Source organism: Equus asinus, chromosome 25, assembly GCF_041296235.1.
Source record: "Equus asinus isolate D_3611 breed Donkey chromosome 25, EquAss-T2T_v2, whole genome shotgun sequence".
Lineage (NCBI taxonomy): Eukaryota > Metazoa > Chordata > Mammalia > Perissodactyla > Equidae > Equus > Equus asinus.
In genome coordinates, this window is record NC_091814.1 from 31,779,000 (window position 1) to 31,839,947 (window position 60,948).

General features: G+C 44.3%; 1 pseudogene; it reads right to left on the minus strand.

Moving 5' to 3' along the window:
* Window positions 1-35,711: 35,711 nt before the first annotated feature.
* Window positions 35,712-36,011, minus strand: LOC106827118 (ATP synthase subunit f, mitochondrial pseudogene; annotated as a pseudogene).
* Window positions 36,012-60,948: the final 24,937 nt, after the last annotated feature.

Sequence of the window (60,948 nt, forward strand, 5' to 3'; positions counted from 1 at the left end):
TTGCATTTTCAAGTTCTTTGGATAAATACCAAGCAGTGGGATAGCTGGATCATATGGTAGATCTATCCTTAATTTTCTGAGGATACTCCATACTGCTTTCCATGGTGGTTGCACCAGTTCGCAGTGTACAAGGGCTCCCTTCTCTGCACATCCTCTCCAACACTTCTTGTTTCCTGTCTTGTTAATTATTGCCATTCTGACTTGAGTGAGGTGATACCTCATTGTAGTTTTGATTTGCATTTCCCTGATAGCTAATGACGTTGAGCATCTTTTCATATGCTTGTTGGCCCTCTGTGTATCTTCTTTGGAGAAATCTCTGTTCAGATCTCTTGCCCATTTTTTAATTGGACTGTTGGGTTTTTTTGTTGTTGAGCTGTATGAGTTCTTTGTATATTTTGGGTATTAACCCCTTATCTGATATATGGTTTGCAAATATCTTCTCCCAGTTGTTAGGTTGTCTTTTCGTTTTGTTGATGGTTTCCTTTGCTGTGCAGAAACTTTTTAGTTTGATATAGTCCCATTTGTTCATTGTTTCTTTTGTTTCCCTTGCCCGGTCAGACATGGGACTTGAAAATATGCTGCTCAGACTGATGTGAAAGAGCGTACTGCCTAGGTTTTCTTCTAGAAGTTTCATGGTTTCCAGTCTTACATTCAAATCTTTAATCCATTTTGAGTTAATTTTTGTGCATGGTGTAAGGGAATGGTCTACTTTCATTCTTTTGTATGTGGCTGTCCAGTTTTCCCAACACCATTTATTGAAGAGACTCTCCTTTCTGCATTGCGCACTCTTGGCTTCCTGGTCGAATATTAGCTGTCCATAAATGTGTGGGTTTATTTCTGGGCTCTCAATTCTGTTCCACGATCTGTGTGTCTGTTTTTGTGCCAGTACCATGCTGTTTTGGTTACTATGGCTTTGTAGTATAATTTGAAATCAGGGAGCATGATACCTCCAGTTTTGTTCTTTTTTCTCAGGAATCCTGTGGCTATTTGGGGTCTTTTGCTGCTCCACATAAGTTTTAGGATTCTTTGTTCCATTTCTGTGAAAAATGTTGTTGGAAGTTTGATAGGGATTGCATTGAACCTACAGATTGCTTTAGGAAGTATGGACATTTTAACGATGTTAATTCTTCCAATCCAAGAGCATGGAATATCTTTCCATTTCTTTGTGTCTTCTTCGATTTCTTTCAACAATGTTTTATAGTTTTTGGTGTACAGATCTTTCACCTCTTTGGTTAAGTTTATTCCTAGAGATTTTATTCTTTTTGTTGCAATTGTAAATGGGATTGTATTCTTAATTTCTCTTTCTGCTACTTCGTTGTTAGTGTATAGAAACACAACTGATTTTTGTACGTTGATTTTGTATCCCGCAACTTGACTGTATTCATTTGTTGTTTCTAGAAGTTTTTTAGTGGATTCTTTAGGGTTTTCTATATATAAAATCACGTTGTCTGCAAAGAGTGACAGTTTCACTTCTTCTTTTCCAAAATGGATCCCTTTTATTTCTTTTTCTTGCCTGATTGCTCTGGCTAGGACTTCCAATACTATGTTAAATAAGAGTGGTGCCAGTGGGCATCCTTGTCTGGTTCCTGTTCTTAGAGGGATAGCTTTCAGTTTTTCTCCATTGAGAATGATATTTGCTGTGGGTTTGTCATATATGGCCTTTATTATGTTGAGGTATTTTCCTTCTATGCCCATTTTATTTAGAACTTTTATCATAAATGCATGCTGTATCTTGTCAAATGCTTTCTCTCCATCTATTGAGATGATCATGTGATGTTTAGTCTTCATTTTGTTAATGTGGTGTATCCCATTGATAGATTTGTGGATGTTGAACCATCTCTGCATGCCTGGAATGAAACCCATCTGATCATCTTGTACGATCTTTTTAATGTATTGTTGTATTCGATTTGCTAGTATTTTGTTGAGGATTTTTGCATTAGATGTTCATCAGTGATATTGGCCTATAATTTTCTTTTTTTGTGTTCTCCTTGTCTGGTTTTGGTACCAGGATAATATTGGCTTTGTAGAATAAGTTAGGAAGCCACCCCTCCTCTTGGAAGAGTTTGAGAAGGATAGGTATTAAGTCTTCTTTGAATGTTTGGTAGAATTCACCAGGGAAGCCATCTGGTCCTGGACTTTTATTTTGGGGGAGGTTTTTTTTGAGGAAGATTAGCCCTGAGCTAACTACTGCCAATCCTCCTCTTTTTGCTGAGGAAGACTGGCCCTGAGCTAACATCTGTGCCCATCTTCCTCTACTTTATACGTGGGACACCTACCACAGCATGGCTTTTGCCAAGCAGTGCCATGTCTGCACCCGGGATCCGAACCAGCAAACCCCGGGCCACCAAGAAGCGGAACGTGCGAACTTAACTGCTGTGCCACCAGGCCGGCCCCTTGGGAGGTTTTTGATTGCTGTTTCGATCTCCTTGCTGCTGATTGGTCTATTCAAATTCTCTACTTCTTCTTGGTCCAGTTTTGTAAGGTTGTATGTTTCTAAGAATTTATCCATTTCTTCTAGATTATTTAATTTGTTGGCATATAGCTTTTCATAGTATTCTCTTATTATCTTTTGTATTTCTGTGGTGTCCATTGTAATCTCTCCTCTTTCATTTCTGATTTTATTTATTTGAGCCTTCTCTCTTTTTTTCTTGGTGAGTCTAGCTAAGGGTTTGTCAATTTTGTTTATCTTTTCAAAGAACCAGCTCTTGGTTTCATTAATTTTTTCTATTGTTTTCTTAGTTTCTATTTCATTTATTTCTGCTCTGATTTTTAGTATTTCCTTCCTCCTGCTGATTTTGGGCTTTGTTTGTTCTTTTTTTAGTACCTTTAGATGTGCTTTGAGATTATTTATATAGGATTTTTCTTTTTTGTTGAGGTAGGCCTGAATTGCTGTAAACCTCCCTCTTAGAAGCGCTTTTGCTGTATTCCACAGATTTTGGCATGTCATATTTTCATTTTCATTTGTCTCCGGGAATTTTTTGATTTCTCCTTTGATTTCTTCATTGACCCAATCATTGTTCAGTAGCATTTTGTTTAATCTCCACATTTTTATGGCTTCTCTGGTTTTCTTCCTGTAGTTGATTTCTAGTTTCATACCTTTGTGGTCAGAAAAGATGCATGGTATTATTTCGATCTTCTTAAATTTATTGAGACTTGCTTTGTGGCCTAATATGTGATCAATTCTGGAGAATGTTCCATGTGCATTTGAAAAGAATGTGTCTTCTGTGGTTTTTGGATGGAATGTTCTACATATATCCACTAAGTCCATCTGGTCTAATATGTCCTTTAAGGCCAGTGTTTCCTTATTGATCTTCTGTTTGGATGATCTATCCATTGGTGTAAGTGGAGTGTTAAAGTCCCCTACTATTATTGTGTTACTATCTATTTCTCCTCTTATGTCTGTTAATAATTGCTTTATATATTTAGGTGCTCCTATGTTGGGTGCATAGATATTTACAAGTGTTATATTTTCTTGTTGGATTGTTCCTTTTATCTTTATGTAGTGCCCGTCTTTGTCTCTTGTTACAGTTTTTGTTTTAAAGTCTATTTTGTCTAATATAAGTATCACTACCTCCACTTTCTTTTCTTTGCTACTTGCATGGAATATCTTTTCCCATCCTTTCACTTTCAGTTTGTGAGTGTCTGTAGGTCTGAAGTGTGTCTCTTGTATGCAGCATATACATGGGTCTTGTTTTTTTATCCAGTTGGCCACCCTATGGCATTTGATTGGAGCATTTAGTCCACTGACATTTAAAGTAGCTATTGATAGATATGTATTTATTGCCATTTTGTTACTTTTTTTTCTGGGTGTTTTAGTAGTTCTTATCTGTTCCTTTCTTTTTCTCTTGCTCTCTTCCCTTGTGGTTTGATGGCTTTCTTTAGTAATATGTTTGATTTCTTTTGTCTTACCTTTTTGCTCACTTATAGGTTTCTGATTTGTGATCACCATGAGGATCCTATTTAATGTTCTATGTATATAACAGTCTATATTGAGTTGATAGACTCTTTAGCTTGACCTCTTTCTAAAAGCTCTACTTTTTCACTCCCCTCCTCCCACATTTTATGTATTTCAAATCATATATAGTCTCTTGTTTAGTGTGTGTCTATCCATTACCCTCTTATCATTGAAATAGGTGGTTTTAGTACATTTGTCTTTTAACCTTCATATTATCTTCACAGATAGTTGATCTGCTATCTTTACTATATTTTCACCTTTACAGGTGATTTTATTGCCTGCTTTTTTTTTTTGATAATTTTTTTTATCTCTATTTGTGGTCATCGCTTTCCCACTTAAATAAGTCCTTTCAGCATTTCTTGCAGAACTGGTTTCTTGGTGATAAACTCCTTTCATTTTTGCTTGTCTGGGAAGCTCCTTATCTCTTCTTCCCTTCTGAATGACAACCTTGACGGACAGAGTATTCTCGGCTGTAGGTTTTTTCCTTTTAGCGCTTTAAATATGTCGTGCCATTCTCTTCTTGCCTGTAGGGTCTCAGCTGAGAAGTCTGCTGATAGTCTTATGGGCTTCCCTTTATATGTCACTTGTGGCCTTTCTCTTGCTGCTTTTAGGATTCTCTCTTTATCTTTAATTTTGGGCATTTTAATTATAATATGTCTTGGTGTAGGCCTCTTTGGGCTTATCTTGTTTGGTGCTCTCTATGCTTCCTGTACTTGGATGTCTGTTTCCTTCCTTATGTTAGGAAAATTTTCATCTATTATTTCTTCAAATAAATTTTCTGCCCCTTTGTCTCTCTCTTCTCCTTCTGTGACACCTATAATCTGAATGTTGGCATGCTTGATATTGTCCCAGAGTTCCCTTAGACTATTCTCATTCTAATTCTTTTTTCTTTTTTCTGTTCAACTTGGGTGATTTCCTCTAGTCTTTCATCTAGCTTGCTGATCCATTCTTCTGCATCCTCTACTCTGCTATTGAGTCCCTCTAGTGAAATTTTTCATTTCCTGTATTGTATTCTTCATTTCTGATTGGTTCTTTTTTATATTTTCCAGTTCTTTGCTGATGAGCTCACTGCGTTCATCCAGTCTTCTCCCAATATCTGTGAGCATCCTTATGATATTTTGTTTGAACTCTTTGTTGAGTAGGTCACTTATTTCTGTTTCATTTAGTTCTTTCTCTGGGGTTTTGTCCTGTTCCCTTACTTGGAAAGTATTCCTTTGTCTCCTCATTATGCCTCTTTCTCTGTGTTTATTTCTATGTAACAGGTGAGTCAGCTATGTCTCCTGATCTTGGACAAGTGGCCTTATGTAAGAGATGCCTTATGAGGCCCAGCAGTGTGCTTCCCTCTCATCACTGGTCCAAATGATCCAGGAGTGACCCCTTTGTGGGCAACTTGTGTCCTTCTGCTGTGGAAGGGTTGCTCTTACTGCAGGTACCCAGGGAGCCTAGGCTTTCCTTTCCTTGCCAGCTGTTTGTAAATCCAGTTTGGGGAGCCTCAGCACCATTGGCTACAAAGTCTATCAGCACACTCCTATTGCAGTTTTCCTCTTAATTGGGTTGGTACCCAGTGTAGCTGGTTGCTAGGCTCAAGGGCTTACACTTATGATAGGCCTCAGGCCTACAAGGCTGTTGTCAGTTCTCTTAGGAGTGATGCTGAGTGGGGCTGGCCCTTGGCATGGGGGCACTCAATTGTTTCAGGCTTTGGAAGGTGGGGTTGATCCTTTTTACGGCTATTTGTGAAGCACAGGTCATCTGCTGCTGCTAAGCCTCACCTCCCACAGGACCACACATACCATCAACACAGTCCTGGTCCATGCACACTTCCAAAGCCTCTGGAGCATACCCTGATGCTGCACTGCCGAGGTCCCCACCTCTCCACCAATGCCCCCCACAGTTCACCTGGTCCCCACACAGGCCCTGCCCCACAGAGGCAGACATACTCACCTGCCTGTAAAGGATCAAGGCACCCAGTCAATGCAGGCCAATAAGTAGTCTGAGGGCTTACTGTTGGGTGGGGCCGCTCCGTAGGGCAGGCTGCCTGCCCTGGCTGAACTGGATTAAATCTGTGCTCTAGTGGGTGTGGCAGACCTGTGGGCTAACAGGCCAAGGGAAGAACCTCAATGGTGCCTACCAGGGTCTGTGTCAGCATGCCTGGACCAGGTCAGAACAATGGCCCCCACCAATGTCTCAGTCTCTGGAGAAGTCTCTCCTCTCACCAAGATGCCCCCAGAGCCCAGCAGGTGAGTCTCCTTTCACCAAAGCACTGTCACACTTCTCTCTGTGGATTTTAGGTTGCTGCAATGAGTGAGTTTGTGCGTGGGCCTTTTAAGACCCGAGTCTTTTCGGCTTTCAGCCAATGGCTTTTCTGGGGGTATCCTTGCTGCAGTTAATAGCCAGCAAAGCCAGACAGTAAGACCCCCGTCTCAGTTGGGCTGAGTCTGAAGGATGCTTATAGCAGTATCAGCTCCACTCCAGACCTCACTCCTCCAGGGAGGGCTGCGTACCTGAGGGTGTCTCCTGCCTGACCAGCTGAGAAGCTCCGCTGCTCCCAAAGGTGGGTTTTTTCTTTCCAGCAGGAATTTCTGCCTCTTCCACCTTAGTCAGGACTGTCCCTTGTTGTGGGGGTTCTTTGTATCCAGTTTTCAGTTTTCTATCCAGGGTAATTTTTCCAAAAATAGTTGTAACCTGGTCGTGTTCATGGGAGGAGATGAGTTCAGAGTCTGTTTATGCCACCATCTTGATGAGATCCTCTTTTTATTTTTTATATTTTATTTATTTATTGACAATTTTATTTGTCAGTTATAACCCAATAAAGCTGAAAAAAATACTTTGAGAAAAAGTTCATCCATCCATCAAAGATTACCACAGAGAGGGGCCATTTCCCAGCGTCCCCCTTCCTACTCCCGGTTGCCACAATGGCTCCCTCTCCTGGAACCCAGTATTCACTGGATGTTGTTTCTTCTCTTATTTCCCATGTTTTGCTTCCTATACTAATTATTTGTGTATCATTTTTATTTTGTCGATGAAAATAATCCATAACCAATCTATAAATGAAAATTTGGGTGAGTTTATTCTGAGCTGAAATCTGAGGACCACGGCCTGGGGCCTTTCTTCCCGAAGGAAGAAAGGGCACCAAAGAAGTGAATTATGCAGAGTGGTTATATACCCCCATACAGGACATTTCACATGTGATTGAAATGTCCCCCCCACAATAGTCACAAGATTGCCCTGTTGGCACAGCGCTTGATGAACACAGCAGGTAGTGGGTCTGCTATCTTGGCGGGCATAGCAGGAGGCAAGTGTATTGTCTCGAGCTGGGTGGTCACAGGTGAGAGCAGCAATCCGTTTCTAACCTAAGGAAAGATGCTTAATCCTTAAGGGAATGCCAACGTTGGGAGGGGGAGAGAAGTTGCACCTTTACCTCAAGGGCCTTTGATTTTGCCATAGGGAATTTCTAAAGCAGATATACAATGCGTGCTCAACGGCCTCTGTCAGGCCCTTTTGGAAAGATAAGGTCAGGCCGAATTAGGTTTACGCAAAATGGCTTCCTCATATACTCCAATATATCCTATTGCTTGCCATTTTTATTTGTCAATTTATTAGACTAAACCTCAAATTCTGTGAATGTATAAAATGGAGTAGATTCAATGGTATTTCTGCAAGATCACTCATATTTGTATTCTGTTAGGTTTTTTTACGCAGGGAAGAAAAGAATGGTGTTTCAGCCCACACAGGAAGTAGTTGTGCCTGACCTGGGCCCGCTCCTGGGAGCATATTGCACACATGAATGTCACCCAAAATCACAGTGTGTGTCTTTGGGGGGACAGAGCGCTAATATCTGTCTTATTGGGTAAAATCTACTGCAGTGCAATGACTGAGTTTTACAGACTGGGCGTCCCCGGTGGCCCGCACCCAGTGCCTTACCTTAGGTAGGAATTCAAAGAATACGTGTGAAAGTCTTCCCTCAGCACTCAGTTCAAGACTGTACCAAGAGAAGAGGAAGCAAAGTTGCTGACACGTGACCACCAAAGACAAAACAGAACTTATTCTTCAGCAGTTTTGAGTGTTTCTTTCACCAGAAGGCATTTTCCTTTGGCACAACACATTGTCTTTGTTTTGACACTATTAACAAAAATTTGTACCCCCTACACCCTGGATGAACAGAGAAAGGCTTGTTTTCTTCCTTTGGCACTTGGGCACTCTATGGGGTATAGGAAGCTGGTACAAATCCTGCTCCCAGGAACAACACTGGTGAACACTGTGGCCAAGATCCGGAGAGAACAGAGCAGGATCAGGAGGAGACTTCACGGGCCACAGAAGTGTAGCACAGACGCAAAGAAGAGGAGATGGGTAAGATTCCAGTCTGTCTAGGGCAAAAGCACCAGAAGGCCTTTGCAAACCAGAGGACTCAGCATCTTCTTTGGAAATATGAGCTTGTTCTGAAGAGGGTTGCCACGGAGCACTCCCTGAAATCTAGTTTAATTCTTTTCCGGCAACAAAGATCAAGCAGAGAAGACAGAGGCAATCCATTTTCACCAAGTGTGGCCCCTAGAGGTCAGTGGCTACTAGTGTGCGTCCCTGCCGCCTCATTTGCTGGTCACTGACATTGACGTAAAAATCCACATCGACAGGCACGGATGCACATGTGCGCATGCATAAACACACACACACACACACACACACAAAAGCACACACTGGCTCTCACATGCAGCTGGCACTCCTGCTAAAGCTGTTCCGTAGATGCAGGGGCATGGATGAGTTAGTTGCTTGTAAGCCTGAGCTTGGAGACAAACGTGCAGCACTAGTAGCTTAGGACCAGAAAAAAAAGCATTCATGCATCGCCACCTAATGGTACTTATACCTCATTACAGTCTAGGATCTGCATGAGATCAACAGGTGGATGGGTCCGACAAGTAAGACTCATAGATGGAAACTTGAACTTCATGTTCCAAATGTGTGTCTCAACTGTCCTGCTGCCACTCATGGAGTTGTGTGCAGTGCTGGTTGCCCGCAACAAGGCTTGTGGCAGTGCTGCTTCAATACCCCTATGCTAATTCCTGTTCTTCCGGTGGCTTCCAGTTACTCCTCCCGTGCTTCCGAGCTATTCCCTTAGCACAAAGCTTTGATCCCTTTTAACATACCCTCCTGAGAACTATCACTTCCAGCTGTTGTAGCTCACTTTCCCAGATGTTGGATCAGGCTCTGAGGATAGGTTTCATCTACTGCGTGATTTTTGACAAAGGCTAACCTGCCACATTCGCCTCCATCTTATGCTCCAGGGTCCAGCCTGCCTTTGTGGGTAAGCCCTGAGTCAATGGGATTTTGAAGCCAAAGTGCATTTCATCCCCAAGTGGACTTTCAAGGGCTGAGCTCTGACTCACTCAGAGTCTGGGGGGATCTTTGGGGCCTGTCGCTACACACTGGTTAAATCAAATCACAACCTCTGAAGTCAGCTGAGTGGCTCCTGTTGCCTTCTGAGAGCCCAGGGAGATTGGAAATCCCGAGTAACCAACAAGGAAGGAAGGGCCTTTGCAGATGATCAGGCAAGACAGTGTTTGTGTTTATGACGCCAGGTTGGAAGGGGCCTGCACCTGCCCTCTTCTCTCCGGGCTAAGCAATTCTCTCCTCAGCTTCTCCCAACACAGAGAGAGTGGGTCATTATCTCCTCTGAACTTGGAAGAACAAAGTCCAGAGAAGTTAAGCCACTTGCCCGTGACCACACAGTGGAGGCCAGAGGAGAAGAAGCTAGGAGGACCCAACTTCCAGGCTTTGGCCCCTCCTTCTGGGGTCAGGCTGGCCCAAGCTTCACAGACACCCTGCTGAACTTCCCCTTCTGTGAAATGACATTTACATGCAAAATGCACATTGTTGGTTGGAAGGTGAAGAGTCGTAACAGGTCTCTAAATCTACTGCACCTTCCAGTAGATCCTTGGGCAGAAAGCTGGAACCATTTCTGTTAAAGTAAGGCATGAGCTATTCACACGCCTTACCCTTTTATCTGCAACAGTGGAATGTACTAATGTACCAGGTCGGGGTGGGAGGAAAGTCTGGCTGTGACAAACCATGTTCTCTCTCTCTCTCTCTTTTCTTCTCCACCTTTACTTCTCTTCCCTCTCCATCCCTCTCTTGAATCCTTCCTGAGTAATTCCTTACTGATCAGAGTTTGATCAGGGTTCTTCTTTTTTTTTTTTAATCTTATTCAGGAATTTTTTTTATCTCGAATGCAATTCTAGATAACTAATTTTGTAAGTACTGCTCCACCTAAATCTTTAAGGATCCCTTAAACTTACCCTGTCCAAAGTTGACCTCGTCATCTTTCCTTCGTATTGGATGGACTGAGGGAGCAATCCATGAGGCCTTAATTCCATGCAATGAACATGATAGAAACTGTCTGATAAAAGTGGTCCCAGCTTCCTTTTCCCACTTGCACTCAGCATCCTCCATTAAGAGGAGGAAACAAATGTTACCCAGCTGTAGCTGAATGAACCAGAGAATGTTGGACAAGCTAAAGATGCCCCTAGGTATGCAGGGCACAAGAGAGACCAGCCACCTATTAAGGGACTAACTGGAACTCTGTCCAGAAGAATCTCAACAAAAAAAATTTGCTGGCAACAAATTGTCCTTTGATTATGAATCCAGCTGCCCATTCTAAGGTGAGGAAAACTAGCACCCTAACAGAGTAACCAACTCTTTTTGCTCAGGACTTTCCCAGTCCTGAACTGAAGGCCTTGCTCAAAGAAACCTCTTAGTCGCAGACAAATCAAGATGGTTGGTCATTCCAGGCCCTAACGTTGTGCTGCTGCTGAGGTGGTGACATCATCTCCTTCACCCTTTCTTATCCCTTTGCAATAAATGTCCATACCTGCGAGTCATCCAGATGCATCTCTTCTGTGAAATCCATGTGCCACCTGGCCCACAGGATGGCACTCTCTCTCCTCCAGCCCTGTTCCATGTCCCCAGTCCTGGCCCAGCTTCTTTTTTCCAATCAATACTCCCCTGGCTTATTCTATCCATGTTCTAGGTGGAAACATTTGTCATCTTTTCTTGACTATTTTCTCCCTTACCAACAGGCAATTGATCACCAAGTTCTATTGATTTATATTTTGAATGTCTGCAGAATCCACCCTTCTCAACTTTTGCTACCATCGTGATAATAATTATAATAAAAACAAAAAATTATAAAAGCAAAATAAATAAATTTTTATAGTTATAATTTTATATAATTTTTATTTATATATGACATCATATACTGATTTTTATTATTATTTATTATGAGTATATAAACATTATAAATTATATAAATATTATAAATCAATTTTGTTGTTAATATATAATTTGTTATGTATATAATTTTTATAATCATTATAAAAATAAACTAAAATTTCTAAATTTTACAAAAATTTATAAAATAATAGAAAGAACATAATAAAAACAAACACCAAGTATAAGGACCAATTCCAGTGGATTCAAAAAAGAATGGAAGGAGAGGAATACGGATCGACAAGTTTACAGAATTCAGAACTTCCCAAAATTATTTGACCAGGAAACTTATTTTTCACAGAGCAGCTCATGGGACCATTTTGTTCCATGAAACACAATTTGGCAAAGACTCACGTAGCCCACAGATGCACTGTTTTGCAGAATTAGAAAGAATGTTTAAGAACCTCAAGTCAAGCACTATAATTTTATAGATGAAAACTTTGAGACCATAAGGGCTACAGTGATCCAACCCCACAGCTCACCTCTGAGGGCTCCAGACTTCGAATCAGGTCTCCGGACTGTGCAGGGCTCTTCACCCTGTACCATCCACTGCTTCCTGCCAGGTCCCTGCGTCCTGTTCCTGCTCCTGCTCCCTGAAATAGCCTTCCTCTCCCCCTGCTGAAATCCCACCCATAATTCAGGGCCAAGCTCAACTTTTAGCCCCTCTACATTCTTTGCTAACCATCCAAGCCCACGCTCGTACCAACTTTTGCTAAATTACAATAACAGTTATTTTTGTCTTTCAGTTTGCTACCTATTATCAGGCACTGTAAATACGTAGTGTGTGTATCATCTGCCCAGCTTGTGATCACAGTACTCATTTCTAATCTGCCACAGCATCCTTTTAAACTGAGCCTAGAAAGAGCTTCAAAATCCTTTTCAGCACAATATTCCTGGTGGACACAGCCAACCAGCCACGGTTAGCACGTGATGTGAAACCTCTTTGAGGCCCTGGCTTTGTTGTTCAACTATTTCGTGTGTGGGTCTCTTGGACCTTCCTGAACAGCAAAGCCAGTGTCTTCGAGTTCTTTCACATAACCATTAGCTCCAAGTATAGAAATTTGCCCTAATAAGTGCTCAATAATTGTCTGAATATCAAACATTAAAATGATAATAACTAACATTTGCATAATGCTTAGTTACAAAGTACTTTCACACATGGTACCACATTTAATTAAGTCTCACAACAACCCTGAGAAGTAGGTATTATTATGGTTCTCAGTTCCTACTAGACAGTGAGCATCTGAGGGACGAGACTGTTTCTTATTGGCCCCTGTGGGGCTCAGCTCAGAGTACAAGGTCAATTTGTGGAATTGAAGTGTGAAGTCTGAGGATGAAGACGCAAGGTCTACAAGGGTTTGTAACTTGCATCAGGTCACCAGCTTGTCATTGCGCCACACAGCCTTCACATTCTTCGTGCTCGAATTCCACTGTCACTGGCTTTTCTTTCTTCCTGGTAATGAAGCAAAACCTGATGGGTTAATTAATCCTTCTTGATGCTGGGCAGCAGTAATAGGATCAAGAAGAAAGGCTTTCTCCTCCTGTGCTCCCAAGGGTGCCTGGCGGGAGCCTGGGAGGAGACGGAACGCAGCCTTCAGTCTGTTAATTGTTCAAGAGCAAATCATCTGTCAGCAGAAAACAGAAAAAAATACGCCACTGAATTCAGAGTCAGAACAATAAATAACATTCAGCGCCATACCCTTGAGAAAAATAAAGCTGCCGACATCCTGCTTCTCAGGGAAAACAAAAATGCTCCATGTTTCTGCAGACCTGTGGAACACAGTGTGATGCAGCGGAAAATGCTGCAACCTGTTCAGACTGGTCATCTCTTTTATCAACGCAGGGCCCACAGACCCCTACCCCACACTCAGCACTCCTGCCCCAGGGAGATAGAGGCAGACAGCTTAGAAAAAATGATTGTGCAAATAGGAAAGTTAATTTCTTAATACGAAATCCCTTTGCGGGAAGGGGATAGAAAGGCATATTGCAATCACCTCACAGTAGTCTCCTTGTTTCTACTCCTGTACCCCCAAATCTGCCCTGTCTCCCCAGAGACTTAAAGATAAAGTCCCACCCCCATGATCTGGACCCTCTCCGGCTCTGCAGCCACACACCTCTGGCTTCGGCAGCACCAAATTGCTTATGGTGCCACGTCCAGGACAATGCTCCCCTCTGAGCCTCTGCCTCTTCTTTCCTCTCCATCAGCACTGCCTTTTCCTCCACCCGCCTAAATCCTTCTCGGTCCTTAAGGATCATCTCACCTATTGTCATCACTTCCCCACCTCCAGCCTGTGCCTCCGGATCCCTGTGACACTTTACTGTCACACCAGCGCAATAGTCCAGTGCTGTGGTCAAGCAAACAGATGGCTGAGCCAGAGAGCCCAGTTTGAATCTAATCTCTGCTGTGTATTGCTTGGAGGATCTTGGATGAGTTTCTTGACTGCCACGTGCCTCTGTTCCTCACTTATAAACTGGGGTGGAAATAATAACAGTTGGTGCTTCTTAGGGTTGTGCGAGGATTAAGTTCCTTAATACGTGTAAATTACTTAGGACAGTGCACTTTGAGAACTATTACAGCCATTAATCACATTTCACTGTAATCATTGTCATGTCCATCTTCCTGCCTAAACTGTGAGTTCTTTGAAGGAACAGTCCGTATGTCATCCATTCCTTTACCCCCACCACTTAGCATAGTGTTCTCAAATCCCGCTTCCCTCCTCCCCGGAGGAGGATTAACCATCCTCCCCACTGCCCTGATTTGCAGTGCTTTCCTAAGGGAACAGTGGTTTTCCTGCCCATTGACATTGTACGTGATCATGTGACTTGTCTTGGCCAATGAAATGTGAGTGGACGTGACAGTCAGCCAGTTCCAAAAAGAAGCCTCGAGAGGCATTGCATGACTTCACCAGCTCCCTTCCTCCTGCTGCCGTGAGAACGGCATGTCCCAGAGAGAGGTTGCTCTTGCATCCTGGATCCCAGAAGCCAGCACACCTTGGAACAGGAGCAGAACCACAGCTGACCTGCAACCAATACATAATATGAAAAAGAAATAGTTTTTGAGGTTGTTTCTTACCACATCATCACCTAGTGAAAGCTGATTAATTCAGCACTGGATAAAGGCTTGTTGAGTAAGTGGATGCACGGATAAAAGAATGAATAAGTAAGTGAATCATGCTTTGTGCGATTCTTAGCTAGAACAATGGCTGTGTATGCACATCACCAAATCAACTAATTTAAGCACATGTTTTGTTAATGGTGAAGGTGTTTTCTGACATTTATTTTGAATAGAATACCTTGTAAATAAAAAATGAGACAGTGATTCTGTAGTCATCCAGACACTTTCAGAATATCCATCCTCAGGCCCAAACGAAAGTAAAGGGGGCGGGGGAAAGAGTAGCATTTCTTGGGCAGCTTCTATGTTTCAAGGACTTTACATCTGCCAGCTTAGCAGGATCTTTCAACCGTCCTAGGGACAAACCATCTTTCCAGATGTGGAAACTGAGGCTCAGAAACCGTGTGAAAGTCACCAGAGATTAGTGACGATCCAAATGTGAACTCAGATCTGTGTGAGTACAAAGCCTGTTCTCTCTCCAGTAAAGGACTCTGTAATCGTGGAAGTATTTGAAGACCACCCAGGAAAATCTAGCTATCTTACAATGCTCCTCCTATATGAACTAATATTCTTTACTTTCCTTTGGCACATGTTCCAAAATTTGAACAGTTAGAGATCTAAGTGAAACAATTTGAAAATGCAACATCCCTGGTGGGATTAAGCAGACTACCACTCATTTACTCTCAGTAAATGGATTTGCTTAATCAGATTGTTTTCTTATCACAAAATTAAAATCTGTCTGAGGAAAGAGAAAATGCTAATTTGGGTACAATGGGGGAGGGAGAAAGTACAAAGATTAGTTTCCATCAGGGGCTTCAAACCTAAACGCCCACACGGCCAAGCAGGTAATATAACAAATGAAGAGGGCTGGGGGAGGTGCAGGCAAGCCGGAGCCCACATGCCTGGTCTACAGGGGACAGCAACTGGTCTGCTCCAGCTGATTGCTGCCATGTAGGAATGCCAGGCTTCTAGAAGCTAGAAATCTGGATCTATGTGAAGTCTCCAAATGTTTAAATGTTGGCAACAAATTCAGGGTTTTTTTTCAATATTGTATATTCCAACCCTTCTCCAAAAGTCACATAATTGTCTGACCTATGTGTCACCTGTTGGTGATGCATAGGACCCCTGAGAGAATTGCAGACTTGGAGGGATCCTTGCTTGGAGGGGATGGGGGAGAGGGGAGAGCCAGAGTGTAAGAGCCTTATGTTTAAGAGGGAGAAGGGAAAGGGTCAAGGTGCACAGACAGTAAGTGGGAGGTCAGAGAAAACACACTTCTTCTAATAAAATTGGCTTGGGCTGACTCGGTTCTTCCCTATTTCAACAATGCGTCAAGTAAAAGCAGACTCTGATAAGAAAAAGCCATTTGTCCCTCTAAATATCTTTACTGGATTTCAGTTGATCCCAGTCATTCTCAATTCAATACTGCACTTGGCCAACTTAACCTTTTAAAAGGAGTTTTATTGATGGTGTGCTATGCAGGCATTAACATTTCTCAAAAAAAAAAAAAAACAAAGAAAGTAGTAGAAAGAATTAAATTGCTTTGCTTAGTGATCTTAATTATCTAGAATAATTAGATACAGTCAATTCTCCAACAAGAGCCCTCCAGAGAAATCGGTGTTTGGGGAAAGGGAAAGAATGTGGGAGCCAAGCTTGGGACAAAGCAAGCATTTGACAAGTTATTTGGAAATAGCTAATTAACCCCATGAGTGAGGCTGACAATCAAAGCCACTTCCTTAGTGCTTAATTATTAAAAGCAAATAAGGAAAGTAAATATTCAGGGAGCTAGTCTATTGGGCGCTGGAAAATAGGAGCCACGTTAAGCCAAAGTACTCAATAATCCACAAACATCCAGGCATGCGCGTGCTCCTGTGCCCTGGTTCCTGTGTATCTCTGCTTAGGATATTCTTCCATTCCATCCCAGCTCAGAAACTCCTATCAGCCCTTATGAAGTCTCCCCCCTGACCTACCTTTCTTCCCAACCAGAGAAAATTGTTCTCTCCTCTGTGCTTCCACAGCTTTTGTAGATAACAGTTATTCCATCGTGTATTCATTAGGTGCATGTCTGTCCTCCTTGGTTGTAAGCCTGCAAACTCCAGTAGATGCATATTCACTTCTGTATTCTCTGTATCCTCAGTGCTTGGTACATTTGAGACAGAGTACGTGCTTGATAAGTGGAAGTTGAATGAACCTATGGATCAACAGCTTTTAGTGCAAAGTCTGGTACATAGTAGAAACTCAATAAATCCTTCCTTGTTCCCTTCATGCTTTCTTTCCTTTTCCCCTCCTCCTTCTTCCTTCCTTCCTTTCTATTTTTATCTTCCACAATTAAAGGTATTGATTCCAGAGCTGCTGGGCACAAACAACAGTGTTCTCCTATGTGAGTTCGTCATTTTGACTTGTAATTGACTTTCAATAAGTCAATGCCGATCACTGGAGAAGCCAAGAAATCCCACCTCCACACAGAGCCCTGCTGAGAGCGAAGCTTCTTGATTTGCAGTCAGTGTTCTCAGGCTTGCCATGTGTGAAACTGCAGGCCCCAAGAGAAGACTTGAAAGAAGCCTGGAAGAGGAAGGGAGAAAGGAAGGGGAGAGGAAAACCCAATGACGCACAGGGCATCTGCTGACGTAAGTCAGGGTGATTTGTCTAAACCAGTTTGTATTTCTGCCTGGTGGGCTATGGGAACCCTGGGGGCTATTTGCAGACTTTGATTTGCCTCTGAACCCACAGCTGAGTCTTGGAGGTTGAGTAGGAATTAACTGGATGAAGAAAGTGGAAAGGTCTTCTGAAAGGAGGGAACAGCATAAATGAGGGTACCGGGGTGAAACCTCATGGTAGGAGTGGGAATCCAGGCTGGGCAATGTGGTTTTCTACCCAATAATGCTACTCTACTATAACATGCAAATAGAGAGTAAGGAAGCGTATGACCAGTGAGGACAAGATGAGACATTCGTAGTCATTGCTAATTTCTGGGCTTTGATGTGGCCGAGATGTAACAGTTCCTACCCTCAACGTTTTCCTTAGTTTCAGTCTCATGGTGCACTGCCTACTGGATATCCATCCTCACTCGGGTGTCCCACAAGCACCCCAGTTTCAACATGTACAACAATCAATGCTTTATATTTCCCCATAAGCCTCCTTCTCTTCTTAATATTCTCTCTGTTAATTTCGCCATTGTTTCCCTAGTCATCTAAGGCAAAATCTTGGAAATCTTTCTTGATCCTTTCTTTCTCTCCATCCCACACCCAATCAACCAGCAAGTTTTGTTGGCCTCCTAACACTTTCTGAATCTTTCTCATCTTCTCCATCCTTACCATCACTGGTACCTTCATTGTCTTTTTCCCTGGTCAATGCCTCCTACTTCCAGCCTTCCTTACCTCAGTTCCAACCATCCTCCCTATCAGTCCTCTGTCAGAAAGTCTTCACTGGCTCCCCAGCAAACACAGCATAAAGTCCAAACTTCCAGACATGCAAACAAGGACATCTGAGATATGACCCTGCCTACCCCTCTTGCTGGATATCGGCCCTCTTCTGTATTGCATTTTCCACTTCGGGAAATCGAAATGGCCTGGAGTCCCCAAAACACTCCTTGCTGTTCCTCACCTCTGTGGCTTTGCTGTTCCACTCCCTTCTTCCTGAATATTCTCCTCACCTTTCTTCATCTGGCTCTTACTCACCATTCAACATTAAAGTTCTGGCATGTTCTCTTCCAGAATATCTTCCTTCAAAGCCCAGATTCCCTTGGTGTACCTCCTCTGTGCTCCTGCAGCCCCCGAGGCACCCCTGTACCCTTTAACCTTCATCATTATGCCGACATTATCTGATTACATAGAATCTGCCTCTCTAGACTCTGACTTCCTCAAGGACGGCTGCCACCATGGCCCATCCATCTTGTAAGTCCGGATCTTAATGTGATGCTTGGCACTCAGCAGTCACACATATGTTTGTTGAGCTGCACTCCAGGCCACACCCCCTGAGATATCTCTTTTGGCAAACAGAACAGTTCAGCCTGAGCCAAGGTGTGTCTGCTTCCCTACACAGCAAAGGAAGGTCAGGAGCACAGCCGAGAGCTCCAGAGAGCTCTGGGAAGTTTTCTTAAGAAGGTAAATTTGAAAAGTGGAAAGAACACAAGCTATGGTTGTGCTTTATAAATATACCTGGTATATATCTGGTTGTATATCTGACTGAACTCATAGCTCTCACACCATTAGCTACTGCAACCTTGGGACAGAGATTTAATCTCTCTGGGCCTGAGGTGACTTATCTATAAAATTATGATTAATTTTTAGCTTAAATGGAAAAAAAAAATGTTGGTAAGGCCCTAGCACAGTAGCTTGTACAAACTAAGGACTCAATACATGTTAGTTCTCTCTTGTAGCCTGTCTACATCAGGAGAAATAACAGATCCTAGTAGCCTGAAATAGACTAACGCTGGTTATCATTAACACAGAATCTTTTTGTCTTTTGCATAACTTAAAGATGCATCATTTATCATTTCTAACTATAATTATTAGTACTAGTTGGCTTTCATATGTTTAGTGCCTATTATAAGCCAGGTACTATGCAAGATTCTTAAGGTACAGATCCTCCTTTCATCTTCATGGTGATGATGATGATGATGACGATGATGATGCTGCTGATAGCACTTACTGAGTCCTTGCCATGTGTTAAGCATTGTTCTGAGTCCTCTCCAAGTATTAGCTCATTCAGTCCTCACAATAAGCTTATGAAGTAGGTAGGACATTTTATGAAAATATCCCCATTTTACAGATGAGGAAACTGAGTCTCAGAGATGTAAAACAATTTTCCCCAGGTACATATTATGAAGTAATGCTGGGACTAGAATTGAAGTCTGCCTAACACCAAAGACTCTGATTTTTTTCACCTTGCTATACAATCTCTCTGTTTTATAGTTTTATTAAAATTTAAGGTGATAGCCTTATTTTATTTTTAACACCCTTCCTGGTAATGTCCCTTCCCCGTTTGGTCACTTTATATTGCTCAGCAAACAGTGTAATGGATACAATTGGATAATTTTCAGCCACAAGCTACTCAATGAGATTACAGGAGTCACTGATGGTGACCTGCAAGAATGTTTTGTGGAATGTCTCCACAAAGATCACCTACCTGTACTGCTGACAGATCATTGTCTGGAAGTTATGGCAACATATAATATTCAATGAGTGACTTGTAACTTGCAACTTACTGTACTATATTGTACCTGAATGTACATAGGTTGAATTTTGAATTCTAAATTTGTTTTAATAAGGGCTCACTCTCTGGTCCCAAGAACCTTGGAGAACTAGAGTTGCTCATTCAGCAAGAATTCGCTGGGTGACTGGCCCCATGCTAGACTAAGGATTCTGAGATGATTAAGTCACAGTTTCTGCTCCTAAGGTACACAGATTTGTGGGGGAGACTCACAAAGGAATTGATTTCACATAGCATGATGAGTAGACATTCCCATCTATAGATCCAAAATGGAGTTCCAATATTTTCAGAGTTCTTATTGCACTGTTCCGAGCTCCCTGCTTCATTCTCTCCTGAGCCTGAAAAACCTCAGCCTGGTGTAGCAAGGTGGGCTTGGGCAGAATGGACTCTCGGTATTGTCATAGGGCACCAAGGGACCTTTGCTCCCATGCGGACTCTCCCTTGACTGGATCTCCTCTGCTCTGGGTAGGAAAAAGCCTAGATTGGGCTTCTGCTGATGTTGGGTTCAATTCTCCTCCCCTGCAAGATGGGGAAAGCAGTCTACCTTCTGAACAATGGCACACAGCGTCCTCCTCTCCCAACTCCAGCTCTCTGCTCCATCTTCCCCTACAATCTCGCAAGCATAGCACAGATGCTCGAGAAGGACTGGAAGGCCCTGAGCAAACATTGGCTCTTGAAACGTTAATGCCTTACAAATGAACTGCAGCTGATAAAAAAAATCAAGGCCTGTGCTGCTGGAATACAGCCATGATATTCACGCAGCCGGCTTTCTCCAGTGGGGAGTAAAGCAGCAGGACCAGCTGAGTGGCTCCCTTATAAAATGCTTGCAGAGGTAGGCAAGACTCCTATTCTCTCCCATGATAACAACGGGAGTTGTAGGGAGCATGTCAAACCACCAATATTTCCTTCCTAAACAAAAGTCCAGTGAGATACATACACAGCACTCTCTCACCGGTGCCAGCTTGGTAGGGTCCACTCTTTATGCCAGGAAGGACATCCAGGTTTTTTCTCAGCCACTCATGCCTTCTGTCTCACCCCACTGGCCTTTGCAAATGACTTCTCTAGTGAGACATAGACCCTTCTGGAGAGGCAGGCATCTCTACTTGATCCTCAGTGGAACAAAGGAAACAAAGTCCACTTTCTTAAGCTCTTTGGGAAAACATGGGGCTTCAGTGGGCATATAAAGGAATGAGCAAGAAGGAAGTGGAGAAAGAGAAAGTGCCTACAGTGGAGTGGTCCATGCATTTAGGACCTGGGAAAAGGAGCACGTAGGACTAGATAGAGCCAGAATTATTTTGTCTCGAAAAGCAGCGGCTGGGAAGAGAGAGGGAGACGGCTTTATTCAGACCAGAGATTATCATAAGAAGGAATATATAGAGAAAGTTCAAGAGGATGAAATAATCTTATGCTGCAGGAAAGAAATTACTGGGTTTGGACATGAAGAAATTGTTGTTGTGTTGCAGAATAGGTATTTTTTCCCTCCTGCTCTACTCCACTCTCTGGGCTGGCACATAGAGAAGATAGGTTAACAAAAGAGAGCATTCAGTAATTTTAGTAATTTTCTCAGGTGGAGGACAAGAAACTCATCTCACATAATGGCCCATAAAAGCTATGCTAAGCGGCAGCCCATTTTGGATGAGGGAGGTTCGCCTTGTTGTTGATTGTGATCTTCCCACCCCCCGGCCTGCCCAAAGCAAAATCCAGAGGAGCACACACATGATCACACTCACGCATACCCACATACACTCAGACACACTTGCACACACTCACATTCATACATAATCACAGTCACGTGTGCTCACACTTGCACTCACACATGTGTTCACAGGTGCACACACACACTCATACACAAGCCCATCTGGAAGGGACCCAGAGGGAATGAATGACTGTAGCCAAGGCTGGGAGAACAGACGGGAACCAAGGAAGTGAGTGTTGGTGGGGAGGCTGTTAGCCCTGTACTCCCCCACACAACCATGTCCACATACCTCTCAATCTTAACCTTCTGTAGGGGCCCCTGCCAGAGGGGCTGCCCAGCCTGTTCTTTGAGAACTGCTTCGACTGCCCAAAGAGGGTCTTGGCAGCCATGTTTCTGGGAATAGGACCTCTGGCCATAGCAAATTAGTTTAAGGGCTGGACTCCCGACACTCAGCTTGGTTAATCGTATTATATCTCCTAGAAGTTGAAGGTTGGACCTAAAAGACAGAGAATCACTGGCATTGAATCATCCTGATGGTGGAACTCTCAAGGGAAGGGCCACATATTCCACTATCGAGGCCTCTGGGGATCTCTGCTTCCCACCCTGCCTAAGACTTATCTGCTGAGTATTTCCTTACATTCTGTGAGATACCACAGCCTGCTCCCTAAAACATCTAAAGCTAGATTAGCTTTGATTTACTTTACTTGTGAACAAAAAAATGAATACACCATACATTCTAATCTTATTCAAGCAGCCACTCCTGCCTATGCCTCCAGCTAGAAGCGATCTGTTCATCCTCAGAACACCCGTAAAATTTTTATGACTTTATTGTCTTCTCTGTACCATTTATTTTTCTCTTACTTTGAATACTAGACCATAAGCTCCTAGAAGGTAGAAGCTGTGTCTTATTTACCATGTTAGTCCACACGGCACCTAGTACAGTGCCTTGGACACAATAGTTCTTGATGGGTATTTGTTAAACAAATGAGCAAATGCATGATTGAATAAATGAATGAATAAATAAATGATCCCAAGTGATGCTAAGTATTTCTTTTATTTTTTTCCCCAGGCACTCATGAGGTCATGATCCTAGAATCTAAACATCCTCATGCATGAATCAGTTCATTTTATTCCAACATACATGTGTAGACAATCAACCACATGCCAGACACACAGGATACAAAGACGAGTAAGGGATGGGCTCGGTCCTTAACAGCCCGTGATCTCACTGGACTGAGGAAAGGGTGGGGGTGTCAATGAGCCAGAGGAATGCAGTTCCACCCCAGGACACAGCTCCGCACACCCCGTTTCTTGGAGCAGCAGAAGTCAGAAAATCACCCATTGCGCGTCCGCCCTAATCTTGCAACCAGACTGTATTAAAAGCCATTTTTCAAGCCCGAGTAAGATGTTTATGACCTGATAGACGATGGCTGGCAAACTCATTTCATCATAAATATCACAGCAGATAATATACTTCAGTATAAATGATGCATCTGCCTATGCCGGCATCCTCAGAGTGAGTGATGCTCCTCCAATACGGGCTTCTTAAAGATAAACAAATTATGGGCCATAATTACCCGATGTTTGATTTTCCTTTTTTATGAGCTTTTCTTCACCCTAATCACACTCAGGGTGGGAAGATGGAAGCTACAATCAGGACTTAAAGAAGGGAAGAAAGGGATCTGCTCCTTCAGCAATGAGGCAGATGTCAGATAAATGCCTAAAGAAGGAGCTGGCATTTCTGTTGCTCTGGAGGGAAAAGAAAGACTCAGCAAGTAGGAAGATGTGGAGAAAGTGGAGAAATTAGTGAGGGAGAAAGCGGTGATTTCTGAAGTGTGTACATTTTTTAAAAGATGCCTAAGACGTAAAAGGAAATCTCTCTTTGTCTCTCTGACATATAGACATACACGTGCATACACACTATGCAGATAAAATTCTTCATTCCCAAACTGCCGCCCAGTTCAGTTGGGGGCCAGGCTAAGAGCTGGCATGGGTACCAGGAAGGACAAGCCTGACAACAAGGACTAGGCAGGGGTCCAGGCCCAGCTCTGAACTAGAGGTGTGGGAGCCCCCAGGCACCCTGGAATGTGGGTCTACTGTAGCGCATGGACACAGATTTTCACATTCTCTAGCTCCTACTGTGACCCCTGAATTTGACGTCCCCCTCCTTTCTGGGAGCAGCCTTTCCTGTGTCCCTCCAAAGGTTTGCTTAAGCTTCAATTTTACAAACACCCCAAACCCTTCACCTCCTGATAGATTCCTGTCTGCTTTCATCAATTATTCCACCAAAATATTTCCTCTATGACTTCTAGTCATGTTGTTAAAATTCATAGTTGAAAATTAAACCTCACCTTAGAAAAGGGACGAGATTCTATTGGGTTAGTATCTTTTCCTGAGAGATCAGAGAAATACTCCAAGGTGGAAAGGAAGTATGTCATTAAAAAATAAATCAATCAACAAATAAGAGGATTACAGTGTAATGTACTAGAATAACCTCTGGATTGGATGTCAGGAAATCTGGGTTTAATTAACTTTCACCATTTCTTATGCAAGTGACATTTCTTCACTTCTCTTCAACTCAGTTTTCTTTTCACTTAAAAATGGGCGTCTCCTATGTGGTAGATTGTGTGAAGATTCAATGTAACAATATTCAAAATGTCCCTGTCACCTTCTGGATGTTCAGTAAATATTTATTTTATCCCAGCTTCCTAAGCCTGGATAATAAAGGGCCAGAAAATGTGCACAGAATTCTACATTGTACGTTTGAAGATTCTTTCCTATTAACAACATTCTCCGGAGGCAGACAAGACAGAAGTGGTTTCCTTACTTTATCGATGAAGACATTAGAGCACAGAGAGGTTAAGAGAGTTGCCCAAGGCCACATGAAGATTTAAAACCCAGATTCTTGAGTCTTTCTTTGCTTTTTGAGGAAGGCATACTCACTGGGGAGGATCAGGTCAAGAGGAAGTTCCTTTCATGAAATATTTATAAATCCTGACACTTCTGAGCAAAGATGCCACCCATATGGCTGTCGAGCTGTGAGTCCAGCAGACGTGAGCTTTGCCCTCAAAAGAGGAAGAGCCAGCTGATATCTGATGCCAGGAATGTGATGGACGAGGTTAATGGTTCGGATCTGAAAAAATGAGCTGTGGCTAGGGAAGAGAAATACACAGGAACCTAGTGATAAATGTCTTAGTTTCCTGGGGCTGATGTAACACATTACTACAAACTGGGTGGCTTAGCACATTCCCTCATAATTCTGGAAGTGGAAATCCAAAATCAAGATGTCAGCAGAGCCATGTTCTCTTTGAAGTCTCTAGGCAAGAATCCTTCCTTGCCTCTTCTTGACTTCTGGTTATTGCCAGCAATCCTTGGCTTTCTTTGGCTTGGAGATGCATCACTTCTCTGTCTGCCTCCATCGTCAAATGGGTTTTTCCTGGGTGTGTCTGTTTCTGAGTTTCTTCTCTTCTCCTCATCGGGACACTATCATACGGGATTAAGAGCCCACCCTACTCTAGTATGATCTCACTTACCTTCACTAATTTCATCTGCAACAACCCTATTTTCAAATAAGCTCACAGTCTGAGGTTCCAGAAAGGACATGAATATTTGGGGGGCATGGGGGTTTCACTATTCAGTGCAGTACACTGAGGAAATCAGAGCCAGGCAGAGGAGGAAGACTGAGAAACCCAAGCAGAGAAAACAAAAAGAAGGCAGAGACAGAGAAAAGACAAAGGAAAAACATGAGGCAGGAGGAGACAGAACTAGAGAGACAGAGAAGGAGAGACAGAGAGATGAGATGGGAAAGGAAGAGAAAGAGAAATAGAGAGGTGCTAGTGAAGGAAAGAAACACACACAAACTCCTGCACACGAAGTGTGAGAAACACAGAGGAACATTTCTATGTTTAAAAACTTACCCCCGAGATATGTACCTTCTCTCTTGTTAGATGTCCAGTGGGCAGCCCTAAAGCTGTTAATGGGGCCTGAACTGCACCATGGAAAGTGATCCAAATATTCTTTTTGGGGTTAAAAAAGGACCCCAGTAAGAGAGACCAGCTAGTTGGGCTCCTGGGAATCCCTAGCAGCTTTCACACTCCTGCCTACTCCTATGACTCTGGCTCTAGGGGCTTCCAATTTTAAAGTTGAGAACCAGAGTGATGGTCAAAAATAATCTTTTTCTTCAAAAAGCCAATTCCAGGGCGGTCTCATGTTCATTCACCTCCTATTGAGAAGAAAATGGGCCACCCAGAAGATGTGATGACATTCTCCCCTAAGGAGCATATGTTCCTGATCTCTGGCAAGCTGCTAGCCATCCCTCTGTACCCATTATTCATCCGACCAGATGTTATCCAATGTTCTTTTTCAGACCCCATGCGTTGATCTTTTCCAACTTCCTGGAGTTTTCCAAAGATCTCCAAAGGGAGGCTAGTCACTTTAGCATCAGCCAAAAGACACCAGGCAAGAGGGATCATAAATTAACAGCAGGAAGTTCTCAGGGCTGGCAGGTGAACATCAGTGTGTGTGCGCACATGCATGTGTGTGAGTGTGAGTGCATGCACAGGCTTTCATGAAGAAGTAGGTGGAGGCAGAGGAAGGCCATCAATTGAGACCCAGCCATTTCCAAGCTACAGAGCTCTAGAACTCTCTTGTCATTGGAACGATCACTCAAAACAGAACGTCACATAGAACAGGCAGAATTAATTTATTAACTAGAATCTTCCTCTTGCTTTTGTTTTCTTTTGCCATATTGAAAATTAGTTGAGTCTGGCTTTTGGGGTAAAAGTCCCCATTCCCTCCTCATCTTAGAAACCCCCACTTAAAAAGAGAGACCATAAGCTTGCAGGTCTTCCCAGGGAAATTTTCCACACCAGCTTGACTTGGCCAGTAGTGTGACTGTGGAGATGCAGGTCAAAGGCAGAAAGAAAGGAAGGCTTAAGCCAACACAGCACCATCTTGGCCACTGAGCCATCTCTTTGGAGCACCCAAGAGAAACAGCCACCTCCTTGGATTTCTGCATGTTTGAATCTTCCGGGCTTCTGGGATCCCCAGCCACTTCCTTCCCATAGTAGCAAATTCAGTGAGGTACACATGTCCATCTCGAGGAACAACCACAGGAAAGGCAGTGAGTTAGTAGACGTTTATCTCACATGGCCACACAATGGCATATGTACCTTAGTTGTCATAGCAGCTGTTATTCATTCATTCATTCCCTTATCTACTCATTTATTCTTTTTCTTCACCACACTTAGTTTGGACTATGTTAAGCACTGGAGGTATTAAGAGGAAAAAAACTCAGTCCCTAACTTTGATTCAGGGTTAGAACAAAGCAAGGAAAAGGAACTCTAGAAACTGAAGTCTCAGGGTCATAAACTGTAGGGATGGATTCTTCTACCCAAGGGCAGGCCTTTCCGATCTCCCCCATGGGGCTGGGGGCAGCTCTCGGTGAAATTACAAAGGAATGTTTGGGGCCTCTCCCAATTCTGGGTCCCTGCCCTGCCAGGGGTCTAGCACACTCCCGATGAGCTGCTGACTTAATTCATTCTCATAAGCTGTGGCACTCCAACCGGTTAGCAGGGGAAACCCTCAGGGTCAAGCAGCTAAGAGAAGTCTAGAAAGGATTGGAAGTTTGGAAATTTGAGAAAGGAGGTGGTTATTCCTTGTACCGTGTCCCAAAGGATACTGACTGCCCCAGGGTTCCAGGCTAAAAGAGAAAGGGCAACAGCCCAAGAGTATGAAACAATGAAATAAACAGACACGGGTGCTAGCCGCTACTAAGTAAAGTCTTCGGTGCTGCTCTACACCTATAGTTTTCCTGCTGGACTATCACTCGACCTAAGAAATGCACACACTGTGGATTTTGACTTCCAATGTATTTTTGTGTTTTATGTGGACATGTTTCCTTTAGCATCTTATCAGCAACGATCTTATTTGAAAGCAATAGAGACGAACCGTGTGGGCTTATCGTTTGTGTGTTGTCTCTCGTATCCAGTGCCTACCTTTCCCTTGCTCTGTTCTGTATTGTGGGGATGACAAGGCTTCCGTGCAGCTGACCTCTGGGTAGGTTCGGCCAGCGGTACACTGGTGGCAGCCTGGAGGAAGGGAGGAGGAGAGAAGCCAGAGTATTTTCATCTTTCTTGCTTTGCCTCAGGCCATGACTCTAACTATGGCTGTGTCTCTGTAGCTCCACCTCTTATCACACAGGCCGTGATTCAAGCTCATGCTAGTTAGCCCCAGCCTTTGGGGTCTGAAAACACACCTCCTCCCACTGCGACTCCAGTTCTACGGGTAGCAGCAGCTTCTTGCGACTCTTAGTCTTCGGCTTGCCTCACCATTCCTTGTCTGTCTTTTCAGCTTTTCCATCACCCTATATCCAATTCTTGGTATTAAATTCCATCAGTTGAAAGGCCTAGTGTGGCTTCTGTTTTCCTATCTGAAACTTGATATGTTCTGATTGCTCTGAGTAGAAAAGTAACTTATTAGAAGTATGTTGGGTCATTTCCAGAACTTCCAGGAACAAGAGAGGCTGTGCAGCACGACCCAGAGCCAAACTCACTCCACAGAAACTATTGTGAGGAGTCCTCAACAGCCACTGCTGAACACTGTAATGAAGGGCCACACTCCTAGAATCACTGGCACAGGACACTGGACCCTAGCCTCTGCTGCCCTTAAAAACGGTGGGCCCCGTGGCTGAGTGGTTAAGTTCACACACTCCTCTTCAGCAGCCCGGGGTTTTGCCAGTTCAGATCCTGGGCATGGACATGGCACCGCTCATCAGGCCATGCTGGGGCAGTGTCCCACATACCACAACTAGAAGGACCCACAACTAAAATATATAACTATGTACTGGGGGGTTTGGGGGAGAAAAAGCAGAAGGGGGGAAAAAAAACTAGCTCCCAAAGAAAGTCCAGATGGTTTTATCTGATTGGCTGAACCTATGTCACTTATCCCACTCTAGCTATGGGAGATTGGGCATTGAGTATCTGACCTTTATAGCAGAGTCAAGATCTGCTTTTCAGTAAGACTTGTACGGCTGAGAATTCTCCAAACATAAGAAAGGAGGTCAGATGTGGGACAGCCAAAAAAAGATAAATATTTATCAGAAGAATAAGACTAGGAGTTATGGGTTGAGCTGTAGTCCTAGGGTCAACAGGTAAAGAAAAGAGTTTCTCTAGAATGATTGGGTTGAAGGGATAGGAAGACAAGAACTCTGTATTGGAAGCTTTGGTCTATGGGCACAATCATGGGGCCTTCCTGGTACCCTTCAAATTAATGCCAGGCAATCAGCATTTACAACTATACGTCACCTAGGACAGCATGGCTTCCTATGCAGGAATGATTGTATACTCAACTATTAGCACTTTTCAGATTTGGGTACTAATCAGAGACTAATCTCTAATTTTGGAATGAATCTTTACCCTGATTCCACAGCCTGAGTTCTTTTCTTCTTCCTGGGAACTAGGTCCCCACCTTGTATCTCTGAGCCAGCCACTGGGTTCCCTTATCAGCCCTTCTTCCTAGACACCTGCTAGTCCTTAAAGGCAAAAGTACTAACTAGCTTCCCCACCTGTTCCCTCTGAGGTTAGGGTCTTGCCTCAAACCATCGGTTTTTTGATGGGATCCCCTTTTCCTGTTGCCAGATTCTGTTTTCCTCTAGTCATCCCTGCCCAAGAGTTGCCAGCCTGGAATCCTTCCCATTGCCTGCTCTTCAGAGGCAGCTCAACATGGCAGCGTAAGGCTGCATTTCAGACCCAGCTCCAACACTTACTGCTTGTATGAGCTCAGCGGGCTCCGTACTAAGACTAAGGTTTCTTGTGTGACTCTCAAACCTTAGTATATAAGTACATAAGTATCTGCTATCCTGGTGTGTTTGTTAAAAGGGCGGACTCCTGGTTGCCATCCTTTAAATGTCTGAGGTGATTCTGTTGCACGTGATCCACAAAGTCTCACACTTGGAGGAACACTGATCCACGGGGTTTCCTGGTCCTGTCCATTCTTCATATGGTTCCATCATTCATTCAGTCAGTTCTTCCCAGGTTTCAGGTGCACTTGGAATTTGAGCAAGGATTATTACCAAGTCTTCATATGATCCAACGGGAGATGGGTACCTTAGACCCCCTTCACCTCAGACCTACTATACCAGAATCTCAGGGTAGGAATTGAGCTGACACATGCAAGTCCCCCAAGTTCCACATGTCTCTTACACAAACTCTGGTTCACTGCTTCAGTACCACACGTGACTCCAGCCCCTTTCTTCCCGCCCCCAGCCTCATTCATGCCCTTAACTTGCCTGCAACCTTACTTGAGAATGGGGCACCTGTGCTTGATAGATACTGCTTCCAGCTCCCTGATAAAGAAGCCCCCTCTTCATTTTCTAAGATTTTATACATATCCATTTGGCAGGAGAGTAGATTTCATTATGAGCATTACCCATATGGACCAGAAGCCAAGATTTAATATCTGTTGATCAATAATTGCCTTCCTAACTAAAAGCTCTTGATGGCCATCTAGAGGGAAGAAAGGCCTTCTTATCCACCTGCTGCCCTTTGCTGGCACTCACACATACAAAAGCCAGGGCTTGGAAACTCACACACCCTCAGGACTCCTGTCAGAGCATTTGTTTCCAGAGTGGGTTCTTCACCACCCTCACAGTCCAAGCCATGTTTCACTTCCTCCATGGAGCCTTTCCTGATTCCAACACTCTGTGCTGCTTTCCTTCCTCTGACTTTCTACCACATGTCACGTTACATAGCTTAGCACTGGACTGTTTCCAACTTTGGAAAGCTCTCCATCTATTTTGTTTGCTTCTCTAGCAAGATTGTAGGCTCTCTGAAAGCAGAATCCAGGTTGGAGACTTCCTTTGATGAGTCAGGGAGGCTGAAAGAGGGACAGATCAAGGCTTGCCTCCAGAACCTTACACTGGTGTGAGACAGGAGCTGAGGACACTGAGTGCAGAAGCAGTGTCTGGAGGCATCTTCCCTCCAGGGTGAAGTTGAGGTGCAGCGTTAAAGGCTGTTGTGACCCCAGACATGATTCAAGTCACAGTTGCTGGAGGGAGATCCACTGGTGGGGGAAGAAGATGGCAAAGGACAGAGCACAGGGCAAAGAACCCAAGTAGCAGTTGGTATTTAGGACTCACACAGCAGGAAGCTGTCATCATCTAAAGAATGTCTGCTGCCAGTCAGACCCCAAGCAGTGGGCCAGGGCATCATCCACCAGTCCTGAGCATCCAGGGAGAGCCAGGACAGGGCCCCCAAGTCACCAGGATGTGACTCAAGTCAAGTAACCAGCTGCAGACAGGCTGGGCTTATGGGCAGATAAGCCATCAAAATTATAAATGAGGTCATTCAATAGAGAAAACAGACCTGCGCTCAAGGGCTGACCTCGCCCAGAAAACCCTAGTAGCTTCTCTGCCCTCCTACCCCACCACCTCAGGGGACTTCTCCATGCTTGAGTATTGACTCCCTTTCTCTCCTGACCTGAGCACTGTGGCCTGTCTTTCTCTTTGTAGTTGGTTCCAGCTGTCTGCCTTCCCTCATGAGTTAGCTCTTGATTCCCAAGGTTTCATCATCCAAGACTCCAACTGTGTTCCCCTTTGTTTCCAGACTGCAGTGACAAAGGCTGTGGAAGTCAGGTCCTGGTTGGTACTTTTTAACCCCACGGAACCTGGAATTGTGCTAAGTATGTACTTGATGTCCATCCATTCCAACACATCAAATAAACTCAGCTCTTGGAAGAAAGTGAACACTGGGAGGGTGTGACAGATTCCCTGCTGGTGCTGGCAGCCAACTACAGAATCCATCTAGATTTCCCAGTTATCCTTTCTGTCACTCCCTTCTTTCCCCTTCTCTTAAGATCAAGGAGAGCTGGGTTCAAATCTGCCACTTATTAGCCTGGAGCATTGGGTAAGTTAGTCTCTCTCTAAGAGATGGAGATAATAAATCCTGTGGATAAGAGGTCTCTGCCTCCAATCCCTAGGTGCCAACTGGCCAGCCTCCTCCTCCTCTACCTCACACATCAAACAGTAGGATCTGGGAATTAGTCCTCAATAAATACTTATTGACTTGAGCACTTGACTTGTGACTAAGGATATCAAGCTGTAGGCAAAGGCCTATTTATAGCAAGTGGGAGGATCACAAGCACAGTTCTTCTGGGCACCTGGGGATGTCACAGTTCAGTATTTGTGGGAAGGGCTGATAGAATGTGGACTGCTAGACTGTTTTCATGCCTAGACACAAACTCTCCTGAAAGACGAATCCCCATATAAATACGTAATGTCATAACAGCATTAAGACATGAGTCATGCTCAAAAGACGGATGAAAGAATGGGGGAGGGGGGCGTCAAGGGGCAGAATGATGCAGGAGCAAGAATCTTTCTGCTCAGGCTACTGCCCCCTGACTCTGTTCTAGGTTTAGTATGTTTTTAATCACTTTACTATTACTTACACAAACCAATAGCAGGTGCCCTGGTGAAAGAAGAAAATAATGACTCAAGCACGAGAGTCATTTTCCTATTGATCTCCTTTCTCTTCATTTCCTTTTGACCTCAGTAGAGGAGGCACAAGTCCTGCTATTCGAAGAAACCATAACTCAGTCCTCACTCATGGACTTTAAGAATGTGCTTAATATTTTTTCTTATGTCCCAGGGAACCACATTTCAGGTGTTTAATCATCTTTACGGCTTCAAATATTTGGGATTTATGGAAAGCATTTAAACTCAGTGGAAAAAAATAAAAACAGAGTGTCCTAAATTTAGGGTAAATTTCTACTCTCGTTATGGGTGTTAATTTATGATTCAACAATGATTTTGAGGCTTTTCTTCAGACCCTCTGAGGCTTGTATTTTCTTATTATTCACCCTGGTTTTATTCCAGTGTCAAATGAATCACGCATTCAGTCACACAGAGCGTAATGTCCCTGCCCCATGCACGTAAGCAGAGTCTTAGTCTATGGAATTATGAGCCCCCTGGGAAGAAGACCAAGGTAGTCCTTGTGGGATCTCATTCCCCCAGTGATGAAAATGCCTAATCCTTCAAAAGACTGACTCTTGCAGGGGACATTGCTCCTGGGAGCCAAGCCTTGAGGCCAGAGTGTCTCGACTTCTCTGAGTAAGGCTCCTGGCTACTGTGATACCATAGAAGTTATTCCAAAGCAGTGAAGTGGTTTCTGCAAGCGTTGATCTAATGTTCGATAAGTGGACTGAATTCCTGGGTCTCTGTGGTGGTGGAGCCTTCACTCTTGGTTCACAGGGGAAGAAGGAGCTGGGATTTGGAGCCCACAGTTTAGCAGGCATGTTTTCTCATCCTTAGGTGAGAGACAAGAAAAGTGGTTAGAAGGTGAGAATTCCAGGTAGACTTTGGATGGTGGGAAAACTCCTACGGCACCCCGTCTGATCATCCTTGCTCCTGCCCAAGGCTGTAGGCACTCTGGAACACCTCTGCAACTACCATCTCAAGGTGTAACAGTCTCCATTGCCCACCCCGGCTTTGAACCTTCACCTCTAGCTTCCCTGGATGCTATCCCGTGGTCTTCCCATCTGGCTTTCCCCTTTCTGACTAGCCCCTTCAAACTGATGACTTCTTTTAATAGTCTGCCTGGATTTGGGGTTCAACTGCTCCCCAAAATGACCCCCTCAGTCCCATATTCCTCACCTGTAGGCAGGTAATGCCTCATCTTCAGATTCTACCCAAACCCCCAGGCCCCCAGGCCCCCCAGGTCTCCATTTGCATAGAAGGGAAATTAGACAGCCTCTGTGACCACATTTCTCAAGGGAGATGTGTCGCCCAGGCTGTCCTGGGTTCCTTTCCTGTGTCTGCTGTCTCCAATCTCCCATGTAATCCAGGAAGCCGCTCAGGCCTGCTGCCTCAGAGCTGAGCTGACCTCTGGCTCTCCTCCATGACCTTTCCCCCTCATACATTGTTTTATTTTATCCTATAAACACCTTACCAAAACATTATCTTACTTTTACAAAACAGAAACTGAAACTTGAAGAGATTAAGAGAACTAACTCATGCTACTTAGCTAGTAAATTGTAGAGGCAGTATTCAAACCCAGGTCCATATTTTCTCCTAAATTCATTTTTCCACTCCAGCATTTTTCCCATGGGAAGCTTTTGGCTTCTGGAAGCCACTTGTGTTGATTCTTACAATCTTTCCTGAACAGGAACAGGTGGCGGTGGGCACGGTGCACTTTTCTCCATCCTCACTCTCTCTTCTGGCACTGACACCACTCACCACTTGCCACCCCAGTGAAAGATAAAGGTTGAGCTGACCACACTGGTTCTTACCCCAGGCCCATTAAGGGGCACACTGCCCCCTCACCACCTTGGAACAAGGCACTTTCCTCTCCCAGAGATTCCAGGACCTCTCAGGAGCCCTGTCTTGCTCCTGACTCTGCAGAGCTGCTCCTGAGAGGTGAGGTTGCAGAAGGCAAGGATCTGGATTTGGGCCCCAGTGGAACCCCCGCAAGAGACTGCTGCTGCTTTACCTTAACTAATCTGGAAATTGGAGCCAATTCTTCTCCATCTTCTTACCCATCTAGGAAAAAGCCTTGCAAAGACTGGGGAGAGCAGAGAGTCTTCTTAGCTTATAATAGCTCTGCTTCTTATAATGAATATGATCCCTTCAAGTGCAAGGGAACTGTAAGTTCAGGGCTAAGATGCTATTGAAATACTTGAGTGCTTGAGAGGCAGGAAAGAGCCACACGATGCTTTAAAGTAGCCAATATTAGCCAAACAGCCTCATAGAAGCCCAGAAAGTCCCAATAAAGCCAGATGACCCCCCTTCCCAACCCCGGTGGGTATTCATTCACCTATTTATGATTCAAAGATGGGCTCAGACTCTTTCTCATCTGATCATCATCCACCTCACCAAGTGGCTTCAGGACCTGCTGGTGGAAGAGCTGCCAATAGCCGCTCACAGCAGTGCCAGGAAGATAACCTCCTTTCTCCCTCCCTCCGTCTCTTAGCTTCTCCAGGAAGAAAGGGTTAAGGCAGGAGCTCCTGACACTCCCAGGTCTCATGACTCACAGGGTGACGAGGCCTAAGAACCTGCCTTCCTCAAGTCCAGCAAATCTCTGCCCCTGTCTGACTGAGCTGAGGGGCAGCTGTGAGTCAAAGAAGCTAAAAGGTGAAGCATAAAGCTGTTACAAATTAGTAAGAAAAAGATAAGCACCATAGTGGGTTAAATTGTGTCCCCCCAAAAGATATGCTCAAGTCCTAACCCCCTCAGTCTCTGTGAATGTGACCTTCTTTGGAAATAGGGTTTTTGCAGCTATAATCAACTTAAGACGAGGTCGTTCTAGATTAGAGTGGGCCGTAATCCAATGACTGGTATTCTTAGAAGGAAAGAAAGACCTGGAGACACACAGACAACCACAGAGGGAAGGTGGAGGCAGAAATTGGAGTAATGAAGCTACAAACCAAGGAATGCCAAGGAATGTGTCAAGCACCAAAAGCTAGGAAGAGGGAAGGTAGGATAATTCCTTAGAGTCTTCAGAGGGAGCGGACCCTGCTGACAATTTAATTTCAGACTTCTAGCCTCCAGGACAATGAGAGAATACACTTCTATTGTTTTTTAAATTTTTTTTTTTTGAAGAAGATTAACCCTGGGCTAACATTCACCACCAACCCTCCTCTTTTTGCCAAGGAAGACCAGCCCTGAGCCCACATCCCTGCCCATCCTCCTCTACTTTATATGTGGGACGCCTGACACAGCATGGCTTGACAAGTGGTATGTAGGTCTGCACCCAGGATCCGAACCAGCGAACCCTGGGCTGCCAAAGCAGGATGTGTGAATTTAACCACTGCGCCACAGGGCCAGCCCCACATTTCCACTGTTTTAAGCCACCTGGTTTGTACTAATCTGTTGAGGCAGCCCTAGGAAACTAATATATACACCATGGGGATCAAATGGCAGAAATAATATGAAAAGGCAAATCATAAAAGAAAAAATGCAAATACAATAAAAAATGTAAACAATGTTGAACCTCAATGTTAATAAAAGAAACGTGACTTAAAACAATGATATGCCCTTTTTGCCTTCCAGATGGCAAAGATTAAAAAGAATTATAATGTCTGGTGTTGGCAAGAGGGTGGGAAATGGACATCTATACACTGCTTTTGGGAATAAGTGGGAACAAATCTTCCCGAAAGTAATATGGGAATATAGATCAGAAGCTGTAAAATTCATTATAGTCAAGAAAATAATCAGGTAAGTGTGCAAAGATCTATGCATAATATTATTTTTATTAAAACATTGTTTATAGGAGCAAAATAAAAAAAGGAAAGAAATTTAAAGCTCAAACAATAGGGAACTGTTAAATAATTTATATTATGTTCACACAATAAAATTATTATGAGGCCATTAAAATGATGATGTTGAGATATATATATATTTTTTTAATAGTTATCTTTTATTGGGTGTTAATTCTCAATTAGGATATGAAAGGATTTAGGGGTGCCAGGCAAAGAAGGTCATGGTCAGAAATTCAGAGTGCACCATCCACACTGGTCTCTCCTTGGTGGTGCTTGTGTGGTCGCTCACATTTGAGTTCCTTGCAAGAAAGGCAGTAGTTGAAAAGCACATAAGCACCATAGAAACCCCAGCAACGCCCCCTTTCTTCACATTGACATACTTGTCGTACTTGTCGTAGTAACAGCAGTAACCTCTTTGAAATGCTCCAACAATGCCTTTAGGAGTGAAATCCCACATCACTTTCCAGCTTGGCAGCTCCCCTATTTTGACATCCATGAGGTTTCTTCTCCTTCACTGGTGTGACGAACGCCATCTTGGAGTTCTAGGTGTTCACTGTCAGTGTGGATCTATATTTATCAACAAGGAGAGATGTTCAAATATATTGCCAAGTGAGAAAAGCACAAAATATCTACTACAGTTGTATGTGTGTGTGTGAGAGAGAGAGAACATATAGACTATGTTAACTGGCTGCTAACCTTGGTTTAGTTTTTGAATTTTCTAACTTTTCTAAAATGAAAATAAATATTTTTTAAAAATAGATATACATCCCAAAGGAATGAAATGGATTTGAGCACTTCTTCTCCATGTTTCCGGGGGGAGGGAGCCTGGGGTGCAGCCTTCCCACCCACCTTGTTCAGCACAGGGACCCGATCATGGAGACCAGGCTGATGGTGCAAGACAGGCCGAGCACAGACAACACTCCTCCTCTGCTTCTTATTGCAACTTGGCTCTACTTTGATCCCTTGAGCGCACCCTCCCAGACCTTGTTTTACCTCTAAATCATTCAGGTCTTCCTTCAGCTCCCATTTTTAGGATTTTCTGCTCCTCTTTACTACTTCACCCTAACTTTAACCTGGGTCCATTAACAGAATCAGTGCTTCCGTCCCCTTTCGCATTGTGGCCCACCTACCTGCAGAAATGCCCATTTTCCCCACTACAGTAGGAGCCCCTCGAAGGGTGTCTGATCCACCGGCATCTCCAGGGCCCAATACTGTGCCTGACCCACTTGTTTATTGGATTGAATCACAATTTCTAGAACTGAAAGGGACTTGGCGATCTATAACAATCAACTTTCTCATGTTATAAAAAAGTGATAGTCCTTTACGCCTGGACCCCAGAACCTCTCAGTAGTGCAGGAGGAAGCTGAGCCGTTCCCTCAGAATCTTCAGGAAGTCTGATGTCTTCACCGATGTCCTCCCACCTTTTCCATCCCACATGTCAATCTTTCAGGCCCTTTCAACGGGAGCAAGCTTCGTTATCAGGTGCCTTTCCCTGAGCCCCGGCTCTGCCCTCTGCCAGTTCTCCTTTCCCGGGCTGCCCCTCAGCCCTGACCTACCTCACTTCGTCCCCCTCCCATGCCCTCTGACCACATTTCTTGGCACCCCTCCACTTACCCCCACCTCAGTCTCTACCCCAAGTCAATTCCCAGGTACAGCCTCCTGTGTCCAGTGGGCTCAGAGAAAGTGGATTGTGCCACTGTTGTGCCTTCAGGCCTCATATTCTACCTTCCAACCCCCTGTTCACACCTAAATACTTCCCACCCAGGTCAGGCGAGGGCTCAACTTTCACCACAGGTGACAGCTCCCACAGTCTCTGCTTCAGCCCAACGTGAGCCCCCCTGACCCCCTTTCTAAGTGCTGCTATGGTCCACGCATGGAGAATCCCTCTCATCCCTGCCCTTCCCTCACTGTGGCAGGGCAGACCACAGCCAGCCCATACCTCTCTCCCCCAAAGGGAGGGCCCACTTCGTTTCCTCACTCTCATCTGCTGAGACTTGAGCACTTCATTCCTCGGAAAGCTCACCAGGGCTCTTAGGGGGCAACAGGGCCTCTGCAACTGCTTACATGCTTCAGCTTTAACCCCCGGTGTTACATAGGAGAGAGAAAGTGGTCGGGACGGAACTCAGGAGAAAGACCAAAAGCAAATGGGACCTAGATGAACAAGGATGTTGGTTTTTCTACCTGACTCCACAGAAACCAAGTTTTTGGGGTCCCTGTGAGGTGGGGAGAGGAGGCTGGGCCAGTGGGGCTGAGAGCCCTTGCCCCACTTCATCCAGAGCAGCTCTATACTTAGTTCTCTTATACATTTGAAATACCTTCAGATTGTGTTTAAAAAATGGACACCATTGTTAAAATCAAGGTTTAAAAAACTCTGTACCAGGGCAGTAGAGGAAGACTGGGTCTCAGGACTAAGACGAGGGTTCAGTTTTCCTGACTGGAGCACACATTCATTCATTCATTCAACAAATGCCCTAAGTCACTACCGTGTGCCGGGCTAAGAGTCTGGGTGACGCTGACCCAACTGGCTGCAGAGGCATAACTGTCTGACACTCAAGGGAGGACTGGTTCTCAGGACTGGGAGCCTGCCTTGGCCTGTGACCCAGTTATGTAACAAGCCAAGTAGGGTTGAAAACAACAGCGATCATTTATTTTGCTCACAAATGTGCAATTTGGGCAGGGCTCTGTGGGGACAGTTCATCTCTGCTCCATGCCAAGAATCATTGGAAGGCTCGCTCACATGTCTGGTGGTTGATGCTGACTGTGGGCTGGGACCACAGATGGAGCTGTCAGCTGAAACACCTAAACGTGGCTGTCCATGTGCCCGATTGCTTCCTTGCAGTTTCGCGGCTGGGTTCTAAGAGTGAGCAACCCAAGAGAGGGGAAGCGGAAGTTGCCAGCTTCTTAATGCCTGGCCCTAGAGCTAGCATGTTGCTACTTACCCTATATTCCATTGGTGAAGGAGTCACAGAGCCTAGATTCAAGGAGAGGGGACAAAGACCCTACCTCTTGATGAGGGGAGTGCCAAAGACCCTTGGGGTCACAGCCTGCAAGTTGGGAAGAAGTGGTCCCTGCTATGGGGAAGAACGGCTGTAAACCCAGCAAACCCCTACCCTTCCTTCTGTAAAGTGTAAGGGTTAAAAATGTGGGTTATGCTGTTGTCACCCTGGACACTTCCACTGCCCTATGGAACAACATGGAATATGCTTCTGCCCTCTGCTTATGGCAGCTCTTCGTAGATTGAATGACAGCTACCTTACCAAGTCCCCAGGTCCAAGAATTACCTAGGTCCCAGACTAAGCATTCTTAATTTCTTCATGCATTTCTTAACTGATTTGATTTCTAGGCCTCCTTACCAAGCTGGGCAGCACCCATAGGAAATGTCTACACTTGTCAACATTCCTTGGAAAATGCTGCCCTTCACTCAGTGCTCACATTACCCACCAGCACCACACACCAACAGGCATCCTCTCTCCATGACTGACACAGACTGGCATCTTCAGCAGTCTCTTGGTTCTGTTAACGCAGACAGAGTTTGCAGGATCCTAAAGCTGCTCTCCTGCGGTGCTATGAAACTCTATCCCCTCATGGATAACAATTCAGTTCCCCAGTTATTAAGAGGGTCGCCTGTGCTTAGGCAGCGGGCAGTTGGGACCAAAGAGTGAGACTTCCCATTACCCACAGGAGGGAGAAGCCACAGTGCACATTACGATTTTCCTCTCTCAGGGGTCCCTTAGCAAAGGGTCCTGTTGCCAGAGGTATAGAAGCACCACAGGCAGGGAGTGAAGTGTTACCTGCACAGTGGTTTTCACCAAGTTTTAAATATGCAACAAGACCATGAAATAATCTTGAGAGATGCCAATATCTAATTTTACCTCTCCATCCAAACTGGGCATCTTACTCCCTCGCAAGTAGGAGAGGGCACCCCTAAGAAAAGATTTGGCTCCTAAACTGACAGGGCTAGATTTATTTAGAAACACCTAATTAGCCTCCAGAGTAAACTGGTCATCAAGGTGTTTAATTGACAGCATGTGACTATTAGGAGCTAATTAAGTTGTTTCCTTGTACTTTAATTAATGTTTGTCAGTAAAGCAGAAGATATTCTGTCTATTTTGCTCCCACTGCATTTTCAATGCCTAGAACAGTGCCTGGTCCACAGAAGGCACTTGATCAATATTTATTGAATAAACAAATGAGTATTAAATGAATAAAGCATAGAAAGAACACAGCACAGTCCCCACTGCATATTGGTGACTGTTAATATTCATTTTCTTCTCTTGGCACCGCAATAAGAACTGGTTTCTCTGCCTTTAAGGACCTCAAATCCACCAGGGAAATAACTCATCGCATACACTTGTGGTGCAAATACAGTCGACCCTTTGTATTGGCGGTCCTGCATCCACAGATGCAACCAATTGTCGATCGAAAGGCGTAGGATGCTTGCGCCCATATTGAACACATACAGACTTTTTCTTCTTGTCATTATTCCCTAAATAGAGTATAACAGTTATTTACATAGCATTTGCATTGTATAGGGGATTATAAGTAACTAGAGATGATTTAAAGTATACGGGCGGATGCATGTAGGTTATATGCAAACACTGTGCCATGTTATATAAGGGACTTGAACATCTGTGGATTTCGGTATCCGTGGGGGTCCTGGAACCAACTCTCCCGTGGTTACGGAGGGATGAGTCTAAAATTCCACCTAACCCCAACACCAACACCGGGGGCAGAGGGGAAACAGACAAGAGACTCCTGGAGGCGAGACTAAGTTGTTACAATCATCCACCCATGGGATTTATCCAGCACCGGCTATATACCAAGCCTTCCACCATGTGCCCTGGGAATTCAGAAAGAATGGCACGCGCTGCCCACCTGTAAGAATCTTATAGTCTAGGGCTCAGCAAACTTTCCTGGAAAGGGCCAGATAGTAAATATTTTTGGCTTTGTGGGTCATACAATCTCTCACAACTACCCAACTTTGCCATTGTAGCCCAAAAGCAGCCATAGAGAATATGCAAATGAAAGAGTATGGCTGTGTTCCAAATAAAACTTTATTTATGGATCCCAAAACCTGAATTTCATGTAATTTTCATGTGTCACAAAATATTCTTCTTCTTTTGTTGATTTTTCAACGATTTAAAAATGTGGAAACTCTCCTTAGCTCACAGGTCGTACAAAAGCAGGCAGTGGACCAGGTTTGTCCCCTGGGCTGGAGTTTGCCAACCGCTGGTCTAGACAGGGAGAAAGAAAATAAAGTACTGATGCTTGTAACTAAGGTTTAAAATATGATGCTACAGAATAAATCTCATAAATGTTCATGGAAGATGGGAGACCAACGAGGACCAGAGCTGTCAGGGAAGGCGTTGGGGAAGAGGCGAGACTTAGGCCAAGCACTGAGATATGGTGAAGGGCAGGTAGGCTAAGTAGAGGCCTGGAAAGCTTCCCCAGCATGGAAAATAACAGTAATCATGGTGGTAATAATAACAATAGCAATAGCCTATTGAGTGTATAGGACGCAGCAGGCTCAGCTCTCAGCGTCTTATAAGTATTGTTTAATTTAATCCTTATAGGAAATAAGTTTACCCCCCTTTTCAAATGAGGAGATCAAGGCTTGGAGGGTTAATAATTTGCCCACATATACAGTCAGTAGTAGAGTCAGAATTTCAGCCAAGCTTGTCTGCCTCCGAAGCCCACACTCCCTCCCACTAGATTCCACACTTTGATCTAGATTCCCTCCCATTTCCTATGATCAGATGCTGCCATCTCCCTAGTGAGCCTGTATTCATGTAAATAACCATTTCCTAAATACACTCAATGAAAAATCAATTACATAGCAAAGTGGCTGAGGTTTGGATAAACAACCTAATTGTTCCCTCTGGGGCTGCTGGCTGAGCGATGCCTGCTGAGAGAAGAGAATTAACACTTATGAAGAGCTCCGCCTCAGGCACTGAATATGCATCCCTTCCTCCTTGACCACAGAGGGTGCAGCCCCTGCGGCCAAGCCCCCGCAGCACCCCAGGGAAGTTGCTGCTCTCTCATACCACTCCTGACGGGGCTAAGCGAGAATCCTGTGAGCAAAGTAGACCTTTAACTAGGGCAGACTTGAGAAATTGACCCCAAGGGAGGGGTAACTTCCAGGTGCCCGACTCAGAGAAGAACACCCAGCTGCCTTCCTCTGATTGATTTATTATACCCCTCCAGGAAGGCCACCTTGCTTATACCCCTAGTTATTCCTCATGAGTTCTGTTCTCTTATGCTTAAAATTTTGCAATTAGACTTTCCTTCTTTTGAGTCTGCATACTGTCCATGGTTGATATGCAAAGATCCAAAGAAGGTGTATTCCATCAAACTTTATCAGTTATTAACTCCTAACTGTGAATTCGTTTTCAGGACTTTTCAACCAGACAGTTGATTAAAATTGAGCAATTGGCTAGAGAAGATGTAGAACCCAGGTTTAGGGCATAGGAAGGGAAGGTTGAAGACAGAAAAATGGCCTCTGACTAGAAAGACTCTGAAAGGAAGGTGTGGTGTTCCCAAGGACTGAATTTGCATGGGTTTATCGTGCCCGCGCCCCCCCCCCCCCAGTTAGTTATTATTATCAATCATTTATAGTGAGCCAGGCAGAGTGGGTGGCTGTGACGCTTGAAGAAATAAAATATAGTTCCTAACCTGGGACTCACAAATAATTACAACAGCATACAATCAGCACTGCAGGAACGCAAGAGCACATCTATCAGTTCTGGAGTGAAATGTTCCAGGGTCTGACCACCCAACTATGGAAGTCATGGGGTAACTGAAGGAGCCCTGAACAGGGAGTCAAGAGACAAAAGTTCTAATCCTGGATCTGCTGGGGTATATTTGCTGTGTGACCTTGAATGAAGACCTTCCCCTCTCTGGGCCTTGGTTTACTCATTCATTCATTCATTCATTCATTCAACTTTGTGCCAGCACTGTGCTAAGCCCTGGGGTTGAATATAGTGATAACACATTCCTGCTCTCACAGGTTTTACAGTCTAATGGGGGAAAACAGATATGAAAGAAATAATTTCACAGATGATTTCCCTATAAAATGATGAACCTGGTCTAGACCAGAGGCTTTCAATCCTGGCTGCAGATTAGGATCAGCTGGGAACGTTTGGGGGGGAAAAAAAGACGACTATCTGGGCATGATCCCCAAAGATTATGTGCAACCAAGGATGAGAACTAGTGAGCTAGACTATTCTAAAACTTCTTCCTGCCCTAACATTCTATTAGTCTTTTATATTCCATGGATAATCTAAGACATACATGTGTATGTGTGTGTGTATTTCCATATATATGTATATAAGAGAAAGACAAAGCTACATGGAGAAAGAGAGAGAGAAAGACCAACCAAGATCACATAGCATCAGATAAGACAAAACATTGGAGACCAATGGGAAAATAATATATATCAACACTTCTCAAACTTGGCCTGAGGAATGTTCAGTTGGATGTTTGATAAGAGATTATTTGCCTACTCAACATTCCTTCTTCCATTCTTCTTTAGTTATAAACCTCCAATTTACTTCAGAGCAGCAATGTGGCCACCTCTAGGCCTGCATTTCCCAGCCTTCACGGTGACTAGGCGTGACCAGTGAGATGCAAACAGAAGTCCTTGGATGGGACTTCCAGGAAATCTCCCTAAGAAAGATACTCATAAAGGGGAACACACTTTATACCCTTCACCCCTTCCTCCAACTTTCTGCCGGGAACAAGGATGTAACAGCCAGATATCATTAACCATCTGGAACTGTGTAGTGATTCTGAGGATGGAAGTAATAAGCTAAGGATCCTAGAACAGAGAAACAAAAGAAGCCAGGGTCCCAGATCATATCCTGGGGTCACAGTCACCAGGACAGCCTACTGCTGTTATTTCTTTCACCTGAAAGAAAATAAAAACTATACTTCGTTTATGCAGTGCATTGGAGGTTATTTGACTCTGATACAGGCAGTCTATGAAAAAAAAACAAAAAAATCCCTGTTCAAATAAGTTTTGGAAATATCGCACACCACAATATAATTCCCCACCTCGTCTGTCAAGACTCCCATGGCACATTTGCCTATATTAAAGTTTTGTAACAAAGAAACCCGTTCATTTTGTTTAACCTGGCATTCAGAACCTGGCTTTCTCCACACTCCCTTCCCACAAGAATACATAATCAAGCAAGACTCATAGAGCATATTTTAATATCGCATGAAACTAATATTCTTCAGTTCATTATTGGAGAATCTTTGACATAGATGCATAAGCATCCATCTGTTGAAATTCCAAAATACCCAACATCTGAGCTGTTCAATCCAAAACATCAATCAAATGTTTCACGTCGGCTATGACAGAACACCCAGTTAAATGTTTCCTGTTCCATTTAGTTGTTGGTGCATTGGAAGACGAAGGCACAAGTGCCCTGCTCAGAACAGCTCAACAACCCAAATCCCAAATGGCCCAGGTGAGTTTCCTCCCTCCAGCAGCCAACTGCTCCTGGCTTGTCTTCTGCTCTGACTCTGCTCCGTGCAGTGTATTGACCTGTGTTTGCTCTGGCCCGCCTGATAGGCTTCCTGGGATGTACACAAAAGCCAAGGCTTTCAGAGTGAAGCTCTCTTGGCAAACCCATTTCTCAGGCAGACCTAGGAGAGCACAAATCACCTAGCCATTACCTTCTCCTTCATGACGATTATCAGTGTACACATACATACAGCATGATCTATTCAGGCTTGGCATTTGGTTTGGCCATTTCAAGAGTCCCAAGGAGGTCACCTACATCTTTCTCATGTAACCTCCTATAATAGATGCCGAGTCCTTTCATTTTACAAAAAGTGTAAACTGAAAAAAATTCCTGTGAAAAGAAACACTAATAAATTGGCCAAAAGTACAAATGCCTGAACTCTTTCCTGAGAGCCAGGGCAGGGGTTCCCTATCCCTTTATTTTAACCTATTTGTGTATTTATACATAAAGTGGGTTTTTGTAGACAACATAGTTGGGTCTACCCACTCTCACATTCTCGGTCTTTTAATTGGTGTGTGTGGACCATTCATATTTAAAGTGATTATTGATGCAGCTGGCTTAATATCTACCACTTTTTTTAACTGTTTGCTATTTCTTGTGCATGTTCTTTGTTTCTTGTTTCGTCTTCTCTTCTTTTTCTGCAGTCTCTGGTTTTAATCGAGCATTTTGTATGATTCTGTTTTCTCTCCTCCCTTAGCATGTTGATTACACTTCTTTAAAAACTTATTTTTAGCAGTTGTCCTAGAGTTTGCAAAATACATTTACACCTAATGTAAGTCTACTTTCAAGTAACACTATACCACTTCCAGTAGTGTAGGTACCTTATAACAGAGTATTCCCCATTCCTCTCGCATCTTGTGTAACGTTCCTATCACTCATTTCATATAGCCATATCCTATAATCATGTAAAACGTTGCCACTGTTATTATTTTGAACACTTAACTATTACGTCAATTAAGAATAACAAAAATAAAAGATTTTATCTTACCTTCACTTGTTCCTTCTCTGATGCTCATCCTTTCTTTTTATAGATCTGAGTTTCTAACCTATATTATTTTCTTTCGCTCTTTTAACATTTCTTTCTGGGCAAGTCCACTGGCAATGAATTCTCTCAGTTTTTCTCTGAGAAAGTCTTTATCTCTCCATCACTTTTAAAGGACAATTTCACTGGATATAGAATTCTAAGTTAGTGAAGTTTTTTCTTACAACACTAAGTATTTCACTCCTCTCTTCTTGCTCGCGTGATTTCTGACAAGAAGCCCACTGTAATTCTAAGTTCCTCTATAAGAAAGTATTTCTACCCCTCTGGCATCTTTCAAGACTTTCTCTTTATATTTGGTTTTCCGTAGTTTGAATATGATATGCCTAGGGGTAAATTTTTGGGTATTTAACCTGGTTGGTGTTCTCTGTGCTTCCTGGATCTGTGGTTTAGTGTCTATCAATTTTGGAAAATTCCCAACCCCTATTACTTCAAATATTTCTCTTTTTCTTTTTCTCTCTCTCTTCTCCTTCTGGAATTCCAATTATGTGTATGTTACACTTTCTGTCCCACCAGATCAGTGGTTCTCAAAGTGTGGTCCCTGGACCAGCATCAACATTACTTGGTAAGTTGTTAGAAATGCAAATTATCAGGCCTCACTCCAGCCCAGACCCCCTTATTCAGAAACTCTGGGGGTGGGTCCCAGGAATGTGTGTTTAATCAAGCCTTCTAGGTGATTCTTTTGCATGCCAAAGTTTGAGAACCATTGCACTAAAGCAAGAAAATGAGCAGCAGGACATCATAAGGGGCTGATACAGAGGAAAGGAAAGTAAAACAGCTGGAAACGTTTAGTGTGTCCTAGAATTTTGTCCTTAGCATTCTGCTTTACTTATCAGTGTTATTCTTATTGGGGTCTTTCATGCCTTAAATGAGGTCTAAAGGAAAACATGGGACTAACTCTAAAGAGGCTAGCCACTTTGCCTCTTTTGATCTGCTCCTAGCTAGTAGCTCACAAACCAGGCTGCATATCACCTTGAGAGCTCATTTAAAATGAACTCTAGACCTACTGAGAATCTCCAAGGTCTGAATCCCATGAAACTATACTTTTAATGTGACTCAGCTAGTCCATAACCTGGCAATAGGGACCACTCCTAGAGCCCTATAACTGGACCTGTTGGCTGCTCTTCATGAAAGCTCAGTTCTGCTCCATGCCCAAACCAATCCTGATGTGTCTTGGGCTTTATTTGAACAACATCTGTCTCACCCTCTCTCCATCCTTTCTTTCTTCCAGTTGAACTGGAGTCTCTCACACCTTCACAGATGGACTCCAGAGTCCCAGAGCCGAGTGCTGAGCCTCATGTGACACTCCCCTTTGAGTGATGGTAATCAGACACAGGGCATAGTGCTCTCTCTGACATTGGCTAAATGTCCTTACTGTCCCCACTTCTATCAGGATGTAATTCTTTCTGCTCCTTCCACCCCATCCAACCCCTCTGAGGCCAACCCACGGAAACATGTCTGCACTCATAAGTTCCAATTAGTTACTCTAGTACCTCAGGTCTTTGTAGGGCCTGATCCTGACCCCAGCCGATAGCTTGGGGCCCTGCTGGTCTCATGCTTTCATTAGCTCTATATCCTAAGACTGTTCTCTGGCTCCATGCCCCAGCCCACAGGCTGAGACCTTGCTCTCTTAGAGAGACTGCATGTGAAGACAGTCCTTCTGCCTGTCTAGAGTGTTCCAAACATCAGCCATTCCAGGTGCCCTAGAGCCTCTCATATGTTGGGACCTTGCCACTCTCCTGGTGTCAGTGGGCTCTGGAATCACATTGGGAGCTCTGTGCCCCTTGGACATGGGCTGGGCTCATTCATCCAGATAGTTCCATGTGTCAGTATGAGAGGAGGAGCTGGACTCTGTGGAACCTGGTCTGTCCCTATAGATGGACTCATCCCAGATCCCAAGACTTCTCTAGTCCCTCCCTCCTGCCAACGCTGGGACTAGGGTGGTGCAAGTGAGGCACCTAGAGGCGCTCACTCCCTGGGTCGGGCAAGAACAGGGGCTGAGCCTGACAGTGAGTCCTTCTTAAATTTTGCTTCCTAGACTCCTCATTTACCCTGATCCCAGCCCTGCCTCCTGCTCCAGGTTGCCATGAATGTGCCAGGTCCCCATGCAAGACTAAAGTTGGACACTATCAACGCCAAGGCCTCTTTAAAGTCATTCAGCCAATATTTATTATATATCCCTAGGTTACGAACACAAGGAAGGCAGAGCCCCCGCCTGTAAGGAATTGACAGCATAGCAGGGAAGGAAAACATGTAAACAATTAATGCAAAGACAAGACTGTCCAGGACAAGGGGTACAGAGGTGTATGTGGAAGTTCAGAGGAGGTTGGGACTCATTACAATGAGAGACAGTAGAAAAGGCTTTGAGAAGGCAGTTTTCCCTGGAAAATATGCAGACTATGTCCAGGGAGAGAAAGTGAGAAGCTGACAGCAGGTAGAAAACGACATGAATCAAGGTGTGGTGTGTTCTGAAACTAGCAGGTGGTCGCCATCATTAGAGGGTTGGAGACTTGGAAAGACCGCTGGGAGCTGAGGTCAGAGAGGAAGAGGACCCAATGGGAGAGAACTTTGCATAGCCTGCTAAGGAGCGCTGGGCTTCCGTCTATGGTACATGCGGTGTCTTGGAAGAGTTTGAGGCAGGGGAGGAAAGTACTTAGATTTCAGCACTGTCAGTAAAGAATCAGGTTGGAGGTAGGCAACAAGATCAGCAATGGGGGAAGCAGTTGGAGACTATGTTAAGGACAGCCGCCAGGTAGTGTCTGATTTTCTAAGTCAAGTACATCAACCGCCAGGGGCTGTTAGACTGTGAGCTGGAAAAGTGGGCAGCACCAGGGAGCCGTCAATCCCCAAGCGTCTGCCAAAGCATTGGCCTCTGCAGAAAGAGAACCTAAAGCCCTCGGCCCAGATGTCCTGTGGGACATCAGCCTCCAGAGCCACCTGTTGGAGACGCCGTGCAAGACGGCCTTAAGGGGCTCTGTAGCCTGCTTCCCAGGGTGCACTCAAGGCAAGCACAGAGTCAGCACAAGCACAGTGCTGCCGCTGCAACAAGCCTCTGCTGGGAAGAAAATCTCCTTTCTCCAGGCCAGGAGGCAAAGCACCTGTCTCTTCTATGGTTCTTCAAGTTTGGGATTAGACGGCCCCTTTCTACCAGAAGCCCTAAAGACAAATGCCCGGATAACCACCAAGCTCCCTCCCTGCCCTACCAGTCTGTGGGTTGAGGATTCCGTGGTTATCAGATGCAAACACTGGAGACTCTGGTGCTTATGGGACTCCTTGCTTAAATAATCCTGTGTGTCTGTGATAAATGTACTCCCACTGATGGTTCACTTCTCTCCATCCACATTGAGGCCACCCAACCCCAGACACTATCTTCTCTCACCTGGAACACTGCTAGAACCTTCTGTCTGGTCTTCCTGCTTTCAGTTTCGCCTCCAGTTCCTATTCCATTTTTCGCAAAGAAGCTAGAGGAGAATTTCTAAAGCATATCAGTCTGCTCAAGGCATGTCCCTGCTTAAAATCTGTCCTGTGGCCTTCTGGATGGGCTAGACTCCTCTAAAGGGCTTGCTGGGACCCTCCCCGTTGCTGCCCAACACCTCCACAGCCTGGGCTCTCACCGGCCCTCCTCCAAACCCCAAGCTCAGGATTAGACATCTCTTCTGGGTCCCCAGACCCATCCAACTCTCACCTGCCTCAGAGCCTCCGCACAGACCATTCCTGTGGCCTCAAGCAGCGCTGGCCAATAGGAAAATGCCTGAAGAACGTGAGCCGCCTGCGCAAGCTTAAGCTTTCTAGTAGCCATACTGAAAAAAAGTAGAAAGAAACAGGTGATCTTGTCATTAATAAAATTATTTTTTTAACTTAGCCTATGCAAAATGTTAGCACTTCAACATGGAATTAAGATAATAGAATATTGAGGGGCCAGTCCCGTGGTGTAGTGGTTAAGTTTGGCATGCTCTGCTTCAGAGGTCTGGGTCCACAAGTTCGGATCCCAGGCACGGACTTACATCACTTGTCAGCCACGCTGTGGCAGCAACCCACATGTGAAATGGAGGAAGACTGGCACAGGTGTTAGTTCAGGGCGAATCTTCCTCAGAAAAAAGAAAAAGAGAGAGAGAGAATATTGAGACAGTTTACACTCTTTTTCCATACTAAATTTTAAAAATCTGGTGTGTATTTTATACTTCTAGCACATGTCAGTTTGGACTTATTATGTTCTCAAGTGCTCAACAGCCACATCTGTCTAGTGGCTCCCATGCCGGACAGCACTGGCCTGGAGCATTCTTCTTCTACTCCATCCTGCACGGCGCCCGTTCATCAGATCCCTGCAGAAGGGCACTGACTCTAGCTGTGTCCCGGTGCTCCTCCTCTGTGCTCCCACAGTCCCCAACAGCCCTGTATTAGCTATCACGCTGAACTGCTCAAGCCGGGGTTCCAATCTGAATCGGAGACTGTTTACCGTTAAACTCCAACACTGAACCCAGCAGCAAACGTGTCAGTATCTGCTGAGGGAAGAGAATAATCTCATGGGTCCCCACCCATCACTGGGAGATACTAAGAGGCTTTGAAAATTCCTTTGAAGATTCCTTTTGCCTCCCTGTCCCTATCTCCACCATCTACGTGTACACACAGCCACCAAACAGTCACACACCTTTGTGCTCAAACACATAAAGTCACACACACACGCCATGTACTCTCAAACTCTCACACAGCCTCACACTCACACTTACACATATCCACACAGTCACACTTACGTACGTTTGCACACACACTCATACATACATACACAGCCGCACGTACTTACATTCACACACTCTGCAGAAGTAGGTGGGAGGCCCAGAGAGGTCTTTTACTTGTTTCAGATCACACAGCACAACTGTGGCAGGCCTGGAAGTATATCCCAAGAGGACCGTTCCCATTCGGGCAGCCATGCTGCCTCTCGCTGAGAGAGCCGGACCACAAGGGGAACAAGTGCCTCTGGGCGCGTTAATAATCATTCCTGTTTGCCCTCAGCTAGCAACTGGTGCCAGAACCAACCATCAATTCATTATAGTCCTGGGCTTTTATGCTATTAGGACAAGTCTCCCTGGCTGCCCCACATCAGAGGGGAACACTCTGCTGACTCTCAGAGCAGGCAGCGCTCTGCTGGTGCAGCTCTGGGTAGCCGGGGCATTAGTGTGGACTTGCCAGGACCTGGTGCCTTATCATCCCAGAGAAGCAGGGGGCCAAACATGTCAACAAAAAATCAGATCACTCCCACTCTCCTAGAAGGAAAGCAAGACTTACAGCCTGGGTGAGGGAAGCCATAGATGATGCCCTAGAGCAATGGTCTTAAAACTGGAGCACACAGATGTGCTGTGTGACCTAAAGCAAATAAAAGACGTCTCTGGGCCTTCTACCAACCTCTGCAATGTGTGTGACTGTAGATGTGTGTGAGTGTATGATGTGTGTGAAAGTGTGTATGTACGAGAGTCTGTGAGAGTATCTGTGTGTGAGTGCAAGAGTGTAAGTGTGAAGATGTGTGAGAGTGTGTTTGGGAGTGTACGGTGAGTGTGAGCTTGTGTGAGCGTGTGTGTGTGGTATGTAGATGGAGGACAAAGACACTCCATACATGAGGACTTTCTGAGGAGTGTGCAGACGTGGCTAATTTTATCAACTGCAGGTCTGCACATGCCATTCCTGGTATCATACGGGTCCCTGTCCTCACTCTCCCCGATTTTAATTGCGCTTCTCTCACGTTACAAAAGCAAGGTGATTCCCTCACCCACTCCAGCCTTACCGTGGCGAACTCTCCAGGAGGTAAGATCCTTCAGGACACCAAACAAAAAGGACCATTCAAGATATTATTTGGGGGTGGGGCTCCTGGTGGATGAACTCGGGCACCGCAAGCTCACCTCAGGGCTTCACTCCCTCCCTGGCTCATCCATCCTCTGGTTAAGAGAAAGCCACAGCCCTAGCAAGGGCCCCAGTCGCAGCGGTCTTTAATCAGACATATTCTCACGTTCCGGCAGCAAGCCTGCTGGAGATGTCTGGTTAGGATGTCCTCCCTGCGTTCCTTAAGTCTCATCAAACAACGCATTGCCTTTGACAGGGTCTGGAGAGAATGAAAAAAGGAATAATAAAGACTAAAAATGACTCCCCGCCATGCCCCACCACACACGTATTAAACATAAGCCACCCTTTTCAGCTATTTTCAGTGCTCAACTCTAGGAGGAGCCAAAAAAAATGAATAAACCTTTGAACAGCCAAACTAGTATAAGTTGGCAACACGAATTCTTTTAAACACAACTAAAATGTTTTCGGGGCCTACTAAAGTTGACAAATTGTACTAGATAAAATCCACAGATAAAAGTTTGATGTGATTTCTTTTGAAGGCAGTGTGCATTATTCAAGAGGTAGTTAAAATCTATTTTACCAAACAATATAATGAGATACGTATTCCAATTACAATCAATCCTGAGACTACTTCATCTTATAAAACGTTAAATTTTTTCCTTCCTATACCTCCTATTAATCAAAAAAGAAAATTAAATGGTAATCGCTGGACAAATTCATTTTAGTGATATACTCCTTTCTCTTTCATTAAATGTATTGGAGAATTTATCTCAACGTCTAATGAAATTAAAGGACTTATTTCCGTGTTGTCACACAAGATTCTTCTTCAATTATTCCCAAAAGCAAATTTCAAATTTCAGTACACATATGCATGCACATTTACTTAAAAATACCACACTTTTATCATGTCTTTCATTTCATAAATAACTTACGATTTAGGCTGACATAATATTGGATTATGACACACTAAGTGATGAGAAACGGCATATAGATTTATTTTTGTTCTTATAACTTTTCATAAAATAGACTAATTATATTATGGCCTTCATGATTTTAATGTTGACTGCTTTCGTAATCTTTTTTACAAGATTAGAAGTAATCCTTCTCATGATGGTTTTCATAGTATTCCTCAAAACATATACTGCAACGTTGATTTGAATTAAAAATTTGTCAGATTTTTTGCAGAGAAAGTAAGTCTGATTTGCAGACTGGTTTGACAGGGAACACTGGCTTTGCTAAACAGATTATTCACAAGACATTTTCCGTAAATTGAATGAGCTAAATCTGAGCTCTAAGGTTTTGACAAAAAGGTACTTTAGCACGTGATAAATATAAGCATTGTATTTTTAAAAATTCCATCGGGAAAAGTGCATGAAAATTAAGCATATTTTAATTTTCCAAGCCTTTCTTAACAAATCAGACTTGGCAAGGTGAAAAAAATTACAGATGTAATTAATAGTCATTGACTAAATTTTAGAAAAAGCTTTTCGGATACGCCCAGAAATTGAGAAAGTGAATGGTTCTAATGATGGATAAAAAACCCCTTAGGAAGACTTTTTCTCTTTAACAACATTGAAGGAGAAAATGATTTTGATGATGAGTTGCTGTGTGATTTGGAGTATTTAACCCAAAAAAGAGTTCAAATAATTAGTGAAGTTATCATAATAAAACATCTTCTGTTCCTCTCAACTTACTCATGTAAGCGAGATCTGTCAGTGTTCACATCCATAAAAACACAACAAACAAGTTTTCAAAAAAGAGTAGAATTGATGCTGGATCCTTTCTCATTCGAGCAACAAGTGACATTTGTTATCTAACTGGGAGAATCACATTAATCTCATTGAGAAATGTAGTTCAAATAAATTTTTACTACTTAATTTAATATTGACAAAATTTATGTCATATTTATGTTATTTTGATTAGTTGTGTACTGATAATAATTCTAATGATCACTTGCTCAAGAAGTAATTTAACATTTAGGACCTTATAAAAATATTTTAATATTAAAATTTCTGATTAAACACAACATGTAGATACTCACTATTGAACTGTACACTTAAAAATGGTTAAGATGATAAATTTTATGTCATATGTTTTTTACCATGATTAAAATTCTTTAAATTTAATTTCTGATTATGTACATAATATTATTTTAGAAATGCATATTCAGTGATCAATCAAAGACTATCAAGCAGAAAAACACACCACTTTAGAATAAAATTCTATGGGAGATAAATAGACAGACAAGTTTAAGAAGATTAGAGAATGAAATAAACTTTTCCAATGTTAAAGTAGCTCTTTGTGTTCAATGTTAAAGAAACACTCTTTTTAAATGGATAATGATGGATGCCAGATCCCCATGGCATTTAGATTCCATTGAATACATTTAACAAGTGATAATGGCTTCATTGTAAACAGTCAATATTTATAATACCCTGAAATTACATTCTTTGGAATGATTTCACCTTATGGAGAAAACTGTAGATGTTAACTTAAAAATGTTCAAGGAGCTATACAGAGTTTCAGGATACTTTGGGAGGCCTGTGAGCAAAACTGAAGGTCACTGCTTTGAGTCGAGTGGATGAGGGTGCTTGCCCAGTCTTGGTTTCCCGTGGAATCATGATTTTTTATCCTTGTTCATCTACCTCATTCCTTAAGGACATTTCTTACTCTTGGAGAAAGCAGTGACCTCTGTGGACCAGAGTTTTCAAAGGCACAGAACTCTCTCCTGCTCCATCCACTCTGTTACAACAGGCTTTCCATTCAATGGAAAACCCAGTTGGACCAGGTTTTTCAGTGCATGGACTGGTTCATTCATTTAGGAAGAAGAGGAAGTGGGGCCTTTATTGAAGTTTTGCCATGTGCCAGATACTGTGCAGGATGCTTTATATACATAATCTCATTTATTAACAAGAATAATTAAGGTTATTTTATTTGGTTATTATTGAGCACTTACTATGTTAAGTTATACTGAGCACTTACTATGTATCAGACTCAGGGCTGTAAACTCTACATAAGTGATCTTACTCAAGGTTGAAAATAATCCTGTGAGGTAGGAATTACTATCATTCCCATTATACAAATGACAACAAGAGGCTCAAATAAATATTTCAAAGTTAAACAGCTAGTAGGTGAGAAAGCCTGATCTTAATGCCAAGGTCCACATTTTTGACCTCAGTGTTGTCATGCCCAAGTACTCAAAATAAAGCTCCAAAGCTTTCAATGACTTGCCAAGATCGCAAGTGGTAAATCCCAGGTCAGTCTGATTCATTCATTCCCAATTTTGTCCCAGAAAGGAATTGAGTCATTGTCCGATAACTACAAACCTTCATATTTATCTAGAATTCTCCAAGTACATTGTGTGTATTCAGCTTGTTTCTTTGCCAATTTTATAAAGTAGGCAGAATTGATTTTATTATAATAATTATTTGACTATAATTGATTTTCAATCATTATAATTATATAATTACTATCCCCCCCCCCTTTTTTTCTTTGGAAATGAGGAAACTAAAATGCCCAGAATCTTTCCTGTGTCTCGCCCGCTCCATCAGCACTCTTCAGACTCCTGGTCAGAGCACGTCTGACAGCTGTGAAAACTAAGCCAAGGCAGCTGAGACAACACCAGGGCCCCCAAAGCAGCCAGGGCTCGCACAGTGGAGCCAGGGCGGGAAGCCCTTAACATCCTCTCTTGTGCTTTGGGATATCACTCAAGGCCAGGGCTCCCAACTGACGGGTCCCATCAGGCAGGGATCTGTCTGTCCACAGTCTCACTCACAGTTGTTTTAACCAAGGAGCCTGGTTAGCCTGGTTCAGGAGCAGATGGGAAAGGACATGCCTCCTGGTCTTGAGAAAAGAGAAATGTGTGGGCACCCCCACTCCCTGCCACTCCCTGAAGAGGGCTACTTGTTCTGTTGCTTCAGAAAGGAAGGGTCTTCACTGGACTTCACAAAAGGCCCTGTTTTTGCTAATTATGCCCCAGGCAATGGAGGGGGGTGGTCATTTAAACGTAATATAAGATGCACAAAAATCCAAACAGTGATTGGATTCTGAGAGAGCCAGAGCCGTGGAGGAGCAGGCTAACACTCTCAGAAAGCAGACAAGAGCTGGACCAGTGGGAGGCGGGAGCGTCCTCTGTGTTTTCCCTGCTGGGAACCCCAGAATTTCCCTGCCTACCGCATTGCAGTGCTCCTGGGAATGGGGTATCGCAGGGTGAAATAAATGGTCTCATACGGGTGCTTTCTTTTTTTCTTTTTAAAGGATCGGACAGGAAGAAATAGCTTTGTTTTCTTTTCTCCCAGTTGGCTAAACATGACATCCGACCCACAGGCTTGAAAAACAACTTGACTAGCAGTGCGAGTGATTAGACAGGACAACAGCCTGGAGTATTCTCTCATGGACTGGGGGAAGCCCAGGCTGTCTTTTCTTCTAAAATTTGTGGCAATCATCAGAAAAAAGCAGCTGTCAAACTTGCCTCCTGCCCCAATGGGGCTGCCAGGCCACTGCAATCTTTATTTAATTGGTTTATTAATTTTACAGTGCAACCCCAGCCTCTGTCTCATTGTGGCTCATTAGCTAATCAGACCTGATATTTTGTAAATATGTTTAATTAAGCTTCAAAAGCCGCGAGCCTTCTCTCCTCTTGGTTACACCCTCCCACCAGGCCAGACACCAGCCGGAACTGAAAGAAATGAGTGGCTCTGTCTCCCTGTCCATCTGCTCCCACTGCGGGGGAGTGATGTGAAAGCAGGACATTCTGAGGGAAGAAATGTCCTCCACCTCAGCAGACGTTTGCTGCGCTCCGTGACAGGAGGGCTGCTATTCTGTGGAGAAACATGAATTAAGAGCTCTAGAGAGAGAGGAAAGAAAAGGACACCATTGACACTTTTACGTATAAGTCACTCCTTCTTCCAGCCACTCATACTTTTGGGAACGAGATCTACTTGCCACAAAGGAGCAGCCTTTCTCTAGGATTTTGTGACCTCCCGTCAATAATGCTCCCACTCTGGGTTGCGGGGGGAGGGGTGAGAGGGATGTGAAGCCAGGAGGAGAAGGTGGAATTGTCCAGAGCTGGGACTGGGGAAGAAATGCACTCAGGCATGTTCTACAACTGTGTTTTAACAGCTGTGTGCACATCTGTGTGAACCAATAAACTTGTGAATCCTAGCAGGCAAGAACTAGTATCTGGCATAGTGCAGGGCACATAGTAAATATATAAATTTTGAAGGAAAAAAATGAGGAAGGAAGGCAAGAAGGAGGAAGGATAGAAGAGAGGGAGGAAAGGAGGGAAGAAGGGAAGGAGGAAGAGATGAAGGAAGGAAAGTAGGTGGATAGGCGAGGAAGTAGGTAGGAGGGTAGATGGATAGATGAATGGATGGATGGATAGGAGGATGGGTGGGTGGATGAATGGATGGATGGATGGATGATGGATGATGGATGGGAGGGTGGGTGGGTGGATGAGTGGGTGGATGGATGGATGGATGATGTGACAGGGATTTGGATGAGGGACTCCACTCTCTATCACACAGACCCCATGGCTCCAGAAAACCAAGCCGTCGTACTTGTGCCTCAGGTTGTTCTTTCATTGGAAGGATCTCTTTCCTAGGAGGGTCCTCAGAGAGCTTGGTCAGAGATGGCTTACATGAAGTCCGCACAGCACACCATGAAAACAATGCCAACAGGAATAAAAAAATACCAATCTGTCTACCAGTTGTTTTGAAGACAAGATTCTAAACAACTCAGCGCTTGGATTGTAGAGGTTATCTTTATTTACTGAATTGTGTCCACAGGGTACCAAACACCCAGAATAAGCAAAACTGCAAAAATTAAATCTACCATCTGGACACATCTAAACATCTGGATATTTGGCATCATGTTGACCCTAACCGGTTGTCTTATGGCCATGTAGTTACAGCCCAGAGCAGCAGTAGGGCAAAGGAGGAAGCATAAATAAGGGTGTTTAGAGTGCTTAAACATTCTAGAATGCTCGGAAATGTCCAGATTTCAAGTATTCCAACCCATTGTTGGGCTATCTCCCAATTTTTAATTTGAAAAATATGGTCACACGAGATACAGGGGTAAAGGAGAGAGTTTGAGGGAGAAGGGAGAGAAAGAGGAAGAAAAGACAGGGAAGGAAGAGGGCAAGTGAGGAAGCAAGCTGGTTGGGGACACACCTCTGAGCAGCAAAACAGGGCAGCTGGAGACAGCACACTCTGCCACATGCTAGTTCTGAGAGGGCGCATCTTCCAAATCTACCGCTGAAGACTAGCTTGGGCTGTTCTCGCCCCAAGCCCAAGACCCAGATAGAAAAAGCCAGAGCACCAGGTTCTCCCGGAGTTTATCTTACACCAGTTTTCGTAACGCCCCCACTTTTCCTCACTCCAGCAATGGGGGCAGAGAAGGGAGAGTGAATCTCCCCGTTCTACAGAGAAGCAAACTAAGGCTCAGGAAGGAAGAGAAGCTACCCAGTGATGAACTTAAAGGCAGGTGAAAATGGAAGCCCCATGCTTCTGGGGTACCTTTTCTAGAGGGAGGAGTACAGAGAAGCCTTAACTGAAGTTATCATTTCCTGCTGCCCACACAGGCATCAAAAGAGAGGCAGGACAACAGGTGGGCTGGAGACTGCTTGGAAGCTGGGAAAAGTCTGGCCCCACGCGAGACATGACCCCCAACACACACACACACACCCATGCACACACACACATACGCCATATGCTCTTAAGATTCATTTTCTTTTAAACTCGCAAAGAGAAAAATATCCTCTCCACAGGGCTCCCCTCCCTGCCTGCCAGCCTCGCATCTCCGCTCAGCCGTTCCAGGCTTGCCGCGGTGTGTTTCTGTTCTCCGTACTGGGTGATTGATTATGGAAGAGCAAATTAGCTCCCACTGCTTTTAAGATGCATTTTCTCTCTTAAAGAGAAGATGATGTGAGCATTACTTCTCTCTCCCCCCTGCCTGCCTTGGCTGTGGGCCACAGTCACTGCAGCCTTAGAAGGGCACTTTCAAAGGGAGCAGGAGCAGCGCACTCTTCTAGCCCACACAGCAGCCCTGCTCCCAGCCCCGACCCCGTACACCCCCTCCACCCCCATCACCTCCTCCTAGCCTCAGGGAATCTCTCTGCTTACTCCGGGCTACTTTTCCCATCTCTGTACCAATACGTGTGAATCCAGCTGCATAGCACAGAGTGGACACTGTTGAATGAATGAAAAAATAAATGATGAATGAAGTGTAAACACTAAGATCTCAACTTAATGAAATAAACGTTCTCTCTCTCTCCACCCACCCTACCCACCCCCCCACCTCTGGATACTGTGGGCTTTGCTACTCAAAGATCAGTCCCCAGATCAGAAACATCAGCAATCACTGGGGAGCAAGGTGCCCAGGTTCCCAGGTGACCTATAACCAGATGAAACTTTGAGAAGCGCTGCTGTGTCGTCCTAAGTGGAGGCAGGATGGTAGACAAGATGACCTCTTAAGGCCCCTCACTGCCTTATATGCCTCTCAAATCAAAGTGGTACCAGACTGATATGGTTATGGAAGGCCTATCAGTGTCATTACAGACCAAGAGCACTGGCCTGGCTGGGGAAAGTGAACTTCCGACTCTTCTTTCCTGTCGGTTCTAGTCCTTCCCGCTGCTCTGCTCCTCTGAAGGTCCCAGCTGACAGATCCGGAGCACAGCATGGCTTTGCTCTAATTAATTGCCAACAGTTGGCTGTAGCTACATCCGTTATTCAAAAAGGCTCATTAATCTCCTAATGCCAGTGTAGCCACGGCTGCTAATGGTGCCTCTCACCTCCCAACACCCACTTCCCAGGGGGGCATCCTGCTTCTTCTGGTTGCACAGCAGTAGGAAACAGCTTCCTTCCCAGAAGGCTAAGCTAGTGCCTGGGGATGTGGAGCAAAGCTGATTTAGAACCTGGTTGATACTTGCTTCTGGCTGGAGTGGTCCTAGGAGGCCCAAGCCAATTTTAGGTCACTGATGGGTCACAGAGCCTTAGAATGGTGCAGATGGTGTAAGAATAGGTTATAGTAATACCAGGGGGAGGGTTATCTGGGACCTCTTGGACGAGCTGAGCTGTTCTTTCATAGCCAAATTAAGGACACTGTCCTTCTTTTGGGTATAGGGATGGGCTCTACCTTAGAAAAACTTGCAGAACGTTTGGAGACACGGAAAATACATATTCTAGAAAGCTCACGATGAAGAAGTTCTGAAGAACTTCAGAAGTAATGACACAAATCATATCCATTCACATGTCACTGACCACAACTACTCACAAGGCCCTGCCCATGTTCCAGGTAGACGTCATGTTCCATGGGCCTAGAGGGAGAGGTGAACTGGATGTTGGTGAACATCCAGTGTGAGTCAGAAGCTCAAACTTGTATTTGTCCCAGGGCTCAGATAACATGAATTAAATGTTCTCTTGCCTTTCTCCTCTAGGTTCTGCTTCTGTGGGTTTGTCTTTCCAAGACTATACATAATAAAGGGAAGGGATCTGTTGTGTCTTTCACACCTGCTCCCTGGAGTACCTGACCCTGCTAACCCATCAGTCATCCACCTAGACCCATGCCTAGATATAGGGGTAAAGGAGACGATGCGAGGGAGAATGGGGGAGAAGGGGGAAGAAAGGATAGAGAAGGAAAACGAGCCTGTGAGGAAGGGAGCTGGTTGGAGGCACATCTCTGAGCAGCAGGAATATGATGAATTTTTAAGACTAAGACGCTTAATGAAGCCTAATGCCACTGCCTCCAATGGCGACGGGACTGGTCCAGGTGGGTGAGCTACCCAGTGGCCGCAGGGCTGAGGTGACACAGTTTAGGGCTTTACCCTCTTTCCTCTTCTAACATTTTACTGTGAAATTTCTCAGACAGAAAAGTTGAAAGAATTATTCAGGAAATGCTAATTGTTTGATATAGATGATGGGTTTGGAGGTGTTCATCTCTTTCGCTGTTTTGTTCTTCAAATGGACCAGACCCTCTGGCCTCCACCAAGTCCATCAGCAGCCTTGACAAAGAGGAAGTGAGCGAGCAGGCCTTCTCGCCACAAGTTAATCCAAGTCGTTGGTAAAACAATACTGCCCTCTGCTGACCACAGGCTCTCGCTTCTCTGGGACAGCTCTGCCTCACGAAGGGCCCAGAAAGGGCTAGATCGGATTGTTCCCACCCAGCCCATTGCATTGTCCGTCCTGTGTTGACCCTTCGTGGAGGTGCCACCTTCACACTGGTGGGACCCACTGAGGCACAGCGATGGGCACCTAGACTAAGACCCAGCTAAGCTCAGACAACTAAGCAGTGTGTTAGACCAGCATTCAATGTCTTTGCATCTTCATTTTTCTGCAGCCATTTACTGGGTATCTGCTGGTGTGAGGCACAGCGCCAGGGCCGGGTGCAGCACACAGCTGTCTCCATGCCATGGATAAATAACGGGACCACTCCAGCCTCATGGTCCTCCTCGGTGAAATGGGCATCATCAGACTCTCTCTTCCCTGGGGTAAAGAGGGGCTATAGAGCAGACAGTGGTAAAATGCAATAAACCCAGTGCTTTCAGAAACACCTGAAAAGAACAGAAAAGCATTCACATTCTTAAAGCAACAATGGACCCATTTCCAGGCGGTTTGTTGACTTCAGGTAAATACCCTGGGCCTTGATATATTTGATGTTAACTGTTCTGAGGCAACTGGTGCTTAAATATCTCTACCAATGGAAAGGGTAAAGCAGAATGGATCATCCCAAATGGCAGCCACCTACGGGGGTAAAGTCCCTGTGTAATTGGAAGCTGAGAGGGAAGCACCTCTCCTGGCCTTGGCCACCTGTTTTATTCAGGATAGGTTAGAGCAGAGGCTGTCAAACTTGACCTGTGTCAGAATCACCTGGGGGAGTCATTAAAACTCCACCCTCAGTGTGGGAGTCAGTATGTGTGAGTGGAGTCTGAGTCTGCATTTCCAACAGATTCCCAGGTAAGAGGACCAGACTGAGAACTACTGGGCTAGGCTGTGTGCTCTGCTAATAACTCCTGAATCTCGGTGGCTTCACACCACAAAAGTTTATTTCTTGTTCATGCTTCATGTGGAATAAGAA